A 72,089-nucleotide genomic window follows, 5' to 3' on the forward strand; every position below is an offset into this window, starting at 1 on the left:
CAGTTGATATGAAAATAGTAAATAAATTAAGAAAGCTGAATGTGTTGAACTTCATTTATGCAAATTTACACCAGCCGTTTCAACAAAACTCTGTTTCATCTGGAGGGTGATAATCTGTCTTTGGATTCTTCAGGCAAGAAAGCTAGAAATGAATTGATATGAGCGAATGCCAATCTTGTTTATTTATCTAGGTTGAAAACTCATCTTTTAGTTTTCCTTAGAGGAAAATTTTGAAATTTTTTATTCTGTAGTGGTTGCCCAATCAATTGTTTTTCTTGGAAATTTTGTGATGACCTGCAAAGAAAATGATCCAGTTAATTACTCAATTTAAAGATTTAATTCTTAGGATTAGGACTGATGCAATTGTAATTAATTTTCTATACCAGTGTTTTTTTTTTTGCAAGAATTGCTAATATTACTTGCATAGACAATTTTTACTTTGCTTTGAAATCCTGTGAATTCATATTCTACTTTTTCTGTTGCAGATTGCTGTGGTTGGAGAAGAAAACTACACTCCTGCAGATGTTATGGAAATTATTGATTCCTTGAAGAAGCAAGTGTTTTATGATCGTCGTGCTTACATTAAGGTTCAAATTCTGGGATTCCAATGTTAATTGAAAATTGTTCAAATTTTATTCCTGATGTTTCTTCTTTTGTTCCAGAAAAAAATGGAAGAGAACAAGCAGAGTCTCATTAACATGACACAACTGGTTTATAATCTATCGTTCAGAAATTGTTCGGATCATAATAATGATTTACATGCAGATTTATTAACTAGGAGACAAGATGACGCCTTATGTACACTAAATAGTCTTGAACAATCAGGAGAAAAGGATAGTGGTAGTTGCCAAGAAGAAAGTTCATATGCATCCACAGCTGTTCTTATTGGCAACAATTTTGGTGGAAAGAATGTTCAATTGATCAAACTGCCTGAAGTGCCAAAATTACCTCTCTATACTACATGGATATTTTTAGACAGGTATATCTGCATAACAGTGACTGATTACAATGCCTCCTCAATTATACTATATGCAGATAGAAGGCTTATGAAATAGGTAGAAACAAGGTTTTGATATAGTTGCACATACATAGAGATATTCATTATGTAATGAGAGTTGTTTTTCTCACATACCTTGTTATCAAGGTGGCAATTCAAATTCCCTTTCCTTAAAGCACTAAACATTATCTTTTTAGTTCATAACTGTTTATCTATTTTTGAAAGGAAGCATCGGTCTGTTAAAGGATGTGGTCAGATTATGAATTCTCCTTAACTTTGTGAGACTACTTGCCAAAAGATATAGAGCTCTAGCTTCTCCTGTCTGATTAGCTTTTAACATGATTATAATTCTCCCTTGTACTGATCAGGCTGAGTAGTCATCTGATTACATACCAGATTTTACAAGCTTGTACAAATGTTGGAGAGATGGATAAAATTTGAATATATTTGTAGAAGTTTTTAGACTTGGGTGTATCCCTTTGTTTATTTTTACTGCAAATTTGAGAGGAACAAGGAAACCTTTTCACTGCATCCAGCTTTTTGTTTTCTCTTTCTTTTTTAAGTTTGACATAAAAGGTTGTTTTGGAAGAATGCCTTCAATGATCACTTAAATCTGTGTGGCTAATTGTATTCAATTAAAATTTTGTTTTCTAGGAACCAAATAATGACTGAGGATCAGTCAGTAGTTGGTCGTAGAAGAATTTATTATGACCACAATGGTGGTGAAGCTTTAATCTGTAGCGACAGTGAGGACGATATTGTCGAGGAAGAAGAGGAGAAAAAAGAATTCGGGACTATTGAAGATTTCATTATTCGGTTGGTTATGCTCTAGTCTCTTCTGTATGATCTTTTTTTAAATTTTGTTATGTTGGTCATGCTTTGCACAATGTCACTGCTTGATTTTCTTGCCATCTTATATTTTTTAAGTCCTATTTACATTGTTCTTTTGTACACCTTTATTCTGTTAGGATAATGAAGCATCATCATGTTGCCATTCTTAAAATCATTGTACTCACCCACTGTTTCAATGATTATAAATTGATAATCTCCGCCCCCAGGGCACAACGCAGTTGGTAAAGGTTTGGCGGTGAATCCATGAAGCAAGGATTCAATTCCTGCTGGGCATATGCCTGCGATCAAAATTTTCGTGTGCGTGGCCACCAACTCCGGAACCACTCATGCTTCGTGTACGGGGAGTGGGGCCAAGCCGTACACCTTAGGATTAGTCAGCGTAAGCCGGACACGGACACCTAGCGAAAAAAATTTTTGATAACCTGCACATTGCACAAAAGCTGTGACAACTTTATTTATAATAACATTTTAATAGAAACTTAGCGTGACCGAAGATTAATTCATATGAAAGATAGTGAACTTATGAAAATGATATGAAGTCTATTTTTTTTTTTTGACAATATTGGTTAGATGGGTGAAATGGATAAATTAACTTATTTATACTATGGGTGGGAATTGGAAACAACCTCTTGCAAAGTAAGGTAAGTCTGTGTACAAGGTTATAAAATTCACTAGGTGCTAGTCGGGTGCCAGAACAGCGCCTAGAGCCTAGATCGCTTTGGGGGGGACTAGGCGTCGTTAGGCGGATTCTACAGTATCAACATAAATTACATAATAAATCATATACTATAACTCTAACACAATAACATCAAATTTAAAATGAATTCAAAATTACACAACTAATAAAATATCATATATTTATTCTATTTCGTCTCTATAATTTTCAACAACTTGTTCTTCATCGGACACAAACTTAATATCATTGATCCTCTTCTTCAGATGCAAAATCATCTTCGTGAAGTTCTCTCACTCTAGAGCTTCTTCGAAATTGTAGATTTTCATCTGCTCGACTTGCTTCATCAACCATTTGCCAAGTGAGCCCGGAACCTAGTTCAACTTCATCATCTCTCCCACCATCCACAATTCAACCTTTTGCATTTGAAGCATCTTTTGCAAGAAGGACATCGACTCCTTTCTCTTTTTTGTCTGTTCAACAATCTAATATTAAATTAGACAAATATTTGATTGTTCAATCCATCCAATCTATTTTTTTTCTTTGTATGAATCTTAAAAAAAAAGAATAAATATTATAGTCAGTAACATGAATATAAACTTTAAAAATTAATACTTTACATTAATTAAAGACTTAAAGTTTAAAACTTACTCCTTTAAATGCACTCCAATTTGTTTCACAGCCAGATGAACTTGTAGTTAATGAAAATATCCTCAATGCCACTCTTAGCAAGTTGGGTGTGTGGGCATTGTATATACTTCACCGTGCACATAGATCAAATGTATCATCATTTTTTTTACATGTTTTTGCTACTAATATTTTTTCAAATAACCCAGTCTTGTCTTTATATTTTACAAATTCCTTATTAATAATTATATTTTATAGATCAAATTGCATGTAAAATTTTCATGCATTCAAAAATCCCCATCGCGACCTCCTCATAAAGAGCAATAGAATTATCTTTATATTAAAAATAGGGATCCAACAAAAAGGGAGTGGTATGCAATGATGTATCGAGTCTTTCCTTCATTTTTAACTAATAATCAGTATGATAGGTTGATAATTTGATTCTACATTGTTCAGGGCCACTTTGATATCTTCTTTAGCTTGAAGAAGCTCTCCATATAGAAACCCATGGATGGTTTTCTATCTCCATCTACCAATTTAAGAATTCTTACCAAAGTGACTCCATTCCAAAAACTCATGCTCGTCATAATAAAGTAAGCCAATTTTCTTTTATTTGTTTTGACCATTTAAATTGCTCCCACATATCACGTGTAAACATGACCCTTAAGCTAGATTTTTCTTCAATCAAATTTTGCAATGTGAGGAAATTTGATGCAAACTTGGTAACTCCGAGCCGAACTGTCTCTCTTTTTCGTGAAACTTCTCATCAATGACAAAGTCTTAGCATAAATGAAAATGGTAAAAGACTTGGCTTGCTCAATAACCTTTTTATATTGTGGAAGTTTGCCAATATTTTCAAGCATGAGATTAATGGTGTGTGTTGCACATGAACTCTAAAAGATCCCACGTTGTTTTTCTCTCATCAATTTAGCTACAACCATATTGTTGGTGGCATTGTCAATTATAATCTGAATAATATTTTGAACTCTTATTCAACACACTTGTCAACATATTCAAAAATAAGTTCAGCTGTATGTGCCTCGTCTGAAGATTTCTTAGACTCTAAAAATGTAGTACCCTCCTTGCAATAAACACACAAATTTAAGATGCTTTTTCTTTTTCTATCATTCCATGCATCTGTCATGATCGATTACTTATTCTTTGCCCATTCTTCTTCATATTTCTTTAGCAGTTGCTTTGTTCTTTTAATTTTGGCTTTCAATAGTGGCTCCCTAAGTTGATATTGAGTTGGAGGCTTGAATTCTGGTCCAAATTGACCAATTGCCTCCATTAGTTGCTTAAAGTTATCATTATCAACAGCATTGAATGAGATTCCATTTTCATGAACCCATCTCCCAACATATTGTTGAACTTGTTGAGTTCTCTCTTTGAAGAAGCCTCATTTATATTTTTTTTTAGCGAATCACTTTACTTCTACTTGAACTTACATTTTCTAGAGCAATTATCGATGTATATATATCCATGAGGCCAAGTGGAAGAGGTTTTTTAATTCTATCTCTTCAATTTCAAGACCTTCGTCTAGAGAAATAGTCACCTCTGTTCTACAACTTTATTCTTCCTGTTGGTGCTACTCGGAATTTCGTTCTGTTTCCCTGTACAAAAATTTGTACAAGCACAGAACTTTTCCTAGCAACCCATGTGTTTTTCAGAAGTTAAACTTGGATTGCAAACGAAATTTAACATTATTAATCCAAGTTCAACCCATGTGTTCATCAGAAGTTAAACCATATTACAGAAGTTGATTAAATATCTATTTCAAGGATTGACTTCTAGGTCGTTGGCGAGGCACTCGATTTTCTTGGGTATGGGATCATCCATCACTTCCTAGTCAAAGTCTTTCAAAGAAATTGAATATTTAAATTCCTTACAGTAAACCCTAGGTTAAACTACAGAGACCTCAATCAAAGCACAAGATCACTAGCCTCTTGTGTTGGTTTTTCAGTATTCATACAAAGGAAAAATAAACTAGTACACAACGGAAACAATTAACTAGTTATACCTTTCTTTGTAGCTTAAAGACCTCTTGATTTTCTGCTGTATTCCTCTCCTCCTCTTGGACGTCGTGTGGGCGACGATATACCAAGACGCAAAAACCACCCAAGTCCTTTCTTCCAAGACTTTCGACTACCAAGGGATCAAAGCTAGGAACACCACCTCTTGTTCTTCTTTCTTCCTTGCAACCCGCCGACCACAAGATGGTTGAAGCCTTTTGATGCCGCTGGCCTTAGGTGAGAAAGCAAGGGGAAAATAAGAATATGAGGGGGTCGGCAGAATAAAAGAGGAATAAAAATTGTGTAGATGATTATTTCCTCTAAGGCACCATCTATCCTCTTTTATAATTCTTGGTAATGGCTAAAAAGGAATAATTTTAACAACAATTAAAATCTCTTTTAAATTTTCTATTATGGATGGCTACAAAAGGAAAGTTTTAAAATTAAAAATCCCTTTTTTAAACATTGTAGATGGCTACAAAAAGGAAAATTTTTTAAAATTAAAACTTTTTTTTTAAATCATGGTTACAAAAAAGGAAAATTTTAACAAAAATAAAATCTCTCTTTTAAACCATTGTAGATGGCTACAAAAGGAAAGATTTTTTAAATTTAAAACTCTTTTAAAACCATGTGGATGACTTCAAAAAAGGAAAGTTTTTAAAATTTAAAATCTCTCTTTTAAAACTTTGTAGATGACTAAAAAAGAAAGATCTAAAAAATTAAAAACTCACTTTTAAACCCATCTTGGCCGACCCCTTGCTTTGGCACCAAGCAAGGATGTGGCCGGCCATAAGGATGACTTGGGTGGATGCGAGGCTTTATACATAGAGGCTACAATATTGACCTAGAGGAGGAATTGGTTTTGGCCTCCTGATGAGCTTGAGCTTTCTGTGTTCGACCTGAACACCCAACTCAAGTTCATCAATAATAACTCATACCACTAAAGAGTTATTATTGAACTACCGCACCAATCCCATATTACATTATGTTCTCCTTCTTATCATGAGTGCGTTAATCTCCCTGTGTTTAAGATATCGAATGCCCATTAATTAAATGAGTTATTGACAACTCACTTAATTAACATCTAGCTCCAAGAGTAGTACCACTCAACTTCATTGTCATGTTGGAACTAACTCCACCTGCAGGGTTTACATGACAATCCTTATGAGCTCCTCAAGGGGACATCATCATCTTAATAAATAGGACACAGTTTTCTTCTATAATCAACAACACACCATATAAATAATATTATTTCCTAACTTATCGGGCCTATTGATTTAACGAATAAATCTCACCCTTTGATAATTTAAAGAAATAAATACTAAGTATATGTGCTTGTTATTATATCGGGATTAAGAGTGTGCACATCCATAATAACAGAGGTTCTGTTCTTTTATGCAGTTAGTATAAAAGGAACAACCTCAAATGGTCCTGCTCTATACACACATAGTGTACTAGTGTAATTTTATAGTCAAGATAAATTAGTACCAAATTACACTACAACCATTCTAATGGTTTGTCCTAATCCATTTTGATTGTGAGCTTCTATTTATAATTTATAAGGAACTGATAACATGATCTTTTGTGTGACATCACACCATGTTATCTACAATATAAATTAAATGGATAACTACATTTAACTAAATGCAGACATTTGACCAATGTGATTCTCATTTCAAAATAAATGTTTATACAAAAAACTAGACTTTTAGTATATATTCTAACACTTCCATTATTTTATTCATCTCTGCTCTACAACTTTGTTCTTCTATTATTTTGTTCTTCATCTCTGCTCTACAACTTTGTTCTTTCATTATTTTATTTTTGCTTTCTTTTCCTCCTCTCTAAAATAGCTTGTTTGCACTTATTTTTATTTTCTTGAGATGTCTTCGACAACCAAATACATTTTTAGATATATTTCTTATTTGCTCCTTGATCATATATGCTCCCCCGACATCGTTTTTCCCCATAACTTATATTGAACTTTGTCGAGGTTCTTAGGATCAATCAGCATTCTAAACTTCCATCCGATGTCATTTGACTTTCTCCTAAGAATTCCAAATTCGAGTTGAGTGACGGATGTTGTCGAAAATGGATTGTTTGCCATTGTAATATATTGTTAATAACTTAATTGTGATAACCTGAAAAGTGATTTAAGAATAAATTTAGGAACTTTGGAATCATCAATAAGTCTAAGAAAAAATTATATATAAATTAATTAAGATAATTTTATATAAAATATTAAGATATAATTCTATGGTACAAAATAACAATAGAGAGCCTACATAAAATATGACAAGCTCCCATGGTTCTAAAGTACAAGGTAGTCATATAAAAAGAAAAAAACTCTAGGAAAGATTAAGAAATTGAACTAAAAAAACGGTCTATACAGTTTTCTCTTTCAAGTTCCAAGATTTAGATATTCCAAAGATTAACATGAAAAAAATTGAAAAACATGAGAAAAAAATGAAAGATGGAAAAAATTTACCTTTTCAGCTATCAGTAGGACTGCAGATTGGTCAATGATGAAGATGAAACGATATTCCATAGAAGAGACATTAGAAATGATTTAGAGAAATAGTAGAGCGCATATTAGGTTTTCAGTTTTCTACTTTTCTTGTTTATGTGTTGACGTTTAATTGTAGAACATAGACAACTAGGCTTTTAATTGGTAGGACAAATCCCAATTTTTTTTTGGGCTTGTAGATTTAAAAGCCTAAAAGACCAAAAAAAAAATCAGGGACACCTAGCAGCGTCCAAGGCTGCCTAGCGTCGCATAGGGCCATCTAGGTTGGCCGTCTAACCCGAAATTTAGAACATTGGCTGCATACAATACACCATTCTCCGGGACTTGTATTGGCGGGAGCTTTGTAAATCCTTGTACTTTGCATCCAGTGTTTCAATGATTATAAATTGACAATATTGGTTAGATATGTGAAATGGATAATTTAACTTATTTATAATATCAGTGAGAATTGGAAACAACCTCTTGCAAAGAGGGCAAGGTTGCGCAGAATAGATTTTTCCTCGGAACTTGTATTTACAGGAGCTTTATACACCGGACTGCCCTTTTTATATTGAGTGGGAAATTAATAGAACACAATTAAAAATTTTACTCTTGAACCAAATCAAGTAAGCTATAAAAATGGAATTCTTTTGAGATTTAATGTTTTAAATTTGATTAACCTATAATTTTGAAGTTAAACCAAATTAAAATTTGAATCAAATTGGAGAAATTTTATCTTAATGCTAATAAATTAAGTTTTATGAAGTTGGATGCATTTAGTGAGTGATGACCTAAAGACTACTATTATTCACATTTATTAAATAACCAAATTATTAAAAGTTGGTGTTTAAAATTAAATTTAATGTGGCCGATTGCATTTGAATATAGTTTTAGTTAAAATAAATAACTTTTTTGTTAGAATGTTATCGAAATAAAGTAAAATAATTTGATAATTTGGTTAATTTCCATTAAACGGGGTCATGGGCTAAAACTTGTGGTAAACTATAAAATCAAATTTCACTTAAAAATAATTAGGACAAATGATCTTAATATTGATTATGGAAGGAACTAGTAAGCATAAAGTTTATCCAGTAATACATTTCATTTTTTGAATTAAAACAAAGAAAAGTTATTATTAATGTATTAACAACTCCAATAATTATTTTAAAATAACCCAACAATTACTATAAGAATATTAGCTAAATAATATGTAAGATAAAGGGTAGAGAGGTGAGTGGAGTAGGTGTTGAGTAATGGTGTTTAACGCAAATGTTAGACATTCATTTTTGTACAGAAAAAGAATAACAAAAATTATGGATATATATATATATATATATATATATAGAGAGAGAGAGAGAGAGAGAGAGAAAATCTGCTCCCCAATTGCTTGTCCGCGATCTTGTTGTGTTGAACAAAATCTCTTTGCCTGCCTTTTCTAGTCTAGTCGTGGACTTCTAGTTGACCAACAACCCTTATTTGTCGACCATAACACCCTTACCGGTGGATCGGAAAGCTGACTTGCAAATCAATCTCATTTGTTGACATGACATCCTTTCGGTCACCTTGGTCGATTGAAATTCTATCAGCTTCGGATAAGTATTCTGGATCGTTGGCCACATGTCGTCCGATTGCCCTATCCTGCACTCCGATCACCCGATCTTGCGTACATTGGATATTCACTGTCGGATCAGCTTCCATGTGGCTTCTGATCGCCTGATCTTGATGTCCGGTCGCCCGATACAATTCCAACGATAACCAACCATACAGATAATGATTATCCTATGTGTAGGTCGACTAAACTGATTGGTTTGATTGATCGAAACCATTGTTGCAGTGGTATGAACTTCCTGACTTGTCGACTACGCCTGAGTCTGTCTATGGTTGAGACTATCCTCGTATCGAATACAAGTCACTCAACCCATCAGCTTACCTTGCACAGATTTCACTTCTCATCCCTTGGAGGCTCACTCCCCGTGTTATCCTTCTCGTTTCATCGGAGTATTCTTCTGCATCTTCTTGTAGCTCAGATGCATCGAGTCCATCGGCTCTCTTCTTGTGTCATCATTTTCGCTCGCATCTTCTGTTAAGGTTTCGTTGTCTCCAATGCTCCTCATCCTTTCTTGCCCCTTAGGTGTCTCATACCACTCTTCACCACACTCCATCAAATCCTGATACCTGTGTGTTCTCCTAATCCTGTCTACTTAAACACACATCAGTAATAACAACAAGGCCTAATTTAAATTAATTTGATAACATATCAAAACAACCGTGGTTCAAATCACTTGGGATTTAGAGATCTTCCCTTAACCACTCGGGGTACTAATAATAAGTACCCTAGAAGATTTATTCTCTATTATGGAATTGTATGAGTTAAGAATTGCAGGAATGGTGGAAGAAGTAGAGGCTTCTAGAATAAGAGGAGTAGCTCTTTTGGCCAGCAAGAAGGGAAAGAAGAAGAAATATACCACTCCATTAGAGTGATCATTCGTATCTTCTTCCTTTATGGATATTAATGAGGAGACCTACATGGTAAGACATGTGACTAAACTTTTAGAAAATTGAATCTGGACAACAGTGACATGAAGAAAATGCTAAGGAAGAGGAAGATTAAGAGAATAGTAAGCTTCCAAAGGTGAGCAAAACAAGAAGAAGAATTCCTTGAAGGCCACATGGATGGGATGACACTTCTTCATTAGAGGAAATAGGAATTAATAATAGGTCTTGCATTGCCTCTATGGCAATTCATGATGGAGTTGTCTCAACTTCGTTCGAGGAAGAAGGAGAAGGGAGGTCGAGTGAAGGGGAGCTCAATTATGTGAATTAGCCAACATGGTAAGGTAAACAATATACCCTATGCTTTTTTAGATGCAATTTAAGTTTAAGTAGGTGTTTAGGCAAAGTGAAAAAAGGGCAGCCTATTATATAAAGCTCCCACCAATGCAGGGTTCCGAAAAGTGTTAAATCACATTGGGTCTATTGTACACATCCTTATGTGCATTGCAATAGGTTGTCTCCACAACTCAAACCTATGACCACCAGGTCACACGATAACAACTTTATCGTTGTGCTAAGACTCCTCTTCTAGTGTTTAAGCAAAGTAAAAAGGAAAAATATGCATCTTAAGAAATTAGTAGGAATTTTGGAAGGATTAGAAAAATGCTACCCTTAGTGATAAATTACATGATTTGGAGGTGAAAAACAAAATATTAAGGGAACAAGTATGCGCTCTTAAGTATTGCCCTAAAATATTCACTATTGACCCAAAGAGAATTTTAGCAAGAACATGCTAAGATATAAGGGATCCAAGAATGAAAACACATACTATTGTTTAAGTGCTAAGGGGTAATCAAAGACAGAATCTATGTAGGGAATTCATTCCCAATGAGTTTGTAAATCTAGTTGGGCATAACCTATTTTAAGTGTCCAAATCTATTTTTTCTCAATCTTAGGGTAGTCGACCTTAATGGATCTCATTAAATATCTATTTGATATGGTTGACTTGTACATAGTATGGATAGAATTGCATGTTGACATATCTAAGATAGGAATATCTTATTTTACATCTCACACGAAATATAGGAAGAACTTGATATTTTATATTGATAAACTTAGATACTAAGTGAGACGTTAGTTGATATTGTTGATTCATAATTGATGTGGTGGTAAGGAGGGGCCCCATCCTGCGGAGGATAGTTGCCATGGTGGAGGTCAAAGTCAAGGCGATCAAGTCAATGCTCAGATATCATCGGTCGGTCGGTCGGGCGGTCAGGGCAAAGCTCGGATATCATCGGCTGGTCGGGCGATCATGCCTCGACCAGGGGGAGAAGGTACCGGTTTGATCCCACCTTTGATACGGGGAGGTGGCAAATGATCGATGCTCAATGGAGACGCCAGACGGAGGAGGAGACGATGTGCAGAAGCTGGGCCGAGCAGCTACCTCGCTCGGCCAGGCAACGGGAGTCGACATTGGCAGGGCGGAACTTTGGTCGAGCGGACGTGACACAAGCACAGGGGAGTTCCAGCCGAGCGGACGGGACACAAGAACAACGAAGTTCCAACCGAGCGGCCAACCCGCTCGACCTAGCAGCATACTCTCACTGTTATTCATTGACATCCTTTTGGGAGTTAAGTGCCGCTGACATCGGGCATGGACAACAAGAAGATTGTATGGTGAGAGCTTCCATTGTCATTTCAGAGATATATTCGACCCATTAAAGTACCATGTCAGGACACTTTACTAACAAATCTTAGGAAAACTTTGGGAAGCGCGCTCGTCTTGGGGAGCGTGCACGCGTGCTACAAGAGCTCTATATAAGGAGGGTCCAAGAATCGGTGGAGGTATGCAATAGACACTATTCGTGCTACTGACTTGAGCGTCGGATGACCAACGTCGGGAACCCCTTCCCTGGCTCGGCACTGACGTAATCTGTGTTGCAGGTCGGAGTAGAGTCTACAGGCGGTCAGCGGAGCGCCACATCCCCAGCTTTCCATCTCATCGACTTTCGGACAGAATCAACAATATTTAAAACATCTAGATGAACCATAGAGTATCAATATAACAATCATAGACCAACTATGGGGAAGATGAATAAATTAATGGTTTATAATTTGAAAATACAATTTAATATTTTGGAAGTGTATTTTATGCTTTGAAAGCGTTATTGCTTTCAAATGTAAGAATTCAAAATAAAGGCTTTGAACTTGATACATAATTAAAACTTTTTGAAAATTTTGAGTTTGTGTCAATTTAAAAAATTAAAATAAGCTTTCATTAAAATATATTTTTCCATGATCGATGAACTTAAAAGAAAATTAGTTGGAACATTTTAGAATTTTTTTAAATTTGTGTACTTTTTCATGAATTTTTGAATTTAACACGAGAGTGTAATTCAAGGAGCAACTGATTGTGTCAGGTGAATAGGAATAGCACCAAGTTAAAGTCTACTATATTAGGAATACAAGTTTGTCTATCGTGAATTTCATGAATTTAGATTGTTTAGTGCAATCTTTTTAATGCGTGCTAAAGGGGAGAAGGAAAAAGGTTTAGGTTAAAAATTTCATTTATTGTTTTATTGGCAAATTATAATTTGATTTGAAATTTTTGGCTCTACAGGAGATTAGGTATAAGGGGAGCCTTATTTAGGTCTCAATTTTATTTTTTGATTTTCTTAATTTAAACATATTGCTAAACATTAAAAAGGAGAATTGTTAGTGCAATTAAACCCTAAGTGATTGGGATTGATCAGGATTTTTTATTTTTGAGTAAAATGTTTAAGCTACAATTGCGTATGTATTTGATATACGTATTGAGTCATGCATAACTTTTAGATATACACACGGAGATGACATGATCAAGGTTTTTTGATGGCTTGAGGTCGAAAGAGATCGGAGAATGGGACATCTGAGGGACTGTAGGACGAAAGTATTAGAGTGCAGTTGTGCTGGAGGAGGTGAACTACGTAGGCGAAGCAGGAAGGATGACATATGAAGAGCCGAGTTGGGGTGCATCCAAAGGGTGAAAAGCTTGACGTGAAATGACTTGATGGCGAAGGAGTTCCAAGGCAAACTTTTAAATGAGTTGAGAGTTGATTGATTGTACTTGGAAGAGGGTAGCTGTTAACTTAGGTGACTCGATCATTAGGATGGTCATAGTCGATTCAGTTAAATGGAGGTTGAGTTGACCAAGTTGTCTATTCGAGTGAATCAACCAATGAATAGAATGTTTCTACTCATGGCTGAGTTTGGAGTTACTCAATTATTAATAGTCCAGTTGACTGATGGTAGCTCATCAACCAACAACAATATTTCTTTCATGGCTGAGTCTATTAGACGTATCAATCGATCGATAGAAGCATATAATCGACTGAAGATACAATAGAAAAGCTAGAGAGAGTTGTGCACAACGATCAATGATTTAATGACTATGGAGTATCAATCCACTAATGGTGGAATCCAGTCGATTGATCGGTGTAAGCATACTATAACGGTCAAGACCAACAACTAAAGGTGATGAAGGCTTATAAAAGGGGGAGCAATGAGAGCGGTTTGGAGCTATTGTTCACAGTAATTTTCTCTAATCCTTAGAACTCATTGTAACATTCTTTCTCCCTCACTCAAAGCCTAATTTTAACAACTTGTGAAAGCTTGTATGAAGGTTTTCCACCTCCGAAATAACTTCTAAAGGAGAAAAACTAGTGGGGCTTTTGGAAGTGATCTGAAGGATCATAGGCCATGGAGTGGGGCTTCTAGGAATGGTGGTTCTGAACCATTTTACATTGGCGTGCCAGCTTTTGTTTTCTTCCTTATCTTAATTTCTGCTGCATATACTTGTGTCTAAGTTTTAATTGTAGGAAGAATCACTATTAACCTCGTCTAGCATACTAGCCATCCACCACACTGGTCCCAAAAGAAATCATAAGAAATTGAATGCCACTGTTACAGCTTAAGCAAATGCAGTGGCTTCATCCAACCTGCGCAAATTGTCTCATCTGTTGCTGATTTGGGAAAAGTGGAAGTTTGCAAGAAGGGAGAAGTGGGTTATCATATATTTTATTTCAGTTATTTATCATGTATCAGAAACATCTATGTATGTGTAGAATGTTACTTGGACATGCAATCAGTCATGTTATCATAAACAATGATATTTGTACATAGAAAATACGATCGTTGTCATAACTATTCCATTGCAGGACGACCATTGCACGTGCTGAGCTATCCAATGTGGTTCTAGATGCTTTAGCTCAAAGCCTCGAGAAGGATTCTGCTGATATCAAGGTATGTTTCTTGTTTTCTTTGACCTGACTTGACTTAGTTATTAGTTGCATTTTTTCTGATTTGACAATTGATTGAGCCTGAACCTAGGTTTAGCTGTTTCCGATTCATTTATTGCTGGCATTTACAGAGGTGTGAAACCACACCAAACATCTTCTACAGGCGCGATCTGAAAAGTATTTGAAGAGAGAAAATAATGACGAGTGTGTCAAAAATAGGGAAAGTGAACCTGATGCAAAACTTGATGAGGCATTTCTTGAGAAAGATCTGGAGGCAGCTTTAGATTCTTTTGATAATCTTTTTTGTCGCCGTTGTCTGGTCAGCTCCAGTATGACATTAAACAATTTTTTTTGGCTTTTTTGTATCTCCTTGTTCATTTGGATATTGAATTTTGTTTACTTGTTTCATGTTCACAGATGTTTGATTGTAGATTACATGGGTGTTCTCAGGATCTAGTATTCCCTGTGAGTCATATTGGTACATCTATAACTATAATATTTAATCTATAATTCATTAATTGGGTTCTGTATCAGGCAGAAAAGCAACATCCTTGGGTCAACTTCGATGATGGTGCTCCTTGTGGTACTCACTGCCATAGATTGGTAAAGTATTTTGCTATATTTGCTTTGACATGACATAAGCTTGGCAAACTTGGTTTTACTATAAACTCATATATGTTTTTTTAATAAAAAAACTTTGATCAGGCTTCTAAATCAGAAAGTACAGCTACAACAAATTCTCAAATGCCCCATGAGCTTGAAGAGCTAGTTCACTCGGCCAGCAGTCCTGGGGCAGAACCTTCTCCAAGAAGGAAAGTTAAAGCTTCCCTAAGGAGGGCAAAGTCTCATCCAAGTGAAAGTGCCTCTTCAAATGCAAAGGTTGTTTCTGATAGCAGCGAGTCTGATATGAGAAACAATCAGGATAATGTTTCTGTTCAGCTCTGTTCGTCTCCATTACGAAATAAGCAACATGGAAAATCAGGAGCCAAGAAGAAGACCAAACGGGTTGCTGAACGGGGTCTTATTTGCATAAAAAAGAAACAGAAAAAAATGATGCAATCTGATGCTGATTCTCTTGTTAGTGGATGCCTTGTTGCACGAGATATGAAACTCAGATCAGATACACGAAATGACAGTAAAAGTTCCAGCTCATCAATGACAAATAGACCAAGTATGAGAAATAAGAGAAATTTTGTAGCGCAAGAGGAGGGTAATATGAATCCTAAATTTGATGAAGCACAAAAAAATGATATTTTCCAGACATCTAAGGATCCTTCAGTAACTGAAGGTGATGAAAGTGAAAGAAAAGAAGAGTTTGTCGATGAAAACATCTACAAACTTGAAAAGGGTGATTGTAAACCCTGGAAGATCATTGAGCAGGGTCTCTTTCTTAAAGGTTTAGAAATTTTTGGAAAGAACAGGTAAACCTTAAATGTGATATTTTCTAATGATTCTTGTCTGAATTAATGATCTACTGCATTTTATAAAAAAAATTATGAAAATTATTTTTACATTTTTTTTCCAAAGTTTGGTATATGTAAAAGTTTTCGTCAATTGGATGATTCCCATACAGAATGAAAAATTTGTTTGCATGGAACAATTATTATTATGAATGGAGCAAAATATGAGTGAAAACTTTTAAGTTTGCAATTTATTTGTTTCTTACTTTCTTCTTTTTGTTAGCTTGCATCAATTTTTGTAGGTTGTTCTGACCCTGGCTCGCCAGCCCAGTCCACTAGGTCACCATCCCTTATTTTCTCATTCTGAAAAGTTCATACTGTTCAAAGATGAGTGTCGTGCATAGGTGGACTTACCTTATCCTTGTGGGCTTGATAGATATTCATTTGTTTAAACATTATAAATTCGTTGGAACTAAGAACTCAAATCTAGATCAGAACAATATGTGGTCCAGAAATATGCAGGGTGACTCATCTAGTCTATTATTTGAGTTCTTGTTTGGTTCAACTGCATGATGGCAATGAACATAAGCTACACAAGGATCCATTTGCATACTTATATCTAGGTGCCAATGAAATTACAATGACAACTTTACGATAACATCAACATCAGACCTGCATTAAAAGGTATTTTGGCCTCAAATGTAAATTCAAATTCTCTCTCTCAAATTTAGGTTATAGTTTCTGGTTAAACATTCAAAGTTAAAAAATCTCTTATCTTTAAACTCAGTCATATAGGATTTGATCTATCAACCCTTTTAATGATCGGGATCAATCATATGTTTTGATGTTTGGGGAAAGAGTTTAAGCTAAGATACATGTTATATTTGATATGTGTATTTGAGTTATGTAGGATTTAGAGAAATGCACATGGAAACGACTTGACATAGCCAAAGTCAGATGATGGCTTATCGATGAAGGATGGTGTGGGATATATGAGGGACCACAGGACTGGAGCATTGGAGTGTAGCTATGCCTGTGGAGGTGAATTACATAGGCAAAATGTGAAGGATGATATATGGAGCAAGCCAATAGCTGGGGTGTATTCGAGGGACATTAAGTTTGACTTGAGATGGCCTTAAAGTGGAGGAGCTGCATAGGTAAACTCTTGATGAATTGAGTGTTGAGAGATCTCAACTCAAGGGGAGAGGGTAAATCTCAACTTAGGTGGACTTAACCATTAGGATGGTTGTAGTTGATAATTGAGTAGTAGACTCAAAAGCTTTAGCCAATGAATATAATGGCTTGTTCTGGGTTGAGCTTGAAGTCAGTCAATTGATGTGAAATGATCGATGATGGCCAAGTCGACTAAGAAGTTGACCAATGGAATAGAATATATTTTTTTTCATGACCTAGTTGATTGGTTAGTAGATAGAGAGTAATTGATGAGAAAAAGTTGTGCGATTGGTACAACACATCAGTTGACTAACTAATCAACGTCAATATGGAAGAACAATAAAGTTGAATAGCTGAAAATGATGACTTATAAAAGGGGCAAAGTTGAATGAATTGGAGCCACTGCTAAATGTTTATGCGAACTTGTAAGCTTATTGCACGTTTTTCTTTCCCTTATTGTAAGCCTTTTTTATAATCCCCTAAAAGTTTGTAAGAGGTTCCCCTACCTTCGGAAGAATTTTGAGAAGGAAGAAATATATAGGGCTTTCAGGAGTGATCTACCAAAGAGATCATAATCCGTGGAGTAGAAGCATTAGAGACTCCCAAATCCTGTAAACAATGGTGTTAGCATTTTTAATCATTTAATTTTTCATTTCTGCTGTATTTTCTATTTGTAAGCTAACATCATAGATAGAAACGATATTTGCCCCCCTTTACCTTCTGACTATCAAATATCACATTCTCAACAATTGGTATAAGAGTAAGGACGTTCTTATAAGAATTAATTGCTGTGAAAGCATAATAAGATGATGGCTAGGTTAACCATTCACCCAACAAAATTCGAAGGCAAATTCTCCATGTGGAAGTGATGAATGGAGGGTTTTTTCAAAACCGATTTTGATATAATGCCAATAATGAAGATCAGTTTTGAGTTGCCTATGACGCAGATGGAAAAGAATTGGAGGAGAGTAAATGGACTAAGAAACAAAAGGAAGAATACACAGTTAATGGAAAGGTTGAATATCACCTCTTGATTGTGATCCCAATGCACGAAATCAGATTGGAGTATATTGGAACATACTAGTCTGCAAGGGAGCTATGCGAGAGGCTATTGGTATTGCATGAAGGGACTACGGAGGCCACGTTGGCAAGATGAGAACTCTTGAGAGCCTAACTCAATAACTCAAGATGGAGATATAAGAGAAAGTGGCGAGTTTGCATGCAAGACTTGAGGAATTGATTAGCGGTTTGGCAAGTCTTGGTGAGACCATTTTAAACTGGGACATCCTTCAAAATTTCACCAATGCCTTCCCTAGATCACCTCAATGGGTCTCTATAGTTGACTTGTACTACTTGTCTCGTAACCTTGGGGTATGTAGTTTAGATCACTTTTTCTACTATAGAATTGCATGAAAGGATCACCAGAAGGTGGAGGTTATAGAAGAGGAGATGTAGCTCTTGCGGCAAGCAAGAAGGATAAGGGGAAGAAGAAAAATCATCCTAGTCCATCTGAGTCCTCCATAAATAGCGATGAAGAAGCCTACATGGTAAGACAAGTAGGCTAAGCCTTTCAAAAATTGAATCTTAGCAGGATGTGAGGAAGATGCGTATAAAAAGAAGGAACAAGAGGAAGGTGAAGCACTTCAATTGCCATGAAGAAGCTCATGTGAGAGACCAATGCCCATAATTGAAGAAGGGAAAGGAGAAGGAAAAGCCCAAGGTGGATACAAAGAAGCCCAAGAAGAAGCACCTAAGGGCCTACTTAGGATGATCCATCTTCCTGCATCATCATCATCAAAAGAAAAATAATGGAAGTACCAAGCTAGCATTGCTTTCATGACAATCGATAAGTTCATGTCAATCGATAAAATCTCAATCTCATTGGAAGAAGGAGATAGGAGCTCAAGTGAATGGGAAGCTTATTCAACCAATTCAGATGACATGGCAAGTGAGGTACTTGTTGAAGGTTTACTTGATGCAATTTCTAGATTAATTAGGTCTGTAGGGAAAGCAAAGTGGAAGAATATACACCTAAAGAAACTAGTAGTGATTTGAGGATAGATTATAAAATGTTGTTTCTAGTGACAATTTGAAAAAAAATAGAGAAAGAGAACAAGGGGCTAAGTGAACAAGTAGAACCTTTTAAGATAACCCTAGAAAAGTTTACGATCGACTCTAAGTCATTGAAAATGGTTATAGGGAGCTAAAGAATGAACTTTGGAAAAAATGGTCTAGGGTAAAAGGGATCCTGAAATGAAAAAAAGGATACCATTGTTTAATCGCTAGGGGTCTATTGAAGATAAAGAAGTTATCTAGGAAGTGGATTTCAAAGGAGTACTTGGTTAATTTGGTTGGGCGCAATTTATTTGGGTGTCCAAATCCGTTCGTACTCTTTAAAGTATCATTGGTGACAACAATTAAAGCCGTCACCTTAGCGGTCCCTCTAGAGTGGCCCCACACACTATGAAAGGGGTAAATCATGGGGGCTTATTCTCCTTAGCTGAGCGACCTTGTTGAATAGGGGCACAAGATAATCCAAAGCAATATTTGCACTTGTCGGGAATCGAACCATGCCTCATTGAACTTTGCCCGAGTACTAACTCGACTACACTCGCTGAGGCCTTTATAGTATCATTGGGTAATCAAATAGTCGATTTTACTCACATTTCTTGAGGCATCATCATGAACCATAGAAGTATTAACATATTAATCATTTATCAATTATGGGGAACATAAATGTATTTATAAAGGAAATTTGGTTCTAAAATTATAGGTGGATTTTTTTTTTGAAAAATATTTCATGTTTTTGAAAACTTTTTTCTTATTTAAATAATAGCTTTAAAGTTAAAAACATAATTGAAACTTTTAGATTTTGGGTCAATTTCTAAAATTAAGATGATTTTCATAAAAGTTTATTTTTCCATTTAAAACAAATGTGTTTAAGAAGTTTCAATTTTTTTTTATGAATTTTTAGTGCATTTAAAAAATTAGCACAAACATTTCTGGTAATTAGTTGATTATGGTTGGAGTCAGTTCGATTAGGTTATAAAATTTCAGGTTTGAAACATTTAGTAGTATTTATGAGATAAACTTGAATTCCATTTAGATCTATGTACAGAATTTAGAAGGCAAGTTTATAGTGATTTTCAGGAATATGGGAGGATTTCTTAGGAAATTTCTTAGTGCAATCTTTTTCATGTTGTCAAAGGAGGAGAAGGGATAAGCTTTTAAGTTAGGATTTTGAATTTCTGGCTATGGGGGAGTATAGGTGTAGGGGGAGCTTAATTTAGGTCTTAATTTCATTTCATGATTGATCTAACTTAAAACACATTGCCAAACATAGAAGGAGAGATTATTGGTGCAATTAACCCTTTTAGTGATCGGGATCTATTATAGGTTTTGATGTGGGATAGAGTTTAAGTTAAAATATATGTTATATTTGATATGTGTATGCAGGATTTAGAGAAATATACATGGAGACGATTTGGCATAACTTAAGGTCTGTGAAGATTGGTGAAGGATGGTAGACATTTGAGGGATCGCCAGATGGGTGCATCGAACTAGGTAGGCAGAGTATGAAGAATAACATTTGGATCAAGCCAAGGGCTTGAGTGCATTTTGAGGGACGTAAAGCTTGACGCAAGATGGCCTTATGGTGAACTGTTGGCGTAGCGGCGGGGCCGGTGAGAGGTCGGATCGTCTATTAAGAAAATAAAACCTTTCTCTATTTTTTTAACTCAGATCAGTAGCAATATCACAATTAAAATAAACTTAAATGAACAACTAATAAAAAAGAAGAGGCAAACGGATTTGACTTGGTTACAACCTAGGTGGTTGTTAATCCAAGCCGATTGCAAAGCTCTACTAGAAAAATCTCCTTCTCTGTAGGCGGAGAAGTCTCTTACACTCTTTGAAAAGCTTAGAAAAAAATTAGGAAATGATTACAATAGTTCTCAAGTTATTGTTGATTTCCTAGGTCCCCATGGGAAATCTCATCCGAAGGTTGAAGGCACCTCCAAAGGGCTTGGGAGGCGCCTCCAGCGTGGCAAGTGGATAAAGCTTTATCCACTTGCAAACGACTAGTTTGACTGGCCGAAGGCGCCTTCCATAGTCTTGGAAGACGCCTTCGCACTGTTCATCGAAGGCGCCTTCCACAGAAGGCGCGGAGGCGCCTTCAACAACCTTTGAAGGCGCTTCCAGCAGCACTTGCAACTCCATTTCACTCCTTTGCTGCTACGATCTCCTGGGTGATTTCGGCCATCGGAATAGGACTCATCCGAATCCAATTTCCGGCCTTTTCCTCGAGCAGGCTTCCGTTCCGGCTTCTCGTCCCTCGAACGTCACATACGTTCTTCTCGTTCACCGATGTACTCTTTCGCAGCCTTTTCGTCCCTCGGATGCACCGAGTCCGTTAGCTCCCTTTCCGTGCCATCCTTCTCGCTAGCTGCGTCTTCCGCTCGACTTCTTGTGCTCCTAAGCTCCTGCACACTTAGACACAGGGATTAAAATAAAACAGGATCCAACCTAACTTGGCTAATCACATCAAAACAACCACGGGGTCCAACATGAACAAGTTGCATATGTAAACTCTTGATGAGTTGAGTGTTGAGAGAGTTGTTCTCGAGAGGAGAGGATAAGATCTCAACCTAGACGGACTCGACCATTAGGATGGTCGTAGTTGACGAATCAGTTGATTGAAGGATTATGAGCCATCAATTCAAAAGCTTTAGTCAGCGAAAAGAATGGGTTTGCTTAGGGTTGAGGTTGAAGTCGATTGATTTGGAATCTAGTAGACTCAACTGATGGTTGAGTTGACTAGGCGGCCGATTTAGGTTGATTGGTCACTGAACAGAATGATTATGCTCACAACCTAGTCAACTGGTCTTAAGACTGATGCAGAATTTTGTATAGGTCAATTGATGTGGAATCTAGTTGATCAATCAGTGTAAGCACATCAGAATGTAAAGGTAAGTCGAGGAACTAAAGACGAAGGCTTATAAAAGGTGAGGAAGTTGAACGAATTGGAGCAAATGCTAAATGTTATAATTCATTGAACTTGTGAGCTCATTGTAATTCTTTCTCTCCATCATTGTAAGCCTCCTTTGAAATCCCTTAAAAGCTTTTAAGACGTTTCTTCATCTTTAAAAGAAGTTCGAGGAGGAAATATAGAGGGCTTTTGGGAATGATCCACCTAAAGATTATAGATAGTGGAGTAGGAGCTTTGGAGACTTCCAAACCACATAACAACAGTGTTAGTGTTGATAATCATCTAATTTTTCATTTTTGCTTCATCTGTATTCATAAGCTAACACGCAGCTAGAAATGATATTCACCCCCCTTTATCTTCAGACCATCAAATACTCATGGGCCCAACATCATAAGCCATGCAATTAAAACGTTGGAACACTCATTTTAGGAAAGGTATATTGATGTTCACATTATTAATTAAATAACTTGCTTTGAGTTTTTCTGCAAAGACTAGGTTGGACGTGACCTTTCCTTACCAATTAGCTTGAGATTGGCTTATAGTTTTATATTGGGTTTATGATGATGAATGAGTATTTTAGTAAATTTTTAGTTGATTTCTTTGAAAATGTGACATTAGACAATACTGTAATTTATACATGAAGTTGGGCAAAAGTGTAGATCTATTGAAGTTTGGAAAACTTTAAGAAATCAAGATATAATCTGAATAAACAACTTATTTAATAAAATTTTGAGAATTAATAAGATGCCAAAAGATGAAGGAAAATCTTTTTACTATCTAACTATAAGAATAAAGGTAACTTGCATTGTTGTTCTAATTATAGAGGCACCAAAGTTGACGAGTGAAAGAGTTAATAAGGGGGAAATAAGAGACAAGACAATCATTTCTGAAAAATAATTTATATTTATTTGATAAGACAATTGAAAAAAAAACTAGAAAAAATAAAAAGGATTTGCATTTGAATTTTATTGATTTAGAAAAGCTTTATGGAAATGCCAAGATAACTGTGGTGGTGAATTTTGTAGAAAGAAACATTTAATAGTTACATTATAAATATGATAATGTTGTATAAGTATTAGAGTTTCTAACAGTGTGACAAATGATTTTTCTATAACTATAGTTTACATCAAGTTTCAACTCTTAAGTACTTATTTTTATATTTGTACCAAGACTAACTAATCTATTTAAGCTAACTCACCTTGATCTATGTCATCTTTAGATGATTTTGCATAAGTTAAAGCAAGTGTGAGTAGATTAAATTCAAAGCTTTATTTGTGGAGAAAAAAATTTATAAACTAAAGCTTTATAATAAGTAGAACAAAATTTGCAACAAGAAATGAATTGATAGAAAAGTTAAGATGGATGGATGTGAAATTTTTGCAAGAATTTTAGGTATCTTGAATTCACTATTCAATAATGAGCTACTGATGTAGATATAATTAATGTGATAAAGAATGAATGAGAAATAGAGAAGAGCTTTTAAAGTTTTGTGAGATCGTCATGACCCGTTAGTCTAAAAAGGACGTAGTATGATTTGCTCGATCGAGATGTTATGTACATATTTAAAGATTGACAATTAGTTAGAAGGGTTGAATCTAGTAGAGTGGAAAATGCAAACGTTTGAAGAGATAAAAAAAATAATAGTCAACATACTAAAACTAATTTAACTAATTTGAATATTACCAATGGCACCACCTTACATAGAGATCAATGGATGTATGAGATTCATGTAGTCATTCAAATAGTTGGGACAAATATTGCTTGATGGCAATGATGATGATGATACATTTATTGCTACAAGGAATGATATGTGCAATGAATTTCACCTTGTTGAACATGCTCCTTTGAGGATTCTGTACACAGGGAACACATTAAACCTACCTTAGTGTCATCCTTTATTCTCATCAACACCTTTTTTATACTCTTTTCATCCAGTGGTTTATAATAATCCTCTTCAGTTTAGATCCACACCAAATATATAAAAGCAGATTATTTTCTAATTCTTGACTTGATAGTTTTTTTCTGTACTATTTTTCTTGGTTAATAGACATCCGTCATTTGATTGAGTTTTGAAGTTTCTTTTCCTTGTAACAATTGATACATACATGTATAGTATAGCACATCTTAAACTTTAAATGATTGACTACTATTGTAACCAGTTCACATTGTTTACTTCCTAGTTGTTACCTAGCAAATTGCCTTAGCATTAATCCACAGTTAAATTTCTTGCTTTGTAAAAATATCTCCAAAAAGGGTTTTGCCCTTCTATATCACTCACACTTGTTTACACTATTTTTTTGTGCTCTTTTTTTGAGGTAAGGTGTGGGAAATGGGAGGTTTGGTTTTCATTATTCAATTATATCTGTTTGATTCTTGTCTTTTGACTTTGTTTTTACTAAAAGAGACATGAAAAAATTGATGGGAAATTTTTGTTCTTTCCAGCATTTGTTTCTAGATGTTCTAACTTCAACTTCTGGATTCTTTTTTCTTCAAACAGTTGTTTGATTGCTAGAAATCTTTTGTGTGGATTGAAGACTTGTATGGAAGTGTTCCAGTACATGAACAATATTCAAGATGATGGAACTTACAGGACAACTGATGGTGTGATTTCTCTAATCGAAGGGCATGGCAAGGTTTAGTTCAATGAATTGAAAATTTTCACTATAGTTACCTCTGCTTTAAAATGCACTTAGAGTTGTAAAGTCATCAAAATTTTGAAACTCAACATTTTACTCTGTTACTTGGAGTAGTGATGTGGAAGGAGAGCCTTGGCACAATGATAAAGTTGTTGCCGTGTGACCTAGAGGTCATGAGTTTGAGTCTCGGAAATAACCTTTTACAGAGTAAGACAAGGTTTTGTACAATAGACCCTTCTCCAGGATCTCACATTGGCAGGAGTTTCGTGCACCGAGCTGTCTTTTTTTACTTAGAGTAGTGACGTGGCAAGCTTGCCACGCATTATTTCATTGCATGAATAGTGAGGTTAATGGCTTGTTGGAGGGTTAGGGAGGGATACTAAGATGATTTTTGAATGACATTCATAAACTGAAGGTGAGGGGGTGAAAGAAAGTTTTTGCTTCAATGAAATCGTAGCTGATTGTGGATAAAAGATAAATTCATGTATCTTATATGTTGGTTTTCTTTTCTAATATCAGGTTATTGAATTGAGAACAAGGTCAAGGTTCTTGAGAAGGCGTGGTAGAGTTCGTCGCTTGAAATATACATGGAAATCAGCTGGCTACCATTCAATTAGGAAAAGGATTACTGAGAGAAAGGATCAACCGTGTCGCCAATACAACCCTTGTGGTTGCCAATCTGCTTGTGGAAAGCAATGTCGTTGCTTGCTTAGTGGGACATGCTGTGAAAAGTATTGCGGGTGAGTTGTTTGGGATTTTACTTGATGAGATCTGATACTATGATTGAATCTGATAAGATCACTAGCTTAATAATTTGAGCTCATTATCCCCACTGATCATCCTGGTTGAAGAGATATCAGTTTCTATCATTTTGGAGATTATATTATATTTTATTAATATTTGGTACAAGTTGAGTTGATTACCATATAGAGCATCATAGCTGGAAGCCTGGAACTTTCAAGTTGACTGTCATTTGTGCTTATGTTTTTCAAAACATTGTTTATCTCTAGGTAGGTTCTGATTTATTACTCTTTTATTTTTCTCTCAATTTTAAAGCGTAAATTAATTTGATTTTTCGAACCTATGGAGGTTTGTTTGTAAATGCTGTGAAAAAAAATGGAAATTCAATATTAGATCCTTGGTTATTTATTTTTTGAATTAGGAGATTTTTGGTGTTTGTGAATTTTGCTTAACCCAAATTATTTGTCAACCATTTCTGAAAATCTGATCCATTTTTTGGTTGGCTTCTCATTGATGCAAAATCTGAAGTTTACAAGTGTTTTATTTTATGTGCAGCATATTGCCTTACAACTGATTTTAACTTTGAATTTAGGTGTCCTAAAATTTGCAAAAACCGTTTCCGAGGTTGTCACTGTGCTAAGAGCCAATGTCGAAGCCGTCAATGCCCATGCTTTGCTGCTGACAGAGAATGTGATCCTGATGTTTGTAGAAATTGTTGGGTGGGGTATGTTGTTAGAAGTCATTCAAACATTTTTCATCAATGGCCATGATCCTTGAGTTGTGTTTTCTCAAACTAGCAAGTCTATTAAATCTGAATTTTTCTGATAAATTTCTACCTGTACTGTTTCTCTAAATTACACAATTAGGCACAATTTGTTTTCTTGGATATCATATTGACCTTAAATTTTTCTATGCAGATGTGGTGATGGTACCTTAGGTGGCCCTAATCAAAGAGGAGACAACTATGAATGTCGCAATATGAAGCTTCTGCTGAAGCAACGGCAAAGGGTATACTCTTTTCCTTTTTGATCGTGTTAAAGGAAGCCTTCTTGTTCACCATGTTTCTTCTTCATGATCTTTGATGGTTGAAGTTGCATCTTCTGTTTGTCTAATTGTGTTCTTTCCTTTTGTGAGATATCTTATGCTCTCTGTCTAATATGAATTCTACTTCAAGTTCTTGGTTTTTATTTGCCATTATCCTTTTCTCCACTTTTGGCACCATCTTGTGTATATTTGCATCTCTTTTGCGTTTTCTCAGCTTTTCCATCCCGTGGATTATATCTCTTAAACTCAGTTCCTTGATTCTTCTATTTGGTACTAAATGCATCCGCTCTCTTTTGGCACATATGTTTTAAAGGATATGCTTCTTTAATCAGGATGTGTTAATGTTAGTTAGGAAGTGAGATTGGTGCGCAGGGTAAGAAAAAGGGAGAGAATTATTTGTTTACTTGAGTGAAGGAAATTGGAAATAAGAGTACCTCAAAGGGATCCTTCGGCTGTTTTTTTCCCTTCAGAATTGATCCATTCAAAAATGGAAAGAAGAGAGAGAGAGTGTAAAGGAGATTAATTTAGCTACTTTTCTTTTACAAATTATTCCTTTTCTTATCTCTTTCTTCAACCTTTCTCCAAGAAAATAAAGTTATGAAACTTTTTTATTTTCTCCCTTCTCTCCCTTGCACCCAACCTTCTGTACCTCAGTCCCTCTCAGTTAAGAGAGATTTGGTGAATGTAAAAAATGACAGTTAATTTAGTAAGGGCCCATTTTCTGCATATTTACAAAGAATAACTTGTTTGTGAAAAATATTTTTCCAAGAATTTTTTTTCAAGGAAAATAAGATATCTTTATGCTACTTGGATGTGGTACTAAAATTTGTAGACTTTTTTTTTTTTGTATGATTAGCATTATGGAAAATATTTTCTTTTCAAGGTTGAGTCGATTGGGCAGCTTGCTCGACTAGGCTTACCCAATCGAAATGATTGACATGTCTTGCCCATCCATACTTGTTGAGTCATGTAGACCAATTGTGTTACCTGAATCGATCAACATATGGAACAAATCAAATTGCATAGATGACCCGAGTGAATAAATAATTTGATTGATTTGAACAGAGTCACTAGTTTGCCTGACTCACCCAACCTAATCACCCTGCCCGACTCACCCAACCTAATCACTCTTAAACCACTCAGATCACTTGACCGGATCAAGTGATCAGTTTGCCTAGATTACATGGCCTGAGTGAATCTCTGTAACTGTTTGTCTTGATTAAATTGCCCAAATCACTTAACTCATTCAACTTAATTAAATCACTCGATCGATCGATGAATCATATCACTCAGTTTGATTGGCTCACTTGGCTTAGAGGTGTAAATCAAGTTAGGCCACTTGTAATTCGATCGGCGTTCCATGTTAAACCTGGCTTGGTCCACAAGTCAAGCTAGGTAATAAGGGCACGACTTGTGGATTGGACTGACATAAAACTAGGCTAGGGTCAACTTGCGTGTTGGACTAGGCCTATAATGGGTAAAAAGGTGTAATTCTTTGGCTAACATATCATAAAAAGATCAAAATACCCCTTATTTAAATAAAAATGAACAATTTAAGGTATCTTCGTTAATTTTAGTTGAAAAATACTAAATTAACCTAAAATATTTAATGACCACCCCTTATTCTTTTTTAAACAACTCACATTTTCTCATCCTCACTTACTCAATTCTCATTCACTGATCCTTTATTTTATCAATTCACATTTTCTCCTTTTTTTACTAGTCTCTATTTTTATTATTTAATTATTTACTTTACAATATTCTTCTTGCTTAATCCTCATAGTTCCTCATCTGGCCACCGCCAATGTTGTAAGCGTACCACCATCATGATGATGCATCTCTCTGCATTGAGGTAATTTAATTTTAATTTTTATTAATGCATTAAATTTATTAAAAAATATTTTTTATTATATAAAATAATTATAATTATTAATATTTTTAAAATTTGCATTAAGATATAATGGAGGGTTGTTATTGTGATTCTAGTGTCGGACAACTTGGTCTGTCCAACTTTGCTGATCTTCTTAGGTTACAAGTATGGATAACAATCTATTACTTATTCGTGCTTTTGGGCGATTTAACAAATTTCACTCAATGCATAAATTGATCCCCCTTTACCTACCTACTCAAGTTGGCACAAGGGCATACTTCGAAGGCTACTATTACCACCGGTGCCAACTCCATTCCTTTTACATCATCATATCGAAGAAGTGGTGATAAACACCAAAGTTAGAGAAGTATTTGAGGTCGTTCACATAGTAGGCGACAATGAGAGCATCTTCACGTAACAGTAATTGTAGTCATAAAGACTACAACTATGTCTAAAGACCATTTTGATATCATCTTTAGAGATGGTGAAAAAGGGCTCAGTGTAAGAGTTGTAAGAAAAATCTTGCTTACAAATCTTCTAGTGGAAGTCACCACCTTAATCACTGTATAAAATCACCCGACACTAGGATAATTGGCTTAGGCAATGTATTCTGTCAGTTGCAAACTTGTATGCTTTATAAAGTTTAAGTCCCCATTTTTTAATAGTCCACTTGAGTGGCTTTGAATATTTTGTGAGAATATATTTCCAACTTCGTATCTTCGGATATAATGTGTTTCAATGCAGTAAAAATATTCCATGAGGCACAATTTGTGTTTACACTCGTAAATATTGAATAACAATTTTTAGTGTTTGAAGTAGTAGTTACAATGTATAGTCATACATATATTGCACCAAACATTAGATAGATGACAATTGGTCTATATCCAAACTTGAACAATTAGTTTTAAAGGTTTTGAATTTCCTTGTACTGATCATACTATTTTAAACTATATTTCTCATTTTCATTTTTTTTGTTATAAATGAATTGTTTTTAATCACTTTTGATAATGCATCAATTAATGATTTTGAAGTAATTAGTTTTTTTTTTTTAAAATTGATGTTATCATGGGCAATACTTTTTTTTCACATTAGTTGTGTTGCTACTTCTTGATCCTTTGTATATAAGATGAGCTTGGAGTAATCTATGAAAATATTAGATGGACATAAGAATTGAAACAATATTATAGATATTAAGGGTGCGTTTGGTTTGTGAGTTTTTCATTTTCATTTTTTTTGAAAAATACCCGTTTCTGAAAAATGGTGTTTGGTTTGCATTTTCCATGTCTGTTTTCTAAAAAAATAGATAGCATTTTCTGAAAAATAGAGAATGTCTAAAAGTCATTTTCTAGAAAACGCGCGTTTTCCAGAAAATGAAATGGAAAACGCACAAACCAAACACACCCTAAATATTTTAGAAAATACATGCTAATTTTGTAAAAAAAAAAAAGGTGAAATCCGTCATCCTGACGGTGCCCCACATCATTGGGAAGAGTAAATTAGGAAACCAAAACAAGCTACCACATGGTATTTCCGCCGGTTTTATCGGGAATCAACCTTTGCTCAATTATGCAAACCTACCATGGGGTGACTGGCTCAGCTATGCCTTGGGGGCGGAAAATACATCCTAATGTATATATAGGTGGAATTCAATTGATCTTATACTTAAATCAAGCATACCATTTAGAAGCACCAAATAGGTTTGGAATGCATATGGCTAATAGGGTTTGTTGCTAATAGATTATAACATAATGATTAGTTATATCCTGAAAATGTTTATAACTTTTTATAAATTTTTTTATTCTTGGACAAATGAGTTTTTAACCATATGTATTTCAACCTCACATTTAATGCTTCATGCGCTATTTAGAAGTTATAGATATTATTTTAAACCATACGATTAAAATATGTAGGTGTTTGTAATATTATAGTCAAATATAAACAAATAAAATTAGAAAATGCACAAAAAATTAGAAATTAGGATTATATTAAATTAAATGGATTCAACTTATCGTGAGAGGTATGACTACCAACCAATGTCAACCTCCAGTGCCAATGTCCTCTTGGATGGGTCTAGTGGCTAGCGCATGAGGTGTTGCCACAATGAGGCCTGGGGTTCGAATCGCGGTAAAGCCGAGATAAATGCCTTATGTGCTAGTCATTATTCCAAAGGCTAGTAGCCGCTCGTGATTTACCTCCTCCGTGTTGGCCCTGGGACGGGTTGGCGGGGGTGCTGGGGGCGAGCGTATTCGCCTTTTGCCATAATTTAGTGGAAGTCAAGGCATAATGCCCATATATTATAGAAGCTTTGGTTGTGCTAATGTTCGTTCATGTCAACCAAGTGTACTCTTAGGCATTGAACTTTATGAGGTAAACAAACTTAACTTCTTCACAGGTTTTTTGTTATCTTAGAAAATTACGAAGACTTGGGTTGTATTAGAGTGGCGAAAACCATGAATTTAAGTACTCCATCTTACCCATGATTGCTTATCATGTACTAACAAATCATATATTTATAGTAGCATCCTAGTCATATTTCAGTGTCGGTAATAGGGTTTCAAACCAAGTAGAATGTATTAGGAGATGTGTAAGCCTCAAGGATTGGTTAGATGTAAAAGTACACCTACAAGATAAAGATGGGACCTCAACATGGGACTTAGATTTTGATAATGTCCATCTGAGTGGTACGATTGAGCCAACCATGACCAACCTCCATTTTATCGTTACACATGGTAAAGAGGAACTACATTTTTACATAAGCAACTCATGTGGAAGGCCGAAAGATTGAGATTGAATTACAAACAATTAATTTCTTCTCCAAATTTGAATCTTGAATCTATATTTTATTAAATTGTTTGTATCATATTTAGTGAAGATATAATATTGTAAAGGTATAATGATGTCAATATTTTAAATTCAATTACTTTTATTTTATTTTACTATTATTATTATTATTTATATTTTGTTATTTTCTTGTTTATATATCTTTAATTTATATATTTTTTAAAGGTTTTTTATATTATTTAAATAAATAAATAAATTTTAATTTTTCTTGTCTCTGCAAGCTCAAGCATGGGTAAGGGTCAACTGGGTTTGTGTTGATGTTACAAGTCATGCCATGCTCGACTTGCATGGCATGTAAACGGGTTGCTTGGGCTTCTGCCGTGCAAGTAGACCTTGGGGTTCCAACAGTTACAAGTCATGCCATGCTCGACTTGCATGGCATGTAAACGGGTTGCTTGGGCTTCTGCCGTGCAAGTAGACCTGATCATGGTTCAGAACCGCCGGTTCGCCGGTTCGGAACCGCCGGTTCGACGGTTCAGAACCGCCGGTTCGACTGTTCCAGGCATGTCGACCCTGAAGCTTAGCCGCTCAAGACGGTTACGGTTCACGATTCGGAATCACCAATTCATGGTTCGCCATGGTTCAAGATTATTATGTTAAAAAAATTAAAAATTAAAAATTAAAATTTATTGTAAAAAAGGCTTGCACTTATTGAAATTGTCTATCTATCCCCTTAGGATATAGGGGAATCAAAGTCCACGTAGTTCTTTACATTTTTATCCTTTACATTGTCACTCACTTCTAGTTCCTGTTCCTGTCGTATTCGTTCCTTCAGTATCAAAATCTTCAACTTCGTCATCTGAAAGTTGCATTCCTTGGATTTTTTTCTCCACTCTGGTCCAATGATCCAGTAATGGTTGAGCTTCCAATGAGTCGGGAGACTATTGATCGTCGTTCATCTAATATGTTACCGCTGGCCCTGAATGTCTGCTCCACAGCAATAGTTGACATTGGACAAACTAAAATTTCTTTGGCGATCATGGAGAGGAAGGGAAAGTTTTGAGCCTTTTGTGACCAGGGTTTTCAATAATGGCGAATAGCGTGCTACATAGCGTGCTATCGCGCGCTACGATCAGCGAATGCTGCAGAGCATTCGTTGATTAGCAATTGTCCTAAATAGCCCACGCTATTCGGGACAAAAGCGTCGATAGCGCACATAGCGTGCGCTATCGTGACCTAGCGGCCTATAACGGGCGCTATAATTGCTTACAAAATAGCTAGGGCAAAGGCGAGGAGGCACATGCGAGTGGAATCGCGACCATCGAGAAGGTAGGGCAGAGGCGATAGGCGATGGGCGATCGGCGACTTGTGAGCGGCGAGCGGTAACCTGTGAGCGGCGGCGAGGGACAGCGATTGGAGGTCAACTTTCTTCTTCCTTTCGTTTTCTTTGTTTAGTTTTTCGTTTTCGTTTTTTGTTTCTCGAAGGAGCAAAAGTGATTTCGCGATTTCCAGAAGTCGGGCATTTGGATCAATCGAGTGATCGATTGAGATCCTTTCTGTTCGAACAGAAAGGATCTAGATCTATCCAGACCCTGGATCGATCCATATCCTTTCTATTCGAACAGAAAGGATCTCGATCGATCACAGGATCGATCCAGATTCCTTGGTTCAATCCAATGATGGATCTAGATGCCCTAGATTGATTTTCGTTTTTTTGCTGATTTGTTTCTAATTAATTAATTATTTGTTTTAATTTTTTTCTTTTGTTTTTCTAGGATTTTGATTGTCTAGTTAGAATTTGCAATGCCTACAAATTTGTCAAAAAAAGATAAAAAAAAAGATATTAGTTGGAAGTATTATCAAAATGAGGGGGAAAAATCTGTTTGGTGCAAATTTTGTCATCATATATCGAATGGAGGGATTACTCGTTTGAAGGAACATTTAGCTCAAATTTATAAAGGGGTTGCACTTTGTGTTAGTGTCCGGATGATATTAAGAAAGAACTTAGAGAATCACTTAACAAAATTAGAGCATCTAAAAGCAAACAAATCGAATTATTACGAGAGAATGGTGAGGGTCCCAGAGTATTAGTACACAATCATCATAAGTTAGAAGGGTAGGGGGAAATTCAATTGGATGTTCTGGTAGTGATGAATCAAAAGGTAAAGGCACTCTTCATGGGTTTCTTAGTTTCGAACCTAGACAAGCAACTCTAAATTCGGCATACAAAAAAGATTTGCTGGTTGATGTGAAGCGTAGAGTTGGTTGTTTTATTTATTCTGCCGCACTTCTATTTAATGTTGTGAATGATCTTTATTGGTTGCCTATGGTTGAGGGTATTGCGGAATATGGAAGAGGATTCAAGCCTCCTTCAATGCATGAGTTAAGAACTTGGATACTTAAAGTTGAGGTTGATGACATCAACCTAATATATGAGGAGCATAAAAAGACATGGGATAAATATGGACGATGGTTGGATGGATGGAAAGAATAGAAGTTTGATCAATTTTTTGATAAATAGTCCCGCTGACACTTTCTTTTTGAAATCTATTGATGCATCAGCTTCTATTAAAAATGGAGAATTGATTTTTAAATATCTTGATGATGTTGTTGATGAGGTGGGAGAGGAAAATGTGATTCAAATTGTCATGGATAATGCTTCGAATTGCATTAAGGCAGGGAAAAAAATTATGGAGACTAGACACAGAATTTAGTAGACACCTTGTGCGGCACATTGCATTGATTTAATGTTGGAGGATATTGCAAAGTTGAAAATTTTTTCTAACACAATTGAGCATGCTAAGATGGTTGTGAAGTTCCTTTATGGTCATGGGACTATACTTTCTTTGATGAGAAAGTATACAAACGGTAAAGAAATTTTCCGTCCAGCTGTTACTCGCTTTGCTACTTCATTTCTCACTCTTCAGAGTATGTATAAGGTTAAAAGGTCACTTGAACAAATGTTTGCTTCCGAAGATTGGGTTAGTTCACCACTATCTCAAACAACTCAGGGGAAGGTCGTGAAGAGAATTGCTGTTAATGATTTCAATTTTTGGCCGCATGTTGCATTTTGTGTTAAGAGTGTTGTTCCTCTTGCAAGTGTGTTAAGGGAAGTTGATTCGGAGGAGAGATCAACCATGGGATATATTTATGAACTTATGGATAAGGCAAAAGAGACAATAAAATTTAATTGTGGGGGAGTTGACAGAAAATACAAGCCCATTTGGAAAAAAATTGATTCACGATGGACTCCACAACCTCATCATCCTCTACACGCGGTCGGGTACTATTTGAACTCGTAATTGCGTTATGAAGAAAGATTTTCTGATTGTGATGAAGTTAGAGATGGATTGTATACTTGCATGGGTAGGATGTTGTCTTCTGATGATCATCTTAAAGCGGACATCCAATTGGACTTGTATAACAAAGTTGAAGGAGAATGTGGAACTCCAATAGCAAAACGAACAAGAATGTTGCGAACTCCGGGTAAAATTTTCTTCTTGTAACCGTTCTTGTAAAATTATACTAGCACTTGTATTTTAAAATTATATACATTCTTGTAATTTTTTTTTATGTTATTATTAGTCTCATGGTGGGAACGTTTTGGAAGTAAGACACCCGAGCTTACTACATTTGCAATTCGAGTGTTTGGTCTCACTTGTAGTGCTTTGGGATGTGAAAGAAATTGGAGCACTTTTGAATCGGTGAGTATTTTAAGTTTTTAACTCTACTTGAATTTTAATTGTTTTATAATTTTCGTATCATTGTTTAATTTTTTATATATGTTTTCTTCTTTGTAATATTAGATTCATACAAAAAAAAGAGAAATAGGCTTGAACATGCAAAGTTGAATGTGTTGGTGTTTGTGAAATATAACTTCAAGCTTAGGGAGAGAAGCATTAGGAGGAGAGACAAGTTGATCCCATTGTATTTGATGAAATTAATTCAGATCATGAATGGATAACTGAGAAAGAAGGTCCAATTTTTCCCGTAACTATTAAATGGCTTGAAGATGATGAATTATTTGAAAGTGATCCTATTGTGAGTGTGCCATCGGCTACCTTTGAAAGTCTTTTCAACTCAGATAAGTGAGTCGAAGATGTTGAGAATATAGTTGAAGTTCCTCCTACGAATTCAAAAAAAAGAGTTGTTGAAAATTCAAGTAAGCACTAAGCATATATGCAAATTATTTACTTATATCTACTTCACCTATAATTGATTCTTAAATGTCGCATCTCTTATATAATAGGTGGAAGTAAAGACAAACAAGCAAGGTTGAGTCTTGTTGATATGGAAGATAATCATCTTGATGCTGAAAATAATGGTGGAGTAATTCCAACAACTTTTGATAGTGGAAAATTTTCAACCATAGACACTATTGATGATGATAGTGATATAGAGTTGGATGATACTGATTATTTTTAGGTTATGTTGTTTTAATTATAAGATTTTTTAAATTGTTGTTATGGGATATTTTGACATGTAATGAATTATTATGATTAATTTGAGGTTATGTTAATGTTATTTTACTTATATAAGTATATTTTGTTTTTTTAAATTTAAACATTGACATGCACGAAAAGCTTGCGCTATGCGCTTCGCTATTTATGCTACACGATGACAAGACAAAAACACTATGAACCAACGCTACGTGATTTAAAACACTGTCTGTGACCACCACTTTAAGATATCGAAATTTTCGTTATTTACTTCATTAAAATCAAAAGAAGTCGTAAAATAATTCTCAAGTTCCTGTGTGGAACTTGAGGATCCTCATGGACGTTTTGTCCGTTCTTTTAATAAAAGTTGTACTTTTTTAAGTTTTAAATTACTATTAATAGTTTGTTGTATTTCAGAAACATTAATTTGTATTTCATATTTTACATAATATTGATTATAAATATCATATAAATAAATTCTAACATTATATATAATATTAACTAGATCAGGAGAAGAATTTTTAATTAGATTTAAAGCGTCATAATATAAAGTTAACATTTCTTTTAAAACATCTAATTTAAATCTAGGATTTAAAGCAAATGCAATTAAATAAATTTTAGGAATAAAATAAAAATATTTTTCTTATTTAGTTTCCATAGTTAAGATGCATGGGGATAAAGATTCATTATTAATATGTTCATTTAAAACTAATACTATAATAGAAATTTTTTTTAAAACTAATTGAGCAGTGGGATAATAAACATCGGAACGTTGTTTGGTTGCATAATTAAATACCTTTAAAATTTCACAAATACTATAAATATTTAATTGTTGTGAAAATAAATATATATTAGTATTAGTATTTTGTGCAAAAAATGAACATAATAATTCTTTATATTCAAATGAATCTTATAATAATTGGTATGTTGAATTCTAACATGTTGGTACATCACGTGAAAATTTTTTAGGTCTCATTCCATTAGTTTTACAAAACCTACCCCATTGTTTCATTATAGATGATGAGACTATAAATAAAAAATTACAATTTTAATTGGTTTAATATAACTTTCTAAAATTTTTAATTCATTTTGAACACATAAATTTAAAACATGACATACCCAACGAATATGAAAAATTAAACCGCCAATAATAGGTTGACAAACAAATTTTAAGTCATCTATACATGGTGGCAAAAAGCGAATACGCTCCCCCCAGCGCCCCCGTCAATCCGTCCCAGGGCCAACACGGAGGAGGTAAATCACGAGCGGCTACTAGCCTTTGGAATAGTGACTAGCACATAAGGTTAAATCATCTATACAAGCGGTATTGGAACTAGCATTATCTAATGATATTGAAAATATTTTATGAGTTAAACCATATTCTTCTATAATTAAATATAATAATTGTGCGATGTTATGAGCATTATGTGATTCATCAAAAATTCTATAACTAACAATATTTTTTTGGAGATTCCAAGAGTTATTGATCCAATGACAAGTCACACCCATATACGAATGTGTTTGCCAATGATCACTCCAAATATCGGAACATAAAGAAATTTTATTATCTAATTTACTAAATTCATCAATTAAATTCTTTTTTTCTTGTTTTACTATTTTTTTAATTGTACGAGTAAGTGTAGTCCTAGAAACACGTTTAGCACATGGATTAAGAGTCTTTACAAAAATCTTCAAATGTGCATTTAGATCCAAAACTAAAAGAAAGATATTCTACGGAAACAAATTTAGTAATTGATTCTCTTAATTTATTATCCGAATATAAAAATAAATCGGAATCAGTACTACCGCTAGTTGAAAAAAATCTTTATAATTGTATTTGAGAACGGTCGAGTCTATATTCTATCGGGTGCTTCATTTCTACATGCCGTTTCAACGACCCATAGCCGCCGCCTACTTGGAATTTATAGGAAACATTGCAGTGTTTACATTTTGCACGTATTGCTCCCGACGGAAGAGTGACCTTCTCAAAATGTTTAGTAAGAATAGATGATTTTAGAGGCGGAAGTTCCCGAACTTTAGAAGTAATTGCATCGGTACTTGTGTTTCAGGTGTCGGATTTGGAAGGTGCTCGATCTCATCATCGGTGGATTGAATGTTAGGTTCCTCCTCCGTGGATTCATTATTTTCTTTCCCTTCCGAGCTCGAGATGATGTACCTCCACGACCTCCTTCTATTGTAATTGAAAATTGGAAATGAAAGCGTATAAATAATACGAAATTGAGATTAAGAGTAAGAAGATGTGTGTGAAAATGATGAAATGAGTTCTTTATTTATAGAATTTGGATAGTAACGGACACTAAATCATAGCCATTGATCAAAAAACGATCAAATGATCCTAATTGTTGAAAAAAATACCTAAAAAATACCCCACCCTCCCCAACGGCTAGGAACCGCCGGTTATCCAACGGCTAGGAACCGTAGGTTAACCGGCTGTTCAAATCGTAGAAAAAAAATTGGTTGAACCGGCGGGCCGAATCGGCGGTCCGCTGGGTTTTCACCAAAAGAACCGGAACCGGCCCGGCAACTTGCCTGGCCGGTTCTGGTTCGACCCGGCTCGTTGACCTGGTTACGGGACACGGCCGGATCCGGGCCAGACCTGGCCCGGGGTCGGGTCTACGTGCAAGCCTAGTTGGCCCATTTTTATCCCGTTAACCCAACATGCCTAGACCGCTTAGCCCAACCTGCCAGCTCTGTCTGCTTGGCCAACCCAGATCAACCAATTTGTTTGAGCTTCTCTTTCTAGATTGTTTTCCTTGAATTAACCAGGGTGAATATTGAAGTTAATAGACAGAAGAGCTTTGGATGGGTAAGAAAAATGACATTGTTTTCCACCAGAGTTCATTATTTTTTCAAAAAATGTCTACTACCAAATGAAAGTTATCTGTAGACCTAAATAGCTTTCATTGAGTATGATTTTCATTGTATTAAACATTGAATTTTTAAAAAATATTTTCATAAAAAATATATTTCATGAAACAAAGCCCGAGTGAAGTTTCATTTTTTTTACGAGGAAAATTTTGTTTGAAGATTCCTTCTTTTATACAACCTGAATAGTATTCCTTTACTAGGTATTACTTGGAAGATCTGATGTTTCTGGCTGGGGGGCGTTCCTCAAGGTATGGTGATGCGTTGTTACAATCTTTCTTGGTATTGCCTTAACATCTGTAGTGTTTCTTTTTGGCAGAATAGTGTTGGTAAACATGAATATCTGGGTGAATATACCGGGGAATTGATCTCTCACAGGGAAGCTGACAAGCGTGGAAAAATCTATGACCGGGAAAATTCATCCTTTCTCTTTAACCTCAATGACCAGGCATGTAGAGCAATATAGCAATGAAATTGATGATTTGGTGCCATTGTACCGACATATTTTTTTGGTGCAGTATGTTCTTGATGCCTACAGGAAGGGCGATAAATTGAAGTTTGCCAACCATTCTCCCGATCCAAACTGCTATGCTAAGGTTATCATGGTAGCTGGTGATCATAGGGTTGGGATATTTGCAAAAGAAAGAATTGGCGCAGGAGAGGAACTATTTTATGACTACCGTTATGAACCTGATCGTGCTCCTGCTTGGGCCAGAAAGCCTGAATCTTCTGCCTCAAAAAGGGACGATTCACAACCATCCAGTGGCCGAGCAAAGAAGCTTGCGTAATTTTCTGAACATGTTACTTATTTTTCCTATCCATTGACACCCATTTTTTGGCCAATTGTTTGAAATTAAATCATTGATTCTAAGCTAAACAATTCCTTCTGGGGGGCATGCGGAGTTTCTGATATTTTGTATAACATTCCGTAGGCCAATTATTTGGTGCGCCATCTAATTGACATTGACTCGCTTCATCTGTTGTATCAATATTATGTATAACATTCCGTAGGCCAATTATTTGTTGCAAGATGTTGATCTCATTAAAAAGGGATGTTATTTCAATTCAGGGCATTTTGGCTATTCTATAGTTGATTTTATGGAATATGACTTTTTACAGGATTTTTCTTCAATCTGCATTTGATGTGGTGGATGAATGTTGTAGAAGTGGATCCATGCAATTCAACTTGATGTTACTTGTCATTATAGTCTATGTACGATCATTTTATCTTAGAAAATTTTTAATTCTATTATTGCCAGTAAAATGATTCCAATATTTGATGTGAATTATTGTGTTAATGCTAGATTGTTTTTCGGGAGGAACATGTTATAAGGTTTGACTGTAATGTTTTGGTAGGGATCTCTATCTCTTAAGAATTTAAGTGTAGTGTTAAATATATAAGAGTTCGTATTGTAGGGTTTGATTGTAATGTATTTGTAAGGGTCGTTATATTTCCATGAGAACTTAGGTGTTGTATTAATAGGTAAGAGTTTTTATATCTTATGTTAGATAAGAATTAATATCATAAGAAAATTAATAGTTTGATTTAGATCATGAAACATATGAACCTTCATTGATAAAACAATGGATGTAATAAATACGATGACTAAGAGAAGAATTAATATTTTGTGTATGTAAAATTAAAATGTTTAGGTGAGAAGACAGATGATAGAGTAATTGGGTTTAAGTCATGGTACATAGGAAAGAGTAAAATAAGAAATGAAGCAGGTATTATTATACATAGTTTGTTAAAAGATGAAGTTGTAGGAGTAGTTAGAAAGAGGGTAGAATTATAGCTCTTAAGATAGCAGTGGTGAAATGAACTATGAATGTAATTGACATATGTATCTAAAGTAGGATTATATGAAGATAACAAATTAAGGTTTTGGGACTTTCCAGATAAAGTATTACAAAATATTTTTCTAAATTAAATGATTTTAATATAAGACGATCTGAATATGCAAGTCGGAGTGAAAAATGAGAAATATGAGAGGTGTATGAGCGTTATGAGTTCAAAATAAAAAATGAAGAAGGAAAAATTATATTAGATTTTGCCATAACATATAATTTTATATTAGTTATTATATATTTTTAAAGAAAAGAGAAGAATATTTGGTCACGTTCAAAAGTGAGAATAATAAATTGACTTTCTTATAGTTAGGAAGAAGGATAGAAATATTTGTAAAAATTGCTAGGTCATCTATGAAGAAAACTTTTTAATATAGATTAGTAATGTCGAGATATACACTTCAATTATAGTATCAATAAAAGTAAAATATACATGACTCCTAAAATTAAGTGGTGGAAGGTAAAAGATGGAAAAAAGATATATTTAAGGAGAAAGTAGGAGTACAAGTATTAAGTGAAGTATACGATGACTCTAATATAATATGAGATAAGATTGCATCAAAGATAAAAATAATAGCTAAGAGTATACTCGGTGAGTCAATAAGATATATACCACTAAGTAAGAAATCTTAGTTATGAAATGAAAAAGTGAAAGAAAAATGAATAGCATATAAGAAATTATATATTTATAAGAATGAAAATTTTTTAAAAAATATATAATAGTCAAGAAAGAGGCTAAGAAAACGGTGAATGAAGTAAAAAATGAAACTTCTGAATGATTATATCGAAAATTGGATAAAAAGAGAAAAAAAATATATAGAATAAATAAAGTGAGAGAGAGGATGACAAGAGATCTTATACAAATAAGAAGTATTAAAGATGAATGCAATAGTGTACTAATAATGATGGAGAAATATAAAAGAGTGGTAGAAGATATATTTTCATCAACTTTTTAACGAATGTTTAGGTGATCAATTTAATTTAGGTAATTTAAGTCGGTAAATGAGTATAGAAATTTAAATTTTTATTATAGAATTTAAACTTCAGAAGTAGAATAAATTTTAAATAAGATGTCAAATGAAAAAGCCGTTGTACTAGATGATATTCTGTCAAAGGTATAGAAGTGGATAAGGAAACAAAATATTAAATGACTTACAAAATTTTTTAACATAATATTAAAAATGAAAAAAAATTTATGATTAATAGAGGGTAAGCACTCTGGTTCCCTATATATGAACAAGGGAGACGTATAAACTTATGCAAACTATAAGGGACATTAAACAAATGAGTCATATAATGAAACTTTGAAAAAGAGCAATAAAAGAAAATTAAAGAAAGAGACCACGGCTACCGAAAATTAATTTGCATTTATGCCGGAAGATTAACAATAGAAGTTATACATATTCTCATTTAACTAATTGAAAAGCATTAGGAACGAAAGAAGATCTACACATGATATTCATTATCTTAAGAAAAAGCTTATGATAGAGTCTCAAAAGAAATTATATGAAAAATTTTAGAAAAAATGGTGTTAGCGTAGCGTATATTAAACTAATTCAGGATATGTATGAGTATATAATAACAAAAATAAAGACTTCAAGCGGATTAATTGAACATTTCCAATAAAGTTAGTGTTATATCAAGGATCAACTCTCAGTCTCAATCTTTTAACATTCATCATTGACGAACTCACTAGACACATTCAAGACACAGTACCATGGTGTATGTTGTTTGTTGATGATATTATTTTAGTAGATAAGACATATGAAGGAGTAAATGATAGACTAGAATTTTGGCGGGAAATATTAGAGGTGAAAGGTTTTAGGCTTTAAAGACAAAATATATGTAATTTAAGTTTAGTAATATTAGACTTAATGAGACAATTGTTAATATAGGATATGACAAGTTGTTTGGAACTAAGAGCTTTAAGTATTTATGATCATTTTTACAAAATGATAGAGAGATTGAGAGAGATGGCTTACATAGAATACAAGTAGAATAATTGAAATGGAGGATGTTGGTGCAATATTCCCTAGGTCAAGGTTGACCTGGTTGACTGAGCTTGAATTGTGTCAATTCAAGCTCGAATCTTGATGTATGAGTTTCGATGTTTGACAATACATGGAGACAAGACATGGAGATTGCAGGTGCGATTGTTCATGTGGTGAGATTGTGAAGGAGAGTCAAGTAGGTCAAGGTTGACTGGATACTTGACTAGAAAATCCTGGTGAGTAAAGTCAGGTGAAAGTCCTAATTGGAAGGTTAGGCAGACAAGAAAGTCCTGGTGAGTGAATCCAGGCAGACGTGAAGTCCTAGTGAGTGAAGCTAGGCAGAAGAGAAGTCCTAGTGAGTGAAGCTAGGAAGAAGAAAGTCCTGGTGAGTGAAGCCAGGCAGACGTGAAGTCCTAGTGAGTGAAGCTAGGCAGAAGGGAAGTCCTAGTGAGTGAAGCTAGGCAGAAGAGAAGTCCTGGTGAGTGAAGCCAGGCAAGGAAAATCCAGATGGATCAAGGTTGATCGGACATCTGGTGTTGGGAAGTCCAAGTAGGTCAAAGGGATTGACCTGATACTTGGTACGAGGAAATCCAGATGGGTCAAGGTTGACCAGACATCTGGTGGAAGTCCAAGTGGATCAAAGGGATTGAACGGACACTTGGTAAGGGAGTCCTAGTAGGTCAAGGGTGACCAGATGCTAGGCATGATGTACCAATAGGTCATGGAGGACCATATGTTGGTTTGAGGGATGTTTGGACTTGATTTGACAAGTCTCACATGGGCTGAATCGATCAACCGATCGATTGGCTCATGCCTAATCGATCGGTTGATCGATTGGGTGAGTCCCGCGGAAGGAGAATCTCCCAATCGATCGGTGGATCGATTGGGGAGAATCGCCGATAGCACAGAAAGCCTCCCAATCGATCGGTCGATCGATTGGGAGCTGCAATTTTTCGCGATAAGGCCTGGATCGATCAGCCGATCGATCCAGGCAATTCCTAGGAGCACAAAGGCACTCTAGATCGATCGACCGATCGATCTAAAGCCTCCCTAATCGATTGGGAGTAATCCAATCGATTGGGATTTGACCGTTGGCGCAAGATATAACTGTTGGCGAGTGTTTCTCTCAAAAGAACTTCTACGGCTTTGATCCTTTTCTTCAGGGATCTTCACAGCGACTCCACAAATCTCTCACCGCTAGTTCTTGAAGGTTCTTGGAGGCTTGTGCTGGTGCACGTCCAAGTCAAGAAGCGAGGAAGAAGTTAGGGTTAGGGTTTTCTTGTGCAAACTTGTAAGATCTTATTGTATTTTGTTTCCCTTTCCTTTCTTCTTGTACTGAGAGCTTGTAAGGCTTCTCCGCCTTCGATAGTTACCGTAAAGGAGTGTTTTCATAGTGGAGGGTGCGTGAGTGTGTGGATCCTTGGATTAGTCACCTCTTCTTGAGGTGGACACCAAGTAAATCCCTAGTGTTAGCGTTGAGTGTTGTTTCTTTGTATTTTTCGCTGCACATCATCTCAAGAAACAAGCAACGACGAGCACGAGATCGCGCTGAGCTATTCACCCCCCTCTAGCTACATTTCGGGCCTAACAGAGGAGAGCGTTAAGTGTTGTATGTAATCATAAAGTATCTCTAAAACATATAGAGAAGTTCTACAAAATGACAGTTAAACATGCTATGTCATATGATGCTGAATGTTTGACTATGACTCATGAGCAGAAGATGAGTTGCGAAGATGAGGATGCTAAGGTGGATGTGTGGACATACGAGGATAGACAGAATAGAGAATGATAGCATTACAGAGAAATTTGGAGTTGCATATATTGAGGGAAAACTCCGAGAAACATGTTTAAGTGGTATTAACATGCACTTTAATGATTAATAAATGCTCTAGTTAGGCGATGTGAAACTATGATAAATATGTACATCAAATGAGGAAGACAACAAAAAAAACTTGGTTGATAATAATAAAATAAGATAAAATTTATTTAAGTATAGATGATGATATAGTAGAGAATAAAGCCCAATGACGTAGAAGAATTCATATAGTCGACTCCACTTAATGAGATAAAGTTTGATTATTATTGTTGTATATATAACTATCATTAATAATATAGAAACAAATGGGAGGTATAATTTTATTATATTTCCATTTTAACCGTCTTACAAATTTCGACAATTTACCAAACATCGTAGGTAGTTTTGTGCAATGTCCAAAGCATGTAGGTGTTTTTGGAAATGTCCAAATGGCGTAGATTCTCATGGGTTAAATTCCCATTTTACCCTTCTGAAGCAAAAAAAGGACCTTTCCAAACCGTGAAGGTGTTTTCTCTGAGACGGTCGGCGAACGAGGTAAGTAAAATTTTGGGGAACGGTGCAGGTAATTTTCTGACGAACGGTGATTCTCTACTACGTGAAAAGGTCGAACGGAGAGGTGACAAATGTCAGGCCAGTAGGGAATTTTTTTCGGCAAACAGTGCAGCTTCTTGTCATAGAAAACTTGGAATTGAGCATAGGTAAAAATCGTTGCTCCAGTGGAGTATTATTATTGTCGAACTTTGCAGGTGATTGTACACAGAAAAGAAAGGTGATCAAAGACAACCTAACAAATGTAGCTCTAGCGCAGGTTCTTCTCCGGTGAACAATGCAATATATAGCTTTGACGGTCTTCATGAGTTAGCTGCTCCCGACCACACGATTCCCTCGTAACCATGTAGTTGAAAGCAACGAAATCTAGCTCCAAGAAGTGACTTTGGCAATTCTATATTATTGTATTAGAGAAGGGTTGAAGGGAGGCATAAGCAAGTGTAACACGAGATTCAAAAAATTCAAATAGTTGTTAAATACTTTGAACCAGCCTTGTAGAGATGTTGTAAACTTGGTTAGGCGACAGTAACATCTCAAATTTCCCTTACCATTATTGTTGGGTATGAAATCTTCGTTATATTCATCTAATAATTATTTTTGTTATTGTAGAAAAACCAATCACACTAGGAGTGATAGTTGCTATCGTGGTGTGGACAAAATTTTATGCCCTAATCAATCTTGTGAACAACATATAAGTGTTACTCTACTAATGTGTAAATGAATTAATATGACGTATAGATTTGCATTATATGGAATCTTGACAACATGATTTAGTAAATTGGCAATTATCTTGTGTTCTTAATGCTATGCATCTGGACTTTAATGTCTTCCATTATACTCTTGAGAGTTTAATTGATAATACCTCAATCAATCCAATAAACGTGTGGTTACATGATTAAAATTGCTTGTATGTGAAATTTTAAAATTTGAAAAGTGTAACTACAAATTTAGGAAAATGTATTGTCTTCCTTCACTTGGCTAGTGTGTTATAGAAATAGTCACATGTTTAATAGAAGTGAATGTTATTTACGGTTGTATCAATGTAGGAAAAAATTTTCTGATGAAGTTCTGTCATGTAACATGGAATCGATTGATCAAAAAAAGAAGACCGACTTGGTGATGGTATACCAAACATAAATATCAGTGGTAATAAGATGTCATCTTCCTATTTTGCTAGTGTTGGGTGAGTATTGGAGAGAGTACGAACTATATATACAATTTGAGAGAAGAAGCTGTTAGTGTTAATGATATCGTAGACTATAGTTGTTTGGAAGAATTGTTTGAAGATACGTGGACTCAACAAGAAAAATACGATATTAAAACGCTAGTATAAATTGAAAGATATGTCTGCAGGGATGAATTTATAGCGAATGATATGGACTATTCAATAGATCCGACAATCATAATGATTCAATAGAGTAACCATAAAGATACGTTTCCATTAGTTGAAAATGCACATGTAATAAACTCAAAATTGACTGTGTTGTAATGGATGATACCAGATGGGAAGGATGATTTGTATGTTGGTAAGGTAATGTAAAATTTAATATGTAATGAAAAACTTATTATTTAAATTTGAAACACTAGTGTAATGATATTTTTTATTACGTTTCATAATATAATTGTCACTCAATTGAAGTAGATGTATGAATCTTAACTTTCATATTACTCACTACATCTTTTTGCAAGTATTAGTAACTAAAATTATTATGGATTCTTGTGTAGGTATTCCCAACCCAAAAACAATTTAAAGATGCACTTGTTGCATTTACTATGAACAAGCGGTTCATTTACAAAATAATGGATTCCAAGAAAATAAGAGTTAAAGCAATATGTGTTGAAGAAAACTGCACATGGGCAATAATTACAAGAGAAGAAACATAGTTGACCATTACAAAATATTTAGAAGAACACCAGTATGGGCTTTGCTTAGAAAAGGATGATCATCCTGCTAGCGTAGCTGCTTTTATAGCTTCTCAATTCAAAGTCAATTTGTGTTTACAAATAAATATAAATTCAGAAATATTCAGCGATATATGAGAGGATGATTTATAGTTGATATATCATATAGAAAGGCCTATAATGCATGTCAAAAATCTCTAACAAAGGTGATAGGTGATTTCGAAAAGGATTATGATGACCTCCTTAGGCTTTTAAGGGAGCCAAAATATAGAGACTCGGAAACATATGGTGCATTGAAAACAAGCGTTGATAAAAAATTCGAACGTTGTTTCTGGACCTTTGATGCATATGGTCGAGTTTTCTGAACATACTTTAATAAATTAATCGGAATTGATGCAACACACTTTAGTGACAAATATCTAGGTATTTTATTGATGGTCACAACATTAGATGGTAATAAAAATTTTATGTCAATTGCCTTTGCAATTGATGAGGTTGAGTGTGGCCCATCTTGGGAGTGGTTTCTAAATCACCTAAAGACATTTCTTGTAGTTGATCCATCAACTTTGACAATAATATCTGACTGACATCGTGAAATATTATCTGCAATGAGTAAAGTTTATCTTACTGCTCACTATGGATTATGTTGCTATCATTTGTCTTGTAATATGCTAACAGAGATTAGGGACAGACCTGCACTAAGATTGTTTTGGGCTGCAACTAAAGCAAATACAATTTTTGAGTATGAGCAAATCATGTAACGGATGCTAGAGAAATATGGAAACACTTATAGATGGTTGCAAAATGTTGAACCTACAAAATGGGCAAATGCATATTTTTCTAACAAAAGGTATGCAATGTTGCCCACGAATTGTGCAGAAAGTATTAATGCATTGTTCAAAGACACTCGAGAACTTCCAATAACATGACTGATAAACAACACAAGTAGGAAAATTACACAATGATTTTATAATCATAGGGAGGACGTTAGCTGCTATGACAGAGATTAAAATTAGGAGATGTAGAATTGGGTATTATGCATTACATCCACATAGCCTAATAGAAATGGAGGTAGTGGCCTCTGGGTCCTCCTATATAGTTGACATCGAGAGTTGTAGATGTGATTATTATGGTGAATTCCAAATATCAGGGCTCCTTTGCTCATACTTTATTACAATTTGTGAGTATAGGAAAATGACTCCATATTCATATTATAAGCAATATTTTTTATTTGAAACATGGAGAAGTACTTATGTGGATTGTATATATCCATCCATGTAAAAGTTAAGAATTTTGGTCAGTAGGTTCAGAAGAATATACCATTTTACCATCCTGTAATGTTGTGTAACCTCATAGAAGAAAGAAAGTGAGGATCGAGTCGAAGCATAGCGGTAAGGTTAAAAAAATGTGCAACAAGTGTAAAGAAATAGAGCATAATAAAAGGTCGTGTAAAAACTCTCCTAGTAAACAATCTGGTGTGAAGAGGAACAGGAGAAAAGTAAAAGAGGTTGGGTGGGGGATATGATAGAAAAGGTAAAAAATTGTTGTATGCAAGAAGAAGAGAAGATTAAAATAGTTAGCAAAGAGATGGAAAAAGAACAAGAGGCAAATAAAATACAAGAAAATGATAAGGATGTCCAGACTTTCTTATTGAATGCATTTAAAGTAAGTTGTAATATCTGTAGTAATTCATAAATAATAAATTGACTTTAATTGATTTCATGTAATGTACGAATTTCTTAAATAGATTGAGTTGCATGTATATGTAGGAATTGGAAGGAAAATTTCACGAAAGAAAAATTGAAAAACAAGAATACAATACTATATTAGTGAGCAACGAGATTGATGAAGCAGGGGACGCAGAAAGAAAACAAGGGAGAAGAAACTCAACACAATGAGGTGGAAAGGTATTAAAGTAAGTTGAGATATCTGCAGTAATGCTTTAAAACTACTTGAAAATTTAGAGATTTCACTAAATGTATGAAGTTGTTAAATAAATGTTATGTATATTTGCAGTATATTACAGATAAATTAATAGAAATGAAAGAGAAAAAAGACACAAAGATGTGGCCTACTTCATATCAGTATTTGAGAATTTGAGTTCTATTTTTGACTATGTATGGGAAGAAGGTTATTAATTAACAAGAAATACCTTCCTTACATGTGTTTTAGGCAACATTTTTACGGACAAGGAAGTAATCGATACATATATTTTAATACTCTTTAGGGAAGCATCCTCGTTAAGTTTGACATATAACCAATCCATTTATTGCTCAACCAGATTCAAGGTAAGAAAATTTCTTGATATGATAACTAATCCTGTCTGAGAAGCTGGACAAAACGGAAAGCTGGGAGAAAAACCTACTGCTGACGAAGAATAATACCTGTGGAAGATCAATCCAAGAAACTCAAAGCGGATCTAGGAGGATGAAGTCACAGAATCCCCTCCTCGTGCGAAGATCCAGAGACGAAAGGAAAGCTTTGATGAAGAAAACCAAGATCTGGAGCTTCCAGGGCTTCCTACGCACAAGAGACCAACCAACACTATTGTCAGTGACCTAAGACCGGGGTGGGAATCCCTGGCGAGGCCCTCCGACGCTCAAGTTAGTGATCTCTTTTTGTGTGGAAGAAGGAAGAAGAAGATGAATAGTAATTGAAAATTAGGGTTGTGAGTGCAAGCAGTAATGTGTGCATACCTGACCAACGGAGAGGATTCCCATTTTTATACCACTTCATATAACCTCCGTAGTCATGAAGTGGACCCCAGTTTGTTAGAGTTTGTTATGAGATGGCGTAAGTCATGTACTTACACAAAAAACTTTTAAGGAATCTTCTTGGTACCCCAGATGTACCCTCTTTGTCGTCTAGTACCTGCAGAAAATTCTAGAAGCATTCTTCCCGTCAAATTAGTCAACCTGTTATACAATCATATGAAGCAGATATTTCCATAAGCTATTTATAAATATCTCCAAAATGTTTATTCTCGTCCTGTTCTATGAGTTATACTTTATCACCCTTGCATGGTTGTCCTGTCTTCACTATGTCATGGGCAACCCGATATTATACTATGTTTTGTATTGGTCAGGATTGATCCGAGGTTTCGTACAGGTGGATTATTATTAGTATTATTTAACACAGGTCCTCATCTTCCGATAATATATTATAAATCCCGTACGGTCTTGTATTTGCTCATTCCCGGACGATCATATACATCCACCCGATATTAATCTAGATTCACATGCGTTAACTCAGATAATCCCGCCCGATGTTGGTCTTTCTTTTCTCAAGCGTGTTATCTCGGTCGATCTTGGCCCATATCTACTTAAGCCTGCTATCCCGGTCGATATTAACCTATATTCTCTTAAGCGTGTTATCTTGGTCGATGTTGACCTATACTTCTCAAGGTATTACCCGATTGGGATTGGCCTACCTCTCTTAAGGTATATCCCGGCCGATGTTGACCTATACTTCTCAAGGTATTACCCGATCGGGATTGTCCTACCTCTCTCAAGGTATATCCCGGCCGATATTGGACTATACCTCTTAAGGTATTACTCGGTTTGGATTGGCCTACCTCTCTTAAGGTATATCCCAGCCTATATTGGACTATACCTTTTAAGGTATTACCCGGTCGAGATTGACCTACCTCTCTCAAAGTATATCCCGACCGATATTGGACTATACTTTTTAAGGTATTACCAGGTCGAGATTGGCCTACCTCTCTCAAGGTATATCCCGGCCGATATTGGACTATACTTCTTAAGGTATTACCCGGTATATTCCGGCCGATATTGGACTATTTTCTTAATTCTGCTATCTTCTTTCCCCTTTTTACCAGGGACCTACTAAACATGACCCATATCAATAACTAATATTTTATTTGTGATAATTAGTGTACTAAATTACTAATATATATTTGTGATATCTTCTTTCCCCAGATGTACCCTCTTTGTCGTCTAGTACCTGCAGAAAATTCTAGAAGCATTCTTCCCGCCAAATTAGTCAACTTGTTATACAATCATATGAAGCAGATATTTTCATAAGCTATTTATAAATATCTCCAAAATGTTTATTCTCGTCCTGTTCTATGAGTTATACTTTATCACCCTTGCTTGGTTGTCCTGTCTTCACTATATCATGGACAACCCGATATTATACTATGTTTTGTATTGGTCAGGATTGATCCGAGGTTTCGTACAGGTGGATTATTATTATTATTTAACACAGGTCCTCATCTTCCGATAATATATTATAAATCCAGTACGATCTTGTATTTGCTCATTCCCGGACGATCATATACATCCACCCGATATTAATCTAGACTCACATGCGCTAACTCAGACATTCCCGCCCGATGTTGGTCTTTCTTTTCTCAAGCGTGTTATCTCGGTCGATCTTGGCCCATATCTACTTAAGCCTGCTATCCCGGTCGATATTAACCTATATTCTCTTAAGCGTGTTATCTTGGTCGATGTTGACCTATACTTCTCAAGGTATTACCCGATTGGGATTGACCTACCTCTCTTAAGGTATATTCCGGCCGATGTTGACCTATACTTCTCAAGGTATTACCCGATCGGGATTGTCCTACCTCTCTCAAGGTATATCCCGGCCGATATTGGACTATACCTCTTAAGGTATTACTCGGTCTGGATTGGCCTACCTCTCTCAAGGTATATCCCAGCCTATATTGGACTATACCTCTTAAGGTATTACCCGGTCGAGATTGGCCTACCTCTCTCAAGGTATATCCCGACCGATATTGGACTATACTTCTTAAGGTATTACCAGGTCGAGATTGGCCTACCTCTCTCAAGGTATATCCTAGCCGATATTGGACTATACTTCTTAAGGTATTACCCGGTCGAGATTGACTTACCTCTCTCAATGTATATTCCGGCCGATATTGGACTATTTTCTTAATTCTGCCATCTTCTTTCCCCTTTTTACCATGGACCTACTAAACATGACCCATATCAATAACTAATATTTTATTAGTGATATTAGTGTACTAAATTACTAATATATATTTGTGATATCTTCTTTCCCCAGATGTACCCTCTTTGTCGTCTAGTACCCGCAGAAAATTCTAGAAGAATTCTTCCCGCCAAATTAGTCAACTTGTTATACAATCATATGAAGCAGATATTTTCATAAGCTATTTATAAAATATCTCCAAAATGTTTATTCTCGTCCTGTTCTATGAGTTATACTTTATCACCCTTGCATGGTTGTCCTGTCTTCACTATGTCATGGACAACCCGATATTATACTATGTTTTGTATTGGTCAGGATTGATCCGAGGTTTCGTATAGGTGGATTATTATTATTATTTAACACAGGTCCTCATCTTCCGATAATATATTATAAATCCCGTACGGTCTTGTATTTGCTCATTCCCGGACGATCATATACATCCACCCGATATTAATCTAGATTCACATGCGTTAACTCAGATAATCCCGCCCGATGTTGCTCTTTCTTTTCTCAAGCCTGTTATCTCGGTCGATCTTGGCCCATATCTACTTAAGCCTGCTATCTCGGTTGATATTAACCTATATTCTCTTAAGAGTGCTATCTTGGTCGATGTTGACCTATACTTCTCAAGGTATTACCCGATTGGGATTGGCCTACCTCTCTTAAGGTATATCCCGGCCGATGTTGACCTATACTTCTCAAGGTATTACCCGATCGGGATTGTCCTACCTCTCTCAAGGTATATCCCGGCCGATATTGGACTATACCTCTTAAGGTATTACTCGGTCTGGATTGACCTACCTCTCTCAAGGTATATCCCAGCCTATATTGGACTATACCTCTTAAGGTATTACCCGATCGAGATTGGCCTACCTCTCTCAAGGTATATCCCGACCGATATTAGATTATACTTCTTAAGGTATTACCAGGTCGAGATTGGCCTACCTCTCTCAAGGTATATCCCGGCCGATATTGGACTATACTTCTTAAGGTATTACCCAGTCGAGATTGACTTACCTCTCTCAAGGTATATTCCGACCGATATTGGACTATTTTCTTAATTCTGCTATCTTCTTTCCCCTTTTTACCAGGGACCTACTAAACATGACCCATATCAATAACTAATATTTTATTTGTGATATTAGTGTACTAAATTACTAATATATATTGAATTTTATCGTCATCATATATCATATGAACACTTAATAGAAAACAACTCTATACCATATAATCAAAATTTATCTCACAAATCAACAAGTTAAGCATATTTTTATACCAATATTAATCGTACACATTTTCATTTAATGGTTATGGATACCGATACAAAAATCTTCTACCATTATAATTTGATGTGCAACCCAACATGATATGGTTATTATTAACATTTATGAAATAACGTTATTGCATTATGATTACGATATATTACTTTACTTGAATTTATGTTTTCCATATCATTCTCATAGGTAAGTAGCCTGAAAACTTTCCCTAATGAAAAATTTAAAAAATTGCATGATAGATTAGAAGATTATTTACCTTTAGACGATTGAGTTTGTAAACAAGTTGATTATGTTGGTGCAGTTGGCACCAATGATCAAACCTGAGTTTTGATGAATGATACGTAGATTAAAGTTAGATGTGTTGTTGATCTAACTTGGTTACTGAGTGCACAGGGTTGACTAACTTGCAGGTTAAGAGGACTAGACATTAGGTAGGAAGACCAGTCTGGATGTGCGATTCCTAATTGGCGAAGTCTAGATATGAGATTCTGGTAGGAGGTCGCGATGTTCGATTCCTGATGGGTTGAAGTCTAGATGTGCGATTCTGGCAGGAGGTTGAGATGTTTGATTCTTGATTAGCGAAGTCTGAATTTGTGATTCTGGCAGGAAGATTTGGTGGGTCAGATTGGACGTCAAGGAGGTCACTTGACATTTGGTAAGTGGAGGTAAGCCACTGGAAAAGAGTGACTCAATGAGGACGCATCCCGTTTGAGGGGACAGTAGGCGTCGATATAGTTTAGGTTCATTTGGGAAATCTAAACTGAGACCATGACTATATTCGGGTTTGGAGGACAAGATCTAATTAATACTATTTTATTGTACTAACTCTATTTTGTAGGTTATTCTTTGTTTTGGGCTAACATGAACTTGTAGGATCAAATTGTTCAAAATAATGTCTCGGGTGAATAGTATCCGAGGCGCCTTCCATGTAAAAAAAGGTGCCTTCGAGGGCTTGGAATGCGTCTTCAGTCGGATAACTCAGAAGACCTCAATGAAGATAAGACACTGATTTTGCGGGATAAACTTTGCCAATGGAAGATGCCTCCAGTGCTATAGAAGGCACCCTCAACACTCAATAAAAGGAAGTTTCGCCCAAGGTTTCTTGAAAACTCCTTTACAACTCTTTTACAAGCTTCTACGCATTCGTTCGACGCTCCAACTACTCCAATTTTGTGCTACCGCTCTGCTACAACACTGCCGCGCCCTACTACAACAGACAAACCGTCACCAACATACGAGCGATCCCGCTTCTACTTTGGTTGTTGGTAACATTTAAATTAACTTGTTCATTTATATTATTAAAGGAAGTGTAGGTTGTTACATTGTCCTTTGTTCCTTTGTATTTGATTTCCTCTTTTGGCAGTTTCAAAAGAGGCTATTACTGAATTATCCATCGATAGGTCTAAGGGATCTAGGCCTTGGAGCCTTGGAGTAGGAGTCGCCGAAGACTTCGAACCAAGTAAAACCGCTTGAGTTCTTGTGCTTTCTCGTTTATGTTTTTTGTTCCGTTGTGCCCTCTGTCTTAAAAAAAGATTAAAAAAAAGTTTTTAAAACCATGTGATTTACTCCCTCTCTCACGTGCGATACAATCTAACAAGTGATATTAAAGCAAGGTTCTGCTCTGAATTAGTGCAACCACCAATTAAGCTGGGGGAATTATTTTATTTTTTTTTGAATCTAAGTTTTTCATATTTTATTTGCATAGGTAAAGTTTACCTCTTCAAATAATTCTTTCTCATTCTATTTTTACTCAAAGTTGGTGCAACACCACTCGAGTCGTCGATTTTCTGTATTGGAAGAAGAAAATGGAGGTCTACTTGAAGACCGACATTGAGTAGTGGCTCTTTGTACAACAAGAATACACAGTTTCAGTTGACAATGCATCCAGAAATCCACTGGACCCAGAAGACTGGAACCCGGAGATGAAGAAGAGGTCCAGATTGACAACAAGGCACTGAACACTCTACAATGTGGGTTGACCAAGGAAGCGCTGAATCGAGTCGGACCATTCAACAACGCAAAGGAATTGTGGGACAAACTGGTCGAACTTTAGAGGGAACGACCGACTCAAGGGTAATGAAACATGACTTCCTATTAAATTCTTAATTTAATATCAAAATGTAGGACGGAGAAACTGCAAGCCAACTAAATGCGAGGATCAAAGATATCCTCAACGACCTACACATGGTTGGACATTAACTTGAGAACTGCGACATCATCAGGTATGCTCTGAATTTATTTCCTCGAAACACACAATGGGCATCAATCGTTGATGCCTATAAAATTTCGAGAAACCTTTCAAAGTTAAAACTAGATGAGCTATTTTCTGAATTGAAACTGCACAAACAAACTAACGCCACAAAGGTTGAGAAAGGGATCACTTTTCTTGCAAGTATTTCAAAGGAAGCCAAAGCACGAACCCGAGCCAAACCTGAGCTGGAGACGAAGTCCGACTCAGAGTTTGATGAAGAAGAGCAGCTAGTGAACATGGTAAGAAAAATGTTCGCTAAATGCAAGAGAAACTTCTCCAAGCACAACATGAAGAAGATGTCCAAGTTCACATCCAACAACCCAAAGGCGAACGTCACATGCTACTGTTGCAACAAGAAGAGGCACTTTAAACATGAATTCTCGAATGAAGATAAGACAAAGAAGACAAAGCAGAAGAAGACACTTTAAGCAACGTGGGATGTGTCTTCCTCAGATGGATCAGAAGCAGACAAACCAAAGCAAGCAAGTTACCTCGCGCTGATAGCAACTGGAGGCGAATCGGATCAAGAAGACGAGTCTGAATACAAGTCGAGCAATGGATCCACATCCGTTTCAGATGAACCAAATAGGATAAATTTTAATTATACTGAAAAGTTTTTCAAAATAATTTCTTGCTTGAATAAAAAGTTAACAAAAACTGAGGAACATGAAAACTCATTCTTAAGGAAAATAACACCCTTAAGGAACAACTGAACTTAACCTCTTTGACTGATCAAGTTTAAGATAGAAATTCAATTTTGTGCAAAAGGATGTCCACATATCTCCATAATGGCATGATATTATCCACTTTGGGTCTAGACCCTCATGGTGTTTCTCTTGGGCTCTACCCAAAAGGGCCCATGCCAATGGAGATATCTTACATCCTTTTAACCCTATGATCTTTACTAAATCTTTTCAATGTGAGACTTTGATTGAACCCCAACAATCCTCCTCTTAAATGAAGAACTACAATTACTCTAATGGTCTGGGACTCCCCACGAGCATCTGGTCACCCTAACATGCTTTGGGCCTCCCGACAATCATCCGTATCTGGTCACCTTGACCTACTCCGGGCCTCCCCGCGAGCATTAGGTCACCTTGACCTGCTTCGGGCCTCCCTGCAACCATCCAGTCACCCTAACCTGCTCCAGGCCTCCCTGCAATTATCCAGTCATCCTGACTTACTTCGGGCTTCCCCGCGAGTATTCGGTCATCCTAACTTGCTTCGTGGCCTTTCCCACAAGCATCGGTCATCTTGACTCGCTCTAGGCCTCCCCGCAAGCATCCGTTTCCGGTCACTCTTGACTTACTCCGGGCCTCCCTGCGAGCATCCGGGCAACCTGATCTACCCCGGGCCTACCCTTAATTGCGTTGAAGGCCACCCCACATGACATCTAGTAGGGACCATGATTCTGATACCATTTGTTGTGCAAAAGGATGTTCACATATCTCCATAATGGTATGATATTGTCCATTTTGGGCCTAGGCCCTCATTTGCTCTTGGGCTTTACCCAAAATGCCTCATGTCAATAGAGATATCCTACATCCTTTTAGCCCCATGATTTTTATCAAAATTTTCCAATGTGGGACTTTGAGTGAACCCCAACATTCAACTCAAGTTACAATTCTTGTGGAAGAAAACTCTGTCTTGAAAAGTCAAGTTAAAGAACTAAAAGATCAGTTGGAAAAGTTTACCTCGGGAACCAGGTATCAAAACATGATATTTGGATCCCAAAGAGCTGTGTACAATAAATCCGAACTCGGATTTAAGTCTAACTCTACCCTTAAATCATTTCTAACTCTAACTCAAAATAAAAAACTGACTAAATCTTGAGTTCCTAAAACTTATTTAACTAACCATGTAGGACAAAAACAATATTATGTACCTAAAGATAAAATTTATATTATTAAAAACAAACCCCAAAATAATTTAAATCAATCAAGAAAATTTACAAAATTAAAACATAAATCCAATCAAAATTACAAAACCCACAAATAAAACTATAATCAAGCATACTGTAACTATAAACCTAAACAAAACCTTAAAAGAAAAATCTATGATTCAAGGGAGGCTCCAAATTAGTTAGCATCTCAAAAACATAAACCTTACCCATTAAGGGTAATTAGGACTAGAATAATTAGGGATAAAATTTAACTTGATAAACAATATTGAAAAAGTTTGGGATGATAGTAGGTTAGGGAAGCTTTGTTTATGCATATATAGGAAGATATGCCTTTAACCTGGTATATTTGGCTTAGTGGAACAAACTGAAGCTACTCCTTACTAATCACAGCTGGTTAGACCAAAGTTTTGTACTAAGTTCCATGGGCAAGACTATTTAAAAATTTTTGAAGCACGTGGTTACTCTAATGATGTCCAAGTGACTTACCACAACTTAAGCATTTATTCAAAGAATGCTTGTTTGTTGGACCCAAAGCTAAATTTAAATCTAACAAAAGTTAAACTAATCCCTGAAAATCAAACTTAACTTATTTCATAAAATGATAGGATACCTTTGTTTGAAAACTTAGACTAGGTGAGATGATTAAATTAATAAAATTCAAATTTAACCTAAACTTAAAATTAAACGTTAACTTAATTACAATTTAAATATTAATTTAATTAAACCTTAAATATTAATCCAATTAAACTTTAAAAATTAAATGAAATAAATAAATTAAAATAAAATTAAAATAAATAAAGTTAAATTAAATTAAACTTAAAATTCAAAATTAAACCTAAATTTAAAATTAACTTAAAAATTAAAATCATATTAAAATTTAAAATTAAGTTAAAATTAAAATAAAACAACTTAAACAAAGGTAAGTTAATACTTAAGCTAAACTTTTACTCCTACTCTCTGTAGCAATCTAAATGGATATTGGGTAGTGGTTGCTCCCAACACATGACCACTTTATTTGGATAATTTAGGAAATTCCTTTTTGAAAATTTAATTAAAGAGAAGGATATGTTTCTCCTTAAGATAATTTTCAAATAATTTGCAAATAATAGGCTACTCTTATTTGTATTTCTTTAAAAAATTTCCATTTCTCTAGTGTTTGAAAATTTGATTTAGCCTTAGTCTAAGACGAATCCCTAGAAAGCATGATTCTATAGATTTAGCCAATGAATATCTCACAAACACACTAGGTCTACCTTGATTGTGTATTCAAAAAAAATTAGAATGATGTGAGATACGTAGGCCTTTTGCCTGGACTTTAGATGCCTATATCAGTGCATCAACATAAGTCTGGGCAAAAAATTCAATAGTACATTGATCAAGTTAAGTAGTACTTTTTTCAAATAATTTCTAAACTTGACTAATCAAGTGAATGCTGCTATCTTCTGATAGTTAGTTAATAACTAACGGTTAAATATTTAAGGATAATTTTTGATGAATATTATTTTTTAAATAATATCAGGGGAGAATATTTAAAAGCTACTTTCAAAATATCTTATTTTTCCTCTTCTTTCTGCTTTTTAAATACTGGTAGTTTAAACAAAAAATATTTTAAAACTTATTTTATTTTTTTTTTGAAAAATATTTTGAATGGATATTTCAAAATTTACTTTGAAAATTTTACTTTCAAAAGTTGCACTAAAAATTAAACTTTAAAAGTTACTTTACTTAATCTTTATGACAAATATTTTTCAAACTTTCTTTTAAAACTTGTTTAGAAAAATATTCTTATACTTTTTTAAATGTCTATTTTGAAAACTGAAACGAAAAATATTTTGAAAAATGCTTTAAAAATCACTTTTGAAATATTTTAAAAAATTATTCTATTTGAAAATTACTTTAAAAATATTTTGAAAAAATAATTTGAAAAACTATTTTCAAAAGTTGTTTTGCAAAATCACATTTTAAAAATTACTTTTGACAAGTGTTTTGAAATTTGTCTTAAAAAAATGCGTTAAAGAATTCTTGCAAAATTTAGCTTTCAAAATGTTTTCCAAAATTCAATTTTCAAAGTTTTGTAAATCATTTGTAAATTTTGACAATTCCTTTCAAATTACTTTGAAATTTTTTCTTCTCATTAACTCCTCCCTACAATACACCTACAAGTTTTTTACTTTGGTAAATTTATTACTTGATTATGTATTTCAATATTCCTTACTTTGGTATACTTATATGTTGGGACCGAAAATGTAGCTAGAGGAGGGGGGGGATAGCTCGGCGCGATCTCGTGCTCGTCGTTGCTCGCTTCTTTGAAATAATGTGCAACGGAAATACAAGAAACAAACACACAACGCTAACTCTAGGGATTTACTTGGTATCCACCTCAAGAAGAGGTGACTAATCCAAGGATCCACACACTCACGCACCCTCCACTATAAAAACACTCCTTCTTGGTAACTACTGACGGCGGAGAAGCCTTACAACACTCTCAATACAACAAGAAATAAAGAGAAACAACTACAAGGAAAAACTTACAAGATTTACATAAGAAACCCTAACCCTAGCTTCTTCTTCTTGTTGTATTCTTGCCTCTTGACTTGGACGTACCTCCAAGATCCTTCAAGAACTGGCGTGAGAGTGGAGAAGAAAGCTGTGGAGAAATCGCCTGTGTCGCTCGTGGAGTGGAATCGAAGAAGTGAAAGATCTACCAAGAGAGACGCTCGCCAACGTCTTTATCCAGCGCCAACGGTCGAATCCCAATCGATTGGATTGCTCCCAATCGATTGGGGAGGCTTTGGATCGATCGACCGATCGATCTAGAGAGCCTCTGTGCTCTCGGGAATTGCCTGGATCGATCGGTTGATCGATCCAGAGCTTATCGCGCAGAAGCGAAGCTCCCAATCGATCGGCCGATTGATTGGAGGCTCTGAATCGATCAGCCGATCGATCCAGAGCTATTATGTGCGATCATAAGCTTCTCCCAATCGATCCATTGATCGATTGGGAGGAAGTTTTTCGCGAGGACTCACCCAATCGATCAGCCGATCGATTTGGCATGAGCCAATCGATCGGCTGATAGATCCAGCTCATGATTTTTGCCCAAAACCAAGTCCAAAGTCCCCTAAACCAACATCCGGTCAACCATGACCTGTTGGTACATCATGCCTAGCATCCGGTCATCCTCGACCTGCTAGGACTCCCTCACCAAGTGTCTGGTCAATCCCTTTGACTCACTTGGATTTCTACCAGATGTCTGGTCAACCTTGACCCATCTGGATTTCCTCTTGCCAAGTATCCGGTCAATCTCTTTAACCCACTTGGACTTATCTCCAGCAGGTGTCCGATCAACCTTGATCCACCTAGATTTTCCATGCCTGGCTTTACTCACCAGGACTTCCCTTCTGCCTAGCTTCACTCACTAGGACTTCACATCTGCCTGGCTTCACTCACCAGGACTTTCCTTCTGCCTAGCTTCACTCACTAGGACTTCTTTCTGCCTAGCTTCACTCACTAGGACTTCACATCTGTCTGGCTTCACTCACCAGGACTTTCCTTCCGCCTAGCTTCACTCACCAGGACTTCTCATCTGCCTAGCTTCACTCACCAGGACTTCTCGTCTGCCTGACTTCACTCACCAGGACTTTCCTTCTGCCTAACCTCCCAGTTAGGACTTTCACCTGGCTTCACTCACCAGTATTTTCCATCTCAAGTATCCAGTCAACCTTGACCTACTTGACTCCTTCACAATCTCAATTGGTCAATCTTGACCAAAAGAGAATTGTACCAACAATCCCCCCACATGAACAATTGCACCTGCAATCTCCATGTCTTGTCTCCATGTATTGTCAAACATCGAAACTCAAACATCAAGACTCGAGCTTGAACCAATTCAAGCTCAGTCCAGTCAGCCTGGTCAACTTTGACCCTAGGGAATATTGCACCAACATTATATGCCTATTTGTTTATGAATGTTAAAGGGGAGGGTCAGGGGTTAAGAAAAATAAACAAAAATATGAAAAACTTAACCTGATCAAGAGAATAAAACTTTCTTGTTTCATATTAGATTTCTCTTAAAGTTAATTTCTATATATGTTTGCATATTTTTTTCTAACTTTAATCCAAGTTGTCATTTACATCAAAAAGAGGGAGAGTGTTGATGCAGTTGACACCAATGATCAATAGTATCGAAATTAAATGTAAAACTTGCCTTAATGTTGAGCACAAGAATTCAAAGCTAGAACTCTAAAATTCTTTTCTCCTCTCCCCTCCTCGTATTTATGAAAGTCCCCTTTTAATATAAATGCTAGGGTTTTAAATTTTATTAACTACCAATTAGGTTGGACCCGTTTAATTTATTAATTAAATATATTAACTAATCAACCCCAATTAGCATGAAATTACAATTACTTAAATAACTTAAGTAATATTTCATGGCATTTACGTGACCCGGGGTTTGGACCTTACATGAAATGGGTCAAATCGGACTTGTCTAGGTCTATCAATGAGTTTCCGTTAAAACCTACTAATAGACCTGGACATGTCTGATTGGATGCATTTAAGGTCCTGTAGTGTAGATTTCAAAGGTTGTAAGGAGTCAAACAGTATCCATTGCTTATTTAGACATCTCGGGAGGTGTTAAAATGTTAATGGAACAATCGGTTAAAAGATTTCAATGCAAGCCTGATATGGAATCATATCAGACCCATGTAAATCATATTAGGCCCAATTGGACCTGATATAATTCCATATCAGGCATAGCGTCGGCTTGATATGATTAATATTAGGCCCATGTTGAGTTTTTTAGCCGATTGTTCCATTAATATTCAAACACCTCCTAAGAAGTCGAAATAAGTAAGAAATAGCACTGTTTGACTCCTTGCAACATTTAAAATTCATAGGACTTGAAATGGATCAAATCAGACTTGTCTAGGTCTATTAGTGAGTTTGGTCAAAATCTACTGATAAATCTAGACATGTTTGATTGGACCCATTTCAAGTCCCATGGATTTCTAGGATTAGAAAAGAGTCAAACGATGTTATCCATTGCTTATTTCTACTTCTGGGAAAATGTTGAATATTAATGGAACAATCGGTTAAAAAATCTCAATGTGGGCTTGATATGAATTATATCAGACTCATGTTGGGCACGATATGAAATTATATTAGGCCCAACATGGGCTTGATATGATTCATATCAAGCCCACGTTGGGATTTTTTTAGCCGTTTGTTCTATTAATATTCAAACACCTTCCGAGAAGCAGAAGTAAGTAATGGAGAGCACCATTGACTCTTTGCAATCTCAGAAATCCATAGATTTGAAATGAGTTAAATCGGACCTGTCTAGGTCCATCAGTGGATTTTTGATTAAAATCTACTGATGGACCTAGACAGGTCCGATTTGACCCATTTTAGGTCATGTAGATTTTTGAGGCTGCAAGGAGTCAAACAGTGTTATCCATTGCTTATTTTGGCTTGTTAAAAGGTGTTCAAATGTTAATGAAACAATTAGTTAAAAGATACGTTGGGATTGATATGAAATCATATCAGGCCCAATATCAGCGTCACGTTGGGATTTTACCTCTTCTTTATGAATACACTTTTTTAGGGTGGATTTTCATATATAGACATTGAGTTATGTTTTTCTATTTGTAGATCGAGAAGTGTGGTTAGATGAAAAAGTACTAATTTTTGGTGATTTGTCTGATTGTTGACTAAACATTTCTTCAAGATAAAGTCGTAGAACAAACTAAACTTACAAACACATGTTGCGGAGAAACATCTACATCTAGTTTATCCATGTTGCCATGCTATTAGCTTGATGTTACAGTGAATTTTTTTTTTCATTTTAAAAAACAAAGAGAAAAAAATAGAGGCGTGATGTGGATGTATCTCATGTTCACTTCTAAAAACACCACCATACAAATTATGCACAGATTTTATGACCAATTTTCTTCCTAGAAAGACAAAAGGGGAAAGGATCTACGTTGTATACTTGTATATCTGTTGTTAAATACATTAAGTGGAATCTTCATTGTAGGACCGTTGGGCCGGCTAGGAGGGGGTTGTTGGATATCCTGCTAACACAAAAGAAAAACAAACCCTCCTCGAACTCTTTAAGCTAACACTTGCATAAATAAACTAAGCGGTAAATTAAAAGCATAAAGAAAAAGCGAGGCAAAAGTATTTACTTGGTTACAACCGATGTGGTTGTTAATCCAAGGAAGATTAAGCTCAATAAAACTCCTTCAGGCGGAGAAGCCTCTTACAATGTTGAAGCGCAGAAAATAAAAGCTTAGACTAAAAGAGAGCATGCAAGCACTGGATTTACAATCAGTGAGTTCATTCTGAAGCTTCTGGACCAAGGCTATATTTATAGCCTTGGTCGGGGCGCCTGGAAGGGTTCCGGGCGCCCTGGGGGGATAAAACTTATCCCCCAACGTTCAGATCGAGTCAAAACTCGATCTGGTCAACTTTACTACTCCGGGCGCCCCGGAGCCCAAAGTCAACAGTTGTTGACTTTTTTGTCCGGGACTTCTTCTCTGGTTCAGTCCCGCCTCGGTCCGGTTCTTCTCCTCCGGATCCGCTCGCTTGGGTGATCTCTGCCATCCGGAAAAGGGCTCACCCGAACCCAACTTCCGATCTTCTCGAGCAGCCTTCCGCTCCGGCTTCTCGTCCCTCGGAATCGCTGCGTGTTTCCTTCTCGTCCACCAGCGTACTCATCCGCAGTCTTCGTCCCTCGGTCGCACCGCGTGCCGACCTTCTCGCTAGCTGCGTCTCTTGCTCCCCGAGCAATCTTCCGCTCCGGCTTTCGTCCCTCGGAACCACCGCACGCTTCCTTCTCGTCCACCGGGGTACTCTTTCGCAGCGCCTCGTCCCTCAGACGTACCGCGTGCCATCCTTCTCGCTAGCTGCGTCTTCCGCTCGAGTACCTGTGCTCCTAAGCTCATGCACACTTAGACACAAGGTTAGAAACAACGCAGGACCTAACTTAACTTGTTGATCACACCAAAATAACCTTGGGGTTCCAACAATCTCCCCCTTTTTGGTGTGATCAACCCAAGTTAAGCTAGGGTCAAAACTAGACATAAAATTAAAACAAGTTATTGCAATAATGTGCAACAAGATAGAAAAAATTAAATTTCAAAAAAAATTTAAATTTTTAATTTTCTACCTCCCCCTAGACTTATACTTTCCCTTCTCCCCCTTTGATCACAATAAAAATGGGGTTTCAAGAAAAACAAACTAAGGGTTTGACACTTAGAAAAATTATAGAAATCTATTTCAATGTTTTTCGGAGAAAAAATATTTCCAAGTTAAAGGAAAAAAATTTCTGAGTCAAAGAATGACTTTTGAAAAATTTCTAAGTTTTCACCAAAAATAAATCTTTCTAAGCCCAAAAATTTATGCAAAAAAAATTAAGAAAATTGATAGCAAAAAAAATTTCTATGCATTTATTTATTTATTTTATACTGATACTTATATCAGCAAGTTTTAAATTTCCATTTTAATTTTCCATAACTTCTCAAATTACACTTTTTCAAATTTAAAGCCACAGATATTAAACATGCAATAATTTGTATCATGTTAATTTCTATTATTTTTTGAATTTCAACTTCACAAAAATATTCAAATAGCATAGATTCTAACTTGATAAAATTTTTCGACAATATAAAAAATTCTTTCGGCAATGTGCAAAATTCGATCGAAAGAATATTTTGTAATTTGCAAGAATTTTTTAACAACAAAAATTCTAATTTACAAGAATCTATTAACAATAGATTTCTTAATTCAAAACACCTTTCCGGTGACTCAATTTCTAAATCGCAAAATTCTTTCGAGAGAGTGATTTGTAATTCAAAAAATTCTTCTAATTTGCATAATTCTTTTGTCAAAATATTTTTAAATTTGCAAATTTCTTTTGATAATATTTCTAATTTGCAAGACAAATTTGACAATTGATTTTCTAATTCAAAAACTTTTTCGGTAATTCAATTTTTAAATCACAAAAATCTTCAGACAATTTTTCTATTGAATTAACCGGTTCTTCAGAAGGTAGAGACCATACCTTACTTACCTCGTTGGCCATTGGTTCTCCCCCTGTTGAATTAATTTCTTCCAAAGATTCTCCCCCTTCATCGATCTCGTGATGTACTTCAGCTGTTGGGGTTGTCTCGGTAATTTCTTCTGTCTCGGATTCTTCTGATGACGGCTCGATGTCTATTGAGGGGACGACTTCAATCGGTTCTTCGTAGAGTTTTAAGAACTTTTCCCAAAGTTCTTTTGCGCTGTTGTATTCGTCAACTCTATCAAAGTCTTCGTTTGGTATTGCGGTTAAAATGTGAAACTCTGCCTGACCGTTTGCCATTGACTCGTCACGTTGCTTCTTATTCCATAGGCGTAGATCGAGTTCTTCTCCATTCGTTGTCTTTGGTGTTTCATAACCTGTTTTCATTATTAGAGAAATATCAATATCAGAGTTAAGAAATACCGTCATTTGTTGCTTCCATGAAGCAAGCTCCCCCTCGAATGCTGGTGGGTAGTCGCTAGCTCCGGTCATTATTTTGTTGCTTCAGACGGCGGTTAGTCCTTCTGAGGCGTACTCGGCTCTGATACCACTTGTAGGACCGTTGGGCCGGCTAGGAGGGGGTTGTTGGATATCCTGCTAACACAAAAGAAAAACAAACCCTCCTCGAACTCTTTAAGCTAACACTTGCATAAATAAACTAAGCGGTAAATTAAAAGCATAAAGAAAAAGCGAGGCAAAAGTATTTACTTGGTTACAACCGATGTGGTTGTTAATCCAAGGAAGATTAAGCTCAATAAAACTCCTTCAGGCGGAGAAGCCTCTTACAATGTTGAAGCGCAGAAAATAAAAGCTTAGACTAAAAGAGAGCGTGCAAGCACTGGATTTACAATCAGTGAGTTCATTCTGAAGCTTCTTGACCAAGGCTATATTTATAGTCTTGGTCGGGGCGCCTGGAAGGGTTCCGGGCGCCCTGGGGGGGATAAAACTTATCCCCCAATGTTAAGATCGAGTCAAAACTCGATCTGGTCAACTTTATTGCTCCGGGCGCCCCGGAACCCAAAGTCAACAGTTATTGACTTTTTCGTCTGGGACTTCTTCTCTGGTTCAGTCCCGCCTCGGTCCGGTTCTTCTCCTCCGGATTCGCTCGCTTGGGTGATCTCTGCCATCCGGAAAAGGGCTCACCCGAACCCAACTTCCGGTCTTCTCGAGCAGCCTTCCGCTCCGGCTTCTCGTCCCTCGGAATCGCTGCGTGTTTCCTTTTCGTCCACCAGCGTACTCATCCGCAGTCTTCGTCTCTCGGTCGCACCGCGTGCCGACCTTCTCGCTAGCTGTGTCTCTTGCTCCCCGAGCAATCTTCCGCTCCGGCTTTCGTCCCTCGGAACCACCGCACGTTTCCTTCTCGTCCACCGGGGTACTCTTTAGCAGCGCCTCGTCCCTCGGACGCACCGCGTGCCATCCTTCTCGCTAGCTGCGTCTTCCGCTCGAGTACCTGTGCTCCTAAGCTCCTGCACACTTAGACACAAGGTTAGAAACAACGCAGGACCTAACTTAATTTGTTGATCACGCCAAAACAACCTTGGGGTTCCAACATTCATTTAAGGCAAATTCTATAAATGCATTGAGAGTTAGCGATGTCTATTACTAGGTTGAATCAAAATTGGACTTTTATTTATATATTGATAGTTTCTACATATTATTGTGATTTTGTGATTATGATATAATTTCATATCAGACCTATATTGATATTTTTTTAATCAATTTTTCCATTAATATTTTAACACCTCCTGAGATATCGAAATAAACAATGGATAATACCGTTTGACTCCTTGCAATCTCAAAAATCCACATGATCTTAAATTAGTCCAATTGGACATGTCTGATCCATCAGTGAATTTTGACCGAAACCCACTGATGGCCCTAGACTAGTCCGATTGGATCTATTTTTGGTCCTATAAATTTTTAAGGGTACAAGGAGTCCAACAATATTATTCATTGCTTATTTCAATTTCTTCCAAGGTGTTAAAATGCTATCAAATGAATCAATTAAATCCTAAATGTCATGGGTTTGATATGATTTTCATATCATACCCATATTATGTAAAAGAAAGAGGAAAGATAAAAGAGGAGAGTAGATGAACGAGAAAAGAGGTTACATTCTTACAAAGAGAGGAAAAAGAAGAAAAAGAAAAATAAGAGAGAAAAGAAAAGAGAAAAACCAAATTTGTCAAGAGGATAGAGAGAAAGAGTACTAGAAAAAGATACACTATTTGATAAATATCAAAATAGCATGCGCTTTTTGATCAATTTAAAAATATAAGTGCACCTTTTGGTAAATTATAGTTGTATCCATCCATCACTAAGTTTGAACAAATAAAGGGGACGACATGATTGATTCTAGGAGACATACATAGGACTGTAAAAATTCACCAAAAAAACACCAGTTCAAACTTTATCACTGTGTCATGACAAGGAGAGGATGGGCATCCCATATGCTGGCAGAAGAAAACCATTGTCGGTAGCTGCACGTCAGGCAGAAGAAATAATGCCATTGCCAAACTGGCGAAAACTGTCTACTAGTTTAATTCGAAGAAAATGCAGCTAACTAGTTTGAGTTCAAAGTAAATTGTGTAAGAGAGAAAGCTACTACTGAACCATAACATATATAGCAGAAGTTCTGAGGGAGGTCATGCCCACTGTACATTAGCAGAAGTTTAGCATAGTGGAACAAGTCGAATCAAAATTTTGCAGTTGAACTCCCAACGACGACAGGCTCAAGGTCCTTGAGAAGGCCAACAATTTGCTGCATCGATGGCCTCTTGGAGGGCAAGTCAGCCGTGCTCAGATAAGCAATTCTCAGAGCTTCCAACATTGGTGCATCAGCTCCTCCTGTTTCCCTTATTTTCGGATCAATCAATCTCGCCAGCTCATTTCTCCTCACCGATGCCCTTGCCCAACTGACCAGAGTGCCTTCCTTGTCCTCGCAGTACTCATCTCCAACTGGTTTCTTCCCTGTAAGAAGCTCAAATAGCACCACCCCAAATCCATAAACATCAGATTTGGCAGCTGCCGCTGCGGTTTCTTGCTCCGAGGATTCTGCCAAACCCGATAAGCCAAAGTCGGCTAGCCTTGGCTCCATAGCCGAGTCAAGATAAATGCTACTTGCCTTCACGTCTCCGTGAACGATCTGGGGAAAGCATCCATGATGGAGAAAAGCCAACGCCCTCGCGGCCCCTAAGGCCATTCTGTGCCTGCATCTCCAAGTAGGCATTCCTTCGGCGGTCCTGATGCTCTGCAAACCAGCGTTCTCTTGCTCCCATGGATCGCTGCTGGTCCAATCATGAAGCACGTTGTGTAGGTTTCCGTTCTCCATGTAATCATATATGGCAATCCTTTGCTCCCCGGCTAAGCAATAACCAGTAAGTGGCACTAAATTGGGATGCTTGATCTGGCCAAGCCTTTCGAGCTCTCGTGCAGCTTCCTGGTCCGTCACTGATGGCACGTGGACCAGAACCTTCATGGCGACGTGAATGCCTCCGGGGAGAAATCCTCCGTAGACTGGCCCGAACTTCCCTTCTGCCAATAAGGTTCCTCTGTCGAAATTCGATGTCGCACTCGAGAGGTCTGCGAAGGTGAAGTTCGACAATGGCTTGTCAAAGACTACTACGGGGACCGAGCTTGCGAGATTGACATCAGCAACCCACGTCGTCGAATCCGAGTGGGAACAGAAGGGACCAGAGAGATTCTGCTCCTCCTTGCACGACAGTTGCTTAATTGCCCACCGTCTCGTCCTTTTCCGGTAGCAAATTAGCAGGGAGATCAGCGCTACTAGCGAAAAGAACACAGAAAAAACTACGACCAATCCAAGCTTGAGATCCATGCGCGACTTTCCTTTGGCTGCAGCATCGTCCGGGTTCACTGCAATCGGGCAATCATTTTGCGACCCGATGAATGACAAATTCATCGATGCGAGCGAAAGATGTTGAGCACAGAAAGTGAGATTGTTGAAGGAAAAATTGAACTTTTCGATGCTGGATAGATTCTGTTGCAGCGACTCGGGGATTTCACCAGTGAGATTGTTCGACGAAAGGTCTATGACGCGCAGGTCCTTAGTCCTGATCTCAGGAATGGTACCGGTGATACGATTCTGTGAAAGATCCAGTACCTTCAAGTGAAGCAACTGAGAAATGCCGCAAGGAATATGGCCAGTGAGGTTGGTTTTCGACAGATTTAGATACTCTAGTGCTGAGGGCAATTGCATGTTGAAAAATTCTTGGCTAGAGAAGTTGTTAAATGCAAGATTGAGATGCTTCAATGATCGCGAATCTCCTAAACCAGGAAAGAAGTCACCAGTGAGTTCGTTCATTGACATGTCGAGATAGAGAAGAGAAGACCAGTTGGCGGCGGAGCTCGGGTTAGCCTCAGTGATGAGGCCGTGGAGGTGGTTGTTCCTCAGGTCGACAACCTGCAAAGGGTGCCGGAAGGCCCCGATATCCAAGTCGTGGAAGAGATTGCCGGAGAGATTGAGATAGGTGATGGCATGCCACCCGGAAAAATCGGGCGTCTTCCCCGTGAGGCGGTTCCCGGAGAGATCCAAGGCGGTGAGGTTCTTGAAGGCGGCGCCGAATCCATCGGGAACGTCCCCTCCCAATTGGTTGTTGGAGAGGTCGATTAAGAGCAGCGAGGCGCATCCAAAAATTGTGTCCGGGATGCTCATCTCTAAGAAGTTGCCGCTGAGATTGAGGAGAGCGAGACTGGCGAGCGAGCCGAGCTCCCTTCGAATCTCGCCGGAGAACCGGTTGTGTGCGAGGTGGAGGCTCTCCATCCGATGAAAGTTGCCGATGTCGGCTGGCAGCGGCCCTACGATGCTATTGTCGGAGAGGTCGAGCCGCGAGAGGGAGCTGCAGAGCTCGCCGAAGTCGGAGGAGAGGGCGGTGATGTTGTTGCGGCTGAGATCCAGAAATCGCAGTTGTCTGAGCTTGGCAATGGTGGTTTGGGGGATCGGCCCGGATAGGTTGAGGCCCGAAGCCACCAAGCCGGTCACTTTCTCAGGCTGCCCCTCGCAGGACACCCCCGGCCACGAGCAAACGTCTGAGGAATTACCCTGGTCGGCGGCCAGGTAAGCGGCCGGCGCCGCCCCCATCTTCCGGAAAAACTCGGCCACGAAGAAGCCGTCCGTATTCGGCACTTGCGCCGCCGGGCAACTCATCAGAAGAGAAACGGAGACGTACAAGGCAAGGAATCTGGTGGCCATTTCAGGAGCTAGCAGACAGAGAGCACGGCACCGTTCTGTTCCTTCATGGAAATTAAGACATAGTCACCTTGTACCTCTCCTTCTCTGCTCTTCGCCTTCTTCCGCCATTTCTGCAGCGCTCTGATTGAGCGTGCGAAGATAAAGAAGGAAGATTTATGAGCTTGGGTTTTGTAATCAAGTTGACAGCACACAAGCTTTTGAGTTTGAAGGAAAAAAAAAAGGAAGACAACGAGGTGGCTCTGCTCCTTGGCTCTCTGCCTTCCAATGCTCAAACCATCGAAATTTAATTAAGAAGGGAGGAAGGAGGTCGGTAATTATTAGTTTGACTGGACTGCGCTTGACTGGACAGGAACAGAACTGGTGGCGCTTGGTTTTTGCGTCATGTTCAAGGCGTTCGCATGGCAGAGCTTTAAAATGAAGCATTAATGGCTAAAAAACCAGCTTCTTCGTCAGATTCATTTTTACCGTTGACGGTGACTAGAAGTCTAAATGTCTTGTGAAATATTCGAATCTGATTTAGAGGGTGTTTGACTAAACTTATTAAAATATAATTTATAAGTTCGTATAATTTTTAAATTATTTTAGGAGCGTTGTTAAGTCTTATTTTAAAAATAAGTTATTAAAGTGTTTGGGTGAACTTATTACAATCAATTTAAAGATATTGATATGTTTGGTATTATAAGATTTTTTTATTAATAAAATTATTAAAAAGGGTATAATAATATTAATAGGGGGTTTTGAGATTTTTATTAATAGAGGATTTTGGGTGAATTTCTGCAGCGAGGGAGAGAAAATTAGAAAGAGACGTTGGCGGAGAAGATGACACAACGTTGGAAGAAAAGTCGACGGAGATAAAAAGATATTAGACTTATAAAAATTTATGGAGGATAAGATGGGGATTTATGAAATTATATAAGGATATTTTAGAGAAATAAATTATTAAAATAAGATCTTTTTTTAAAAGTAAGGTCTTCCATACTTTTTTAAAAATAGCTTATAAGCTCCAAAACAGCTTATTTTGACAGCTTATAAACTATTTGAAAAAAAATTTACCAAACAAATTTGAAGAGCTTATAAGCTCCAAAACAACTTATAAGTTGTTTTAGAGAGCTTATAAGCTCAGCCAAACACCCTCTTAATAAAAATTCATTTGTGCTTATTTAATGGGATTCATTAAGATAAATAAATCAAGATTAAATTTAATAATACTTTGACTCGTTAATTTATAAACACGTTCGTTAAATTTATGAATTAAATTTTAAATAAAAAATAATAATTTTGATATTCAATTGATAGATTTGACATTTTACTTATGAAAGATATAGATAAATATATTAAATTTATTTATTAGAATAAAATTATAAATTTTAATAGGAATATTATAATTTTATCTAAATATATAATTTAGTTTTTAATAAATATTTAAATTTATAATTTATATTTATTAAGTTTCTTTAGGCTCGATAAAAACTCGAATAAGCTCATAAGTTATAAATATATTCATTAAATAAAACTCGAGATGGACTCGATTATAAACGAGTCAAGCTCAAATATTCAAGAGTTCAGCTCAGCTTAGTTCGATTACACCCCTAATGGTGACATAGGATTTTATTAAATAAAATTTTAGGGTCAAAATTTGGTACGTTTGAACATGTCCTCCTGTATATCATGACCACTTATACTAATAGGTAATAGTTATATGTAATTTACCTCTTTCGTGTTAGTCTAGGAATGAGTTGACGAGGGTGTGGCGGTGAGCGAATTGCTTTTTGTCACATTTTTACCATTGGAATTCTGCTCGAGCCATGGTGCCAAGGTAATACATCCAGATTGACAGATTGTCAGATATCTAGGGTTTGATTCCTAGCTACAGTGTATCTATAGAAATTTTTTCTCTAAATGCAAGG

The 72,089-nt window shown here is 36.3% G+C and overlaps 2 protein-coding genes across 2 annotated transcripts; one reads left to right on the top strand and one right to left on the bottom strand.

The window, feature by feature from the left end:
* Positions 1 to 467: 467 nt before the first annotated feature.
* LOC122004683 (histone-lysine N-methyltransferase EZ1-like) lies at positions 468 to 39,493 on the top strand (the record flags this gene model as incomplete). Its single annotated transcript, XM_042559533.1, has 15 exons — positions 468 to 587; positions 663 to 979; positions 1,652 to 1,813; positions 14,357 to 14,441; positions 14,601 to 14,756; positions 14,855 to 14,902; positions 14,972 to 15,040; positions 15,143 to 15,858; positions 24,495 to 24,630; positions 25,153 to 25,373; positions 25,967 to 26,098; positions 26,292 to 26,382; positions 38,598 to 38,645; positions 38,714 to 38,842; positions 38,913 to 39,493. Coding segments are annotated over 15 exons (2,700 nt in total), but the record flags the coding sequence as incomplete, so codon positions are not given.
* Positions 39,494 to 67,488: 27,995 nt separating this feature from the next.
* LOC122006978 (probable LRR receptor-like serine/threonine-protein kinase At2g24230) lies at positions 67,489 to 70,451 on the bottom strand. The gene has a single exon (XM_042562698.1). The coding sequence runs from the start codon at positions 70,180 to 70,182 to the stop codon at positions 67,666 to 67,668; it is 2,517 nt and encodes an 838-aa protein (XP_042418632.1). The 5' UTR covers positions 70,183 to 70,451; the 3' UTR covers positions 67,489 to 67,665.
* Between the last annotated feature and the right edge of the window lie 1,638 nt (positions 70,452 to 72,089).

This window comes from Zingiber officinale, chromosome 7B, assembly GCF_018446385.1.
Source record: "Zingiber officinale cultivar Zhangliang chromosome 7B, Zo_v1.1, whole genome shotgun sequence".
NCBI classification, from domain to species: domain Eukaryota; kingdom Viridiplantae; phylum Streptophyta; class Magnoliopsida; order Zingiberales; family Zingiberaceae; genus Zingiber; species Zingiber officinale.

Excerpts from the sequence above, each read along its gene's own strand:
- LOC122006978 (XM_042562698.1), bottom strand. The coding sequence starts at position 70,182 with ATGGCCACCAGATTCCTTGCCTTGTACGTCTCCGTTTCTCTTCTGATG.